Source organism: Dermacentor albipictus, chromosome 2, assembly GCF_038994185.2.
Source record: "Dermacentor albipictus isolate Rhodes 1998 colony chromosome 2, USDA_Dalb.pri_finalv2, whole genome shotgun sequence".
In the NCBI taxonomy this organism is placed as follows: Eukaryota; Metazoa; Arthropoda; class Arachnida; order Ixodida; family Ixodidae; genus Dermacentor; species Dermacentor albipictus.
In genome coordinates, this window is record NC_091822.1 from 136,645,947 (window position 1) to 136,706,123 (window position 60,177).

Below are 60,177 nucleotides of genomic sequence, written 5' to 3' on the forward strand. Positions count from 1 at the left end.
CACGCGCGCGTGGTCCGGCCGGCCTGCGGAGAGGGCTCGGTGGCGAGGCGTAAACACGCGCCACAGGAAGGAGCAGGAGGAAGGGGAGGAGGGTTGAGGAACATGCAGATCGAGCGGCCGCGAATTGCTAAGATTGCCCCATCCTCCTCTGAGAAACTGTTGCGCGGCCTGCGCTAGCCTTCGGCGCAATTGAGGAGGTAAATGAGAAGGAGAACGGCAGCCACGTCGGCCAGGCGAGCGAGCTCTCGATGGGAAGCTCCGAGCGTATAGTACGTACGTACAACGACCACTCTTCCTCTCTCTCAATCTCTCTCTCTCTCTCTCTCTCTCTCGGCGCACTCCTCTTGCAAACGCGCGCGCGTGCGACGTTGCTCAGAAAGAAGAGTCCGACGCGCGGCAGTAGAACAAGCCTTCGAAGCCGACGACGACGCAACGTCGACGCAACAACGACGACCGCGCAAAAGTCACCCTCCTCCTCCTCGCCTCCCCTCTCCGCTGAGCCGCCCACGGTTCTGGCGGGACGCCACCCGAACAGCAGAGCGTAGATGGGGGTCCTGCCTCTCACGGCAATGTTTACGCGCGGCAACCAGCTGAGCGGCAGCGGCGCGGGGATTTAAAATAACCGCCCGTCCCCTTTCGCTGCGCTTGCCACCGACGAAGACGACGCGTCAAGAGGGGGGGAGCCGACGCTTTCTCTCGAATCGGGACGACGAACGTATAGAGACAGACAGCTGGTCTAGCAAGTGCGCCTGGCACTTCATCCTGCGTCCTTGGCCCACACCAGCCGACCGACTAGAAGGGGTCTCGTGGCGTCTGCGCGGACGAGGCCTGGGGCCCGCCGGACGAGGATCGCGATCTTAGGCTGCTGCTTCGCGAAGGACCGAGAAAGACATGGCGCCAACTAGTGCGGCCGTGTCAGTGGCGACGGCCGCTGTTTCCAGTCCTTGCGGGATCATGTGCCGTCGTCTCGCAACGCTCCTGTTCACTGTGTCCCTGCTCGCGTTGTTGGCCTGTGCGCCCTCGGACGCTGCGGCTGCCGCCTATCCCCAGCACGAGGACTCTCACCAGACGCAGGCGTCCAAGTTCATGCGGTGGTCCCGCGCGACCAACACGCGTGAGCGGCTGACTGCGGCGCTGAGCGGCGACCAGCCGGTGTTCCTGGAGGCCGACGTGGTGCTCGACGGCACCATCCCCGTGCTCGAGCCGCCGCGGGGCCGCCTGTGGGACGTGACGCTCAACGAGCTCCTGTACCAGGCCACCGAGAAGCCCAAGCGGGTGACGCTCAAGCTCAACATGAGGAGTACCGAGGTGCTGCCCCAGGCATTCGGAGTGCTCATGGTGGCCTTGACCGAGGTCAGCGTGCTTCCCTTTACCCCTAAAGCGGGACCTCTTCATTGCTAGTGATGCATATTGGCGGCGAGGAGTTACGGAGTCGCCCTCTATCGGAAGCGCCTCGCTGGCGTAGTATGAGGGATCACGTGGCGCGCTCCTCATAGGTTTTGCTGTCAGCGCTCACTGAAAACACCACGCGTGAGCTCTCCCGGACATTTCTGTGAGTACTTTCGAAACGAGAGAAGTTTCTTACTGTCTAAATAATAATCTTGGGCAAACTGAAAACACACAATCGTTTACAGCCGCTATCTCTTTACCGAATACGTACAGTGAACGCCACTGCGCGCGATCGCCGCGATGGAGTCTCCCGAACCGGCTTCTTGCGTGAAAGGTAGGTAAACGCTGAGAGCAAACTATGTGAAATATGTTCTTATAGTGTTTGTATAACTAAATGGAGCGTAATAGAATGAAGCCTCAATGCAGCGATCGCGCAGATTCGCAGCGACCGACTGCGCGTCTGCATGCTTGTCCGCGCACTGTTTCGCTTTCTGCGCGCGCGCGTTTTCGCACCGTGCCATGAGCTTAAGGCCGCAGAATATGAGCATTTGACAGTATACAAGCAACCATTGTTGCGTGGGCGCTATCAGAGCTGTTCAAAAATAATTTCATTGTAGAGACTTCGACGCCTACGGGACTGTGATGTGCCGTCGCGACGATTCAATCTTTTTTTCTTCTAAATTCTTTGTCCTTTCAATACTATTTCTCTAGTTGCGTCGCACTGTATGTTTATCGGCGTTCTCAGCGTGCAATTTCCCGCTGCTCCTTTTTTTGTAATCCAGCGCATTAATTCATAACACAAACATGACCATATGCCATGCTTTCTTTAAATGTGCTTCTTACCGCTGCCTTTCCACTCCACTGAACTTGCCAGTATCTATAGTATCGACAAGTTCATAGACTAAACCGTCATGACATTAGTCGGGCAGCGGACTCGGGCGAGCGTCTCAGTGCGCGTTTCCAGAACATCGCAGGCCCGGCGCCGTAGCAGAAATCTTCCTTGCGTCTGTGCTTGCTGCATACCCGAGTTGTAGCCGATGTCTGTTTGCCGGTTTTATGTTTCGCGAGCCAAGCTTCACACAGCTTCTTGTCCTGCGGTTACGTGCGAATAAGGTTGACACCGGCCTCCGTTACGTGCGTCCGGCTCTGCGGCACCGAGCAGTAGCCTACCATGTCGCGCGCCTTCAAAGGCAGCCACTACCTATTGTAGTGCTTTCAAGCGTTGTAGAGGAGACACTCGAAGCGTGAAAATTTCGCCACTAAATGAAAACCGCAGCGTACGAGGGAATTTAAGCTCGTTTTCAGCTCGCTTCGGCGCGCCCGAAGCAGACGACGTGGCCGCTATGCCCACGTGATCCCTCCTAGCACGTCACGCCGACGGTGGCGCCAGCTTTTCCAGTGGTGGAGCTCGAGGCCAATATCTTTCTTGTTTTCAAGTACATCATTGAGCAGTTCTCGCTTACTCGGCAGATATTATGTATGCACGATGCGGTTCAAATTATTGTTTATTTTGATAATGTTTGAATGTTAAGGCTAAAATATGTTGCGCGGAGTGTTCACTTCCTCACAGGAATTTTCAGGGGAACCTTACTAACTTCTGCTCAATGCACATGGATACTCACCCATCAGTCTAATTGTGCGGCCGTGCTAACACGCAATACTTTTGGCGGACCTCTGTATGTTTTATGATCTGAGCATTGTTATATATGCTTAGCTTGCAAGCTTTTGCACGTAACAAAAAATTAATACCCAACTAACGCAAGTTGTGACTATCTCGGCTTTTGAGTGGAGGAGGAGGAGGAGGAGGAGGAGGAGGGAGGAGGAGGAGGAAAAACTTTAATCTGGTCCTGTACAAGGTGTTGCCACCTGCCTGGCTAGTTCCATGTTGGGACCGGGAGGTCAAGCCTCCTAGCCCTATCACGGGCGTACTGGACAGCCAGGACTTGAGGGATATGATCAGGAGATCTGATCATTCCTAAAAACCGATTCCGGGAAATGCCAGGGCCGAGCGACCCACACTCCCAGAGCAGATGTTCAAGCGTGCATATCTCCTGTTTGCATGCTTTGCATATAATATTCATGTCTGCAATGTTATACCATTTCTTTATTTGTGCAGGTGAATAATAAGACTCTGTCTGTAATTGTCTAAGTGTAACTGCTTGTGCTCTGTTTAGCCTATAGTGAGGGGGTGGAAACTCCCTCCTTCCCATGTAGTAATGTTTTGTAATTTCATTGTATGTAATGAGCGTATCTCTATGTAAGTTCTCCAATCCAGCAGAATCAAAACCATATGTAAAAGCGGCCCGGTCTGTAAGGTCGCGGGCGACGCTGTTGGCCGATTCATTTGGATTGACGGGAATGCCATCAAGTGAACCAAGGTGCGCCGGGAACCAATAAATGTAACGTGTAACATTTGTTTGCCTTTTGTTAATTATTCTCGCAGCCTGCGGGGCAATCTTTCCCCTATTGAAAGCTCTAATAGCCGTTTTCGAGTCGCTATATATTTCGATGAATCTATCGTCTGTTAGTGCCAATGCAATGGCAACTTGTTCAGCGTCTTCAGGTTTGTTAGTGTAGACCGTGGCGCAGTTTGTGCAATTGCCCTGGTGATCTACTACCACCGCCGCGAACTTAGTTAGATCTTTGTAGGCAGCCGAATCGACAAAGCAGGCTCCTCTGCCCCCTTTATCCATTTTCTCGATTAACGCCCTGGCTCGTGCGACTCTCCTGTTGATATTATGTTTTGGGTGCATATTCCTGGGTAGGGGTGCGACAATTATGTTGTCTGCGAATTCTTGATTAACTTTAACGTACTGTGCTGAATCCGTAATGGGGTTGATCATGATCTTGTCCAGGATTGATCTTCCCGTGCTGGTTGTAGATAGTCTCGCTATTTGTGATGTTTCTTGAGCCTCCGCGATCTCCATGGTCGTGTTGTGTATTCCTAATTTGAGCAGTTTTGCAGTGCTGGTTCGAATTGGGAGCCCCAATGCGCTTTTAACAACCTTCTTGATCACTGCGTCAAGCTTTTTGAGTTGAGACTGCGTCCAATTGTACATGGCAGCGGCGTATGATATATGACAGAGTACGAATGAGTTGATTATCCTGATGAGGTTATCTTCTTTCATGCCCTTGTGTCTTCCTGCCAGGCGCCTGATCATCCTGCACGCGTTATCCGTTTTAAGGGTGATTTTCTTCACCTCGGTATGGTTTCCACCGTTTGCATCAATGAAAAAGCCTAGTACCCTGATCACGTTGACTCTGGGTATATTGGCACCATTTTCTGTATGTAGGTGTATATTGCTTTCCGATAGAGGTTTCCAGCCCTTAGGCCTGCCCCCTTTTTCACGTCTATAAAGTAGTAACTCCGATTTGTGGGGGGAGCACCTGAGTCCAGTGGGCCTCAGGTATTCTTCCACCGTCTTGATCGCTTCAGTCAGTGCGTCCTGTATCTGCCCTTCACTGCCACCAGCACACCATACAGTGAGATCATCAGCATATATGGTATGGTCAATGCCGTTAATCTTGCCCAGCTTTCTGGACAGACCAATCATGCACAGGTTGAAAAGGACGGGAGAGATCACCGATCCTTGGGGGGTTCCTCGATCTCCGAGCTGAACCACTTCCGAGTTTGTGTCTCCGACCTTTATCTTCGCCGTGCGTGCTTCGAGAAAGGATTTGATGTATTTAAACATCCTCAACCCGAGTCCAATGTCTTCTATCGTTCTGAGGATGTACTCATGCTTGATTCTGTCGAACGCTTTTTCCAAGTCTAATCCCAATATGGCCTTAGTATTTCTAGAATATCCGTCGAGTATGTGGTGTTTAATTTGCTTCATGGCATCCTGCGTGGAAAGTGCAGACCTAAAACCCAGCATGTTGTGAGTGTATATATTATTGTCTTCTAAGTGGTCTTTTAGCCTGTTAAGGATTGCGTGTTCAGCGACCTTCCCCACGCATGATGTAAGTGATATTGGCCTTAAGTTGTCCAAGCTTGGAGGTTTACCCGGTTTGGGTATTAGTATAACCTGTGAAGTTTTCCATTCTTCTGGGACTTCGCCTGAGATCCATGCTTCATTAATGAAGTCTGTCAGCGATTCAATGGACGGCTCATCGAGATTTCTAAGTGATCTGTTTGTTACTCCATCAGGACCGGGGGCTGAATTTCGATTTAGTTCACTTAACACCCTCCGGATTTCGGATATGGTGAAGGGTTGGTCGAGTTCCGGTTGAGCGGCTCCCCTGTATTCTGATGGAAGTGGCTGGTCCTGCTCATTTCTAACTGGTAGGTATTTGTCAATTAGTTGTTTGGTAACTGTTTCGATGGGCTGATCCCTAAGGGCTACGTGTATGGCTCGGGCAAGGCTGTGTCTTTGGTTGGCTTTAGTGCCTTTTTCATCCAGCAGATGCTTGATCAATTTCCACGCCTTGCCGTTCCTGATTTGCCCATCGATTGACTCACAAAACTCGTCCCACTGTTGCTGGCAGAGGGTGTTACAGTATTGTTCGATTTGTTTGTTAAGTTCTGCGATTCTTTTTCTGAGCCTACGATTTAGCCTTTGTGCCCGCCACCTTTTGAGTTTTCTTCTTTGTAAGCGGCCGGCGTGCCGATATCATCAGCTCGCAGTGACAACATCGGTCAGGCTATATAAGTGTAGCCTTACTAAAACGACCGTGACGGCAAGCGTTTTCAAGACTGGGTGTAAAAGTGCAAGTTTCCTTGGCAAAAGCTCAGCAATGAATGACGCTCATGCCAAGGATAGCGAGGAACAGGGCCTCGGCTATAGCGCAGTAATCTTGGCAGGATTAGAAGGACACATTCTCGGCATCAAGGGACGGTGCGCCCTGTGTGGACTCGCGTATACCGACGACCCAACACTCATCGTCTTCAACCGCTTAACCAAATGGGTTTGGCAGAAATCATCAAGCTACACGTTTAAGGGAACGCTGGCATCCATTTCTACTTCCAGGATTTCCACTGTCTTTCCATTTCCACTTTCCGCTTCGGTCTGTCGATTAATTCGCTATTACGTAGCCATACCACTCAAATCCTGCTAAACTATCTTGGCATAGTGCGAACGTATGCTGAAAAGTGGTGACAGGTTCGAAGCCCCCAGACCAGGGCGACGTATTCAACTGCGAAGCCCCCGAATAGTCGTAGGTCAGTGTCCGTAAAGCCAAGTGGGCGCCAGCCTTCCCATTCGCGTTTGCCCGATGTTTCCATTTGGACACGTCTGCACACTACGCCATAAAATACCATACTATATCATCGTAATGGCAACCGATGCGTTGAATCGTACCCCCGCGACGAGAACTTCAGTTTAGGCGGAAACATTGTGCCAAGCAGTTCAACACTCATTGCAATCTTACTTGGGAGAAACGCTTTCTTCTTTCAAATTTCAGTTATTTTCAGCCGGAACCGTCGTTCCTAAAGCTCGGAATAAAACATAACATCTCTATTCCTATTTCCTAAAATCTCACATTCGTGCCTGAAGAAACACGAGTAGCTTTATTTTGTTATATTATTTATCTTGCTTCTCTTTATTTTTTTTTCTTACACTATAGCTCCGAACGAGTGCCTACTGCGTCGTCTTGACAAAATTGATGGAAACACAAAACAGAATTGTCGACAGTCTCCTACCGCGCTCGTTGAGCCGATGTGTCCGCACAAAAGGTGCCACAGTTTCTTTTCATCGCACTTATCATGGCGACCATTCGAAAATTCCAGCTGTATACCAGCTGTATACCAGCTGTGACATTCAGAATATCTCAATAACCTCTGAAACCAATTCACCTGGAAACATTTATTGGCTCCGCAATAGTGCTCGACACGATTCACAGTTCACCACTTCAGTATAGGGCGCGTCGCCCGCGAACATTTCGAGGCACAGGAAACTTCGCCGTTTGAACAGTTTGATTCCTGATGCTCAAGTAAAAAGTGTTGCCATAAGCTTAGTTGCAACATACGCCACGGTTCCGAACCGAGATAGTTAGACTGCTTCTGGAGGCCAGCGTGATCGAAGCGAGAGACGCTAAAGAACCGGCTTTCATACATTCCCGCGTGCCTCGTAAAGGCGACGACCGTTCCGAGGAGTATTCGGCTGAACCAAGCCACGCGTATATGAGTCCGCTCTACTTCTCGCACCTCAGCCGCGACCCATCCACTAAACAGGAGTCGCGAAGGGCACGGGCAATTGGCAGGTATTTAAGACTACATGCGGCCCGAGGCAGCACGGAATGGCCGCGCTGTCGCCAGGGCAACTGGGTTAAAGGTTCGTTGAAGACGTGCTCGCGCCCTGGCGACACAGCCGTAGCACAGGCCGTAGCCGATCGAGGCCACGGTGAAGAGCAGCCCCCACGCCGTGCTTGTTTCTCTTTTTACTGCCGCCCCCTTTTTCGGCGCATGTGGCCCCCAAGAGAGAGAGCGCCTGCTCGCGCGCGATGTTTCAAAACTTCGCCGCGCGCGCTGCGTCCCCCGCGCGCCTTGTCGTCATCGCCGCCGTATACGGCATAAGTGGGCGAGTCAGCGCCGCAATGGGCCTAGCTTCTTGCCTCTCCAATTGCCATCAAAGGGGCAGCCGTGTCGGGCAATTAGCCACGCAGTTCTTCTTCGCCTCTCCTTCACTCTACCGCTCTCTGCACAACCTCCTTAGTTTCGACTGCATAACCTCTCCCCTTTACTCCCTGTGCGCTGTACCCTCGCCACAGGGACTCTTCTACACTAATTACTCGCGCCTGCTTGGCTGTTGCGTTTGCCCCTTGTCCGCTGTGAGGCTGCAGGAAGGGGGCGGGCGTGCGCGAAAGACCACTGTGCATGTGTGTTGGGCGAGGCCACGATGCCGACCGTGATCATCTTCTTTCCTGCCGCGGCTATGGCTACGCGCGCTCTGAGCGCCCACTCTCTTCTTCGAGAGAAGCGTCCTGCGATGCCGCCACTCTCGTGACTCACAATAACAAGCGCCGCGCCGTCTCAAGCGAACGGCGTGTTTGCAAACGCGAAGCTCGAAGCGCACGCCGACTGTTGCGACTACGGCGGCCGGTGGCTCTGTGTCGTCAGTGTCGGCGGGCGCGGACGTTTGAAAAGCAGCCCGTCCGTGCCGGAAGGCGGGAAAGCCGATACGCTAGCTTCGCCGCTGTCTCGCAGCGACACGCCTGCCAGCGTTAGATGGCTGCTAGGGGGAGGTCTGGCGCGAGCGACTGTGTAGCGCATTAACACGTGCTCTACAATCGCGCTCCCTTCAGTTGGGGCTCTGACACGGATTTGCTGCTCGTTCGCGCCACCGTCCATGTGTTCTGATTCGAAGATACCGCGCTGGCAAGCCGAATCCCGTTTGCAGCGGCGGGAAAAAAGAGCGCGGTCGTAAAAGATTGGAACTCGTGTACAGTTTCCTACATGATGACACTCGGAGAACTAAAAGAGCTAATCAGCTGCCGTATAAGGAAGTTTTGACGATCGACGATCTAGCTTTAAGGTGGTGGATATTGATGTGACAAAGACGCAGGTGTTGACGATACTAATGCTGGGATGCTGGTTCGTTGACCTGTAAATTGGTTCTTTTTTAGAACCGTGATACTGAGAGATGTATGATATTTTATATACAGACACGCCAATAACTTCGACACGATAGAACCGTCATAATGAGGGATATGATAGTTTAGACAGGCATGCCAATGACTTCGACACGATGTGCAGTGGTGCGACAAAGGCATATTCTCGATCTAACGGGTTCTGGGGACGTTTGCTTGGTCATCCGCTTAGTAGGCTACTCCAGATGGCAAGGATGAACATGAAATGGTACATACATAGTATACACACGTACACAACATGCACAAGCAACAACCACAACACTAACGGGCAACGATAGTGCCTTGCTGACACTTGGAGGGCTAAACATTCGATAGGCATGTTCCCAACAAACTGGAAAACAAAGGTATAATTCTGTCCCCTCCCTTAGTACATTTTTCATTGCGACGCCAGGATGGAATTCGAAATTTCTGGTGGGCGTTCTGTCGCAACGCTGTGATGCTTATTACGCTCCTGAATCATTTTTCTTTTTTTGACAGCTACTCCTGATTGCTTGAACGCTGGGAGGTGTTTGTCAAGCGCGAACAACACACTAGAATTCCTTAGGAAGAAAAAGAAAAAACGAAAGAAAGGCAAAGTTAATGCGTCCTATTACACAATGTGCGTGGCGCGCGTTGGAAACCAGCCAGATCAAGAGCCGTGATCTTTCATGGTTCGAGCAGCGCTATTGCATCAAACGGGGCACGCCACTGAGTGCTGTATCTCTGCGCTTGAGGCTTGGCCCAAGTCCAGCCGCAGCAGGCAGACAAATTGTTCTTCGGCCGTCAATTCGTGCTCACTCGCAAGGATACAAGCAACTATGCGAACTGTTATAAAGTGCTCGACGGCTACACATTGTGCCGGAAATAGTGCATCAGGCAAGGGGCCTTTAGGAGTTCCACAGATGCGTGGTTATCGCCGGACGCCGCCTGCTTGCGCCCTGCATAAAGTAGGCATTGTAGAGTGAAGCCACTTACCTCTCCCCACCCCTTTTTATTTCGGTACATCAAAGGCGACCCGCTCTGCGGACTCTCAATCAATTCTGTGCAGCGGTAAGGACAGTGGCAGTGAAAGAAGTGAAGGTGCAAATGCGTACGTGATGCGGCTTCCTTTGACTCTTCGGTGCACGCCTATACACGGTCTATAAGCTGACGAACTTCGAAGCGGACAAGCGGCAAACGTCTCAAGGACGCAGTGTCGCACGAGGCACGCCGGAAGGGCTCAAGGTGTAGAACGCAAGTGTAGAACCCCAGAATTGCGTAGCATCCACAGCTGTAGTAATGACTCTCGATGAACGGAATTATTGATGCATGGCAATGAGGGATCGCTCAGGCCTATCAGGTGGTTCCGGTACGAGTATCAGTCTGCGAGCCTTGATGTAGTCAGGCAGCGCGCTATCGAGTAATCTGTGTCTGAAGTAGCGCTTGCGGCCTTTGCTATACTTCTTTCTCTGTGGTTCGTCGTAACTGGCGTTGTAATGTCTTTGTTAGTCATCATCACGAACTTGGTCCTTATCGCGTGAGGCATATGGATGCATCCTTAGAGCCCTTGTGGCAGACGGTGTACGACTGTGCTGTAGGAGTCAGTGAATGTAATCGTAGAAAATCAGAGCTTTCATATGCGTTACCGAATCCTTAAAAGTCTTCACAAGAGACGGCATCACTGTAGCAACTCAACTGCTAGATCTCTGCACGCATAAGGCGGAGGATGTGGGTTCGGTTCCCGCCGGCGGCTAGTTGTATTTTCGTCCACTTTCATTTCCGTTTTCCTTATCATGTCTACATTTAAATTTTAAAGAAAGTTCATTCCCTCCCACGTTTTCCTCGGCTTCATTGCAGCTGGCTTCATGCGTTTGTTTTGCAACCAACAAGAAATCGAGCCTCTTGGTTCCCCTTACTCACAGCAGGGCATTTTGGGCGCTGCCACGGTGCCGACTTTTCATGTTCTTTCTTTTCCTTGGAGGCGCGCCCATATGTTCGTAGCTGTACCGCTGCCGTCACAGAGCCCTAGACAAGAATTATTTCCGCCACGAATATTCTTAAAATTTCGTACAGGCAATTGCATCATCCGTAAGGGCACAGTCGCCCCCGAAGTTCCCGCTAAGTTGCGCTTTCGTTTCGCTACAAAGGTCACGGGGTCTCTCCAGATGTGCGGGGGAGCATGTACAGTTCCGCCCGGAGGATCGAGAAGTCGCGCGTAAATGAGGCGATAATTCTAAGACTCGGGAGACGTGAAGCCAGCGTAGGTGTTCACTGGCAGCAGGAAATGCAAATCTGAAGAGTGAAAAAAAAAAAGAAGGGCAGTCAAAAGCCCACACAGGAAGCGAGAGACATAGCCCCGCCTCTTAAAATCCCTGCAGCGCTGTGGGATATGGTGCATCTGCTTTTCCAAATGCGGAAACAGAAAATTACGTTGAACCTTTAGTAGCGTGTCTCCTACATGTTCGAATCTTCATCCAGTAACGTTTCCTTCAATGGAGAAAAAAGTAATCACAGATGAGATCAGGTACGTTTTTCGGCGTTGCAGCATGGGTCTGTGTCACTATATATACAAACCATCGTATTTCAGATGACCAGCTGTTGAGCAGCTATGTCGCATAATTCAATCGGCGAGGTTAGGCTGTAGGATAACTCGCTCCTTTGCCAAGCTAATACTCAGGCAACACATATCCCATTTGTACTCTATGCCTTGGCGGGCATTCCTTGCGGTATTTTCTCGTTTATTAAAAGAAAGGTGTGGGTTTTGTTTTCTGCTTGTAGGCTAAATGAAAAAAAGATAGCTGAAGAATTAAAGAAGAAGCGGTTGGCATTGTGCACAATTGAAGATGGAGGCAGAACCCAAAGTCTCTGCATTCTCCTTTATTACATATACTCGTTGGCCCGGTATTCCTCCTTCCATCCAAATGGTATGGCCTATCCTCCGTCGTGCGCTCATGCCAGTCTCACTGTACTGTGCTCTGCCAGTTTCCCTGCAGAGGCCTCTGTTCTTTCCTATCTCACAGTATACCCCAGAGTACCGCCTAACCATGGCGGCACTTGTTGGAGGCCCCATTAGGCAACGAACCCCTGATAAGCGTTTGGATGAAGCTTCTCTGAAAAAGTTTTTTTTACTTCGCCAGCCCTGCATTAACATGATCCATCTCAGCCGATCGCCTATAGTTGTTACTGTTGCTGAGGCGTTTATTGGAATGTATACGCTATACGCTCCCAAAGCGTTCCACGGGGCGCCCCGTAGGATTCCGTTGGGGAGAGAAGGGGAGGGGTGGGATGGTGTGAATGACACGTGCGGCCGGGGATTCCCGTCATACTTGGCTTTAGACTCCGTAGTGCTGCACACAATTGTAGACTGCGGAGCTGTTTGTAGACGAACAGCCCAAATGCGCTACACGCATCGTCCGTTTTGCTACGCGCCCTTCTGGCCGCGGTCCCGTTCTTGCCGGAAGAGGCGCCGCGCGCGTTCATCTTCTCAGAGCCAGTAGGGCGCGGGCTTTGTTTACATTCCGTCTGTGGGAGAGAGCCTTGTGTTCCTTTTCGCGGAAAAGCGTCGTGGCGCCCCCCACTTCTCTCCGCAGCCGCCGTCGGGTTGTGCATGCCGCGAGGAAGTCTGTCTCTAGGTTCAATGCCCCGGCTCCGTTGAATAACGGCCGAGGGGCAAGGGCCGTGGTGCTGTGGCAATGACTTGTGCATGTGGGCGTGAAGGAGCCCGCGTGGTACACGCCCCGAGTTGCGGGCGCCGCGGCGGATGTGATTTCGAACTTGTCAGCGTTCCGTTGGCCCCACGCGTGGCGGTGGCGACGAATGGAGACGCGCGGTTTGTCGCATATTGACAGCCGGGACACAGATCAGTGACGCGGGAAGAAGGGGCAGAGGCGCTGACGCTGTCGGAGGCACATCAATTGGGATAGACTGGAGAAGAGCAGGTAGCCTAAACATGTTGCACCAAAGTATCGCAGCTTGTCGGAGGCAGAGTCGCAATCCGTGTGTAGTCCACAGGCGTGGCTGCGCCGACACCGTCGTTGAGCAGGGCAGAGGCGGACAATGAGTCTTAAGTGTATGCGCGAAGCCCCTCCTCCCCTCCCCTCTCCTCCCTGTCTAGTGTTTTGAAGTTCCTTCACTGTACCAAAAATAGAAGGGACTACCACAACTCGTCTTGACGTGGAGAATGTGATTTATACCAAGATGGGAAAATGCAGCCAAAGGTACCGTTGGATTGTCGCAAAACAAGGGCAACATATTTTGGAGAGCCCTTTACCAATATTAGCGTTGGGCTTGACTTTAGAGCGCATCATTCACTATGCTGGGGACGATAACATGAGGGCTCACGAACAAGTCGGCCATAGAAGAAGGCGGCAGTTATGCATGCAAATGCCACTTTCTTTGTTGTTCATTTACCACGTGTTCCTACCCTTATCATCACCGTAGCCTTTTTCCCTGCCACTGAAACGACTGACTATAGCTCGTAAATTCTCAGGATTTAACATGGCTGTTAACTGATCATAGTACTTTTTCCTCCGTCATGTTCACCTATTCCTTCTCTGAATGAATGGAAGCGGCTACAATGATCTTCCTTCAGATTTACAGCAAATCGTCAACAAATCGCGGACGCATAGGCGACCTTGAAAGATGTTACCGCTATATGCTTACGGGAAAAATTACGGCTGCCCTAAAGTTTTCCCAAATTTCTTTTTTCAATTATTTCTCATCATTTATGCACGACATAAGATGGAACGCAGCTCCAAAGTGGATTTGCCTAAAATCTTGCGAGTGATGTGCAGGGTTCGCTTACTGATCAGACAATTTAGGATTATGTTCTTAACCATTCAATGTTTACAGACTTTCCAGGCAGGTCAAGATTTTGAGCATAGAGAACTATGCTACGGACCATGCTTGGAACACGAAATTACTGGTCAAGGGAAATTAATGTACGCCTTTCATATACTTTGTTGGACAAAAAGTGATCCAAATTGGCGTATCGGGTGGTAATCTTTCAGAGGGCTCAATTTCATGGCCTTGACGAGATAAAAAAAAATTAATTGTTCGGTTTTACGTGTCCAAACAACGACATATCATTATGAAGCAGGCTAATGGGGACTCCAGAATAGTTCTGACCATACACCTGAACGAGTGTTTTTTTCCGCATTTCGCCCCCATGTAAATTCGACCGCCGCAGCCAGGATCAAACCCACCAGCTCGAGTTCAGCAGTGCAAAGCCATCGCCTACGCTCTGATATGCTATAAGAGCTTTAATCAGGGCTCAAATAGAAATTAGGTGCTCGAAGTTCGGCCCAAATATAGTTGGAAAGTCGAGACGCTCCCGGCGCGTTGAGGAACATTCATTTCTAAGATACTTATCAATTGTGAGAGTGATCCGTGTGTCTTCCCACGAAATGCTCTTGTTATTTTCTATAAGTGCGACGACACCTCCATACAGTAAGGAATGCGATGGCAATAACTCTGCAAACAAGGCCATCGTAAAATTTAGACACAAGCGTTTGACACGGTTTCAAACACAGCTACCGAAATGTGAACGCGCTTCTGACCATCCTGAAAAGGTGCCTCTTTTTTATTCACGACGTATTGCACAAAGTGCGAAATGTGGCTCCGAACGCAGCTCAAGCTTCTTTCTAAATTCTTTACAATGTGAGTGGAATTCACTGACAGGAAAGTGAAAGAGCCGCTGCAACGGCCGCTTAGGTGCGGTGCGTCGATCTGTTCTTTGCCCGCAGTCCTTTTTCTACTTCGAACTGCCGCTCCTCGGTGCGCTGCAGAAACGCTTGTTTTTCCAGGTAGCCGTCCTTGCCTCTGTTGTGGTTCCGCAGGTCTTCCGCAATGCCCTCGCTCTGCTTGAAGCTATCCCAGTCGAGCTTCGATTTCTCCAGCGTGCTGATCTTTTGCTTCTTGTTCATTAGTCGACCTAAGACACTTGCGACTCCGCCCGGCTTCTTGCTGACAAGTACGGTTGACTTGGCATCTTCTTCCTGTTTTTCGAGCGAGCGCGTTTCTTTCGGGCCTGCTGCCACCTCCTTGTCGACCTCGACAACTTCCCCCGCAATATCCAGCAGCTGAGTAATCTTAACCTTTTTCTCGGGGACAGCAGACACTTGTGACGTAGAGGCGGAAGTAGACGCTTCGCCCGGATCGGCAACGGCCGCCCGTTTCTTGGGTACGCTGTCGCCGTCTCGCAAGAAGTCGGACCAGAGAAGGTCGGCTTTCGCTTCGTCCTTTTTGGCAGCGAGATGGCTCTCGTCCTGTTCCTTCGCGTCGTCTTCAGCGCTCGCCGCGTTATGAATACTTTCCTGTGCTGGTTCTTCTTTTCCGTCGCAGCGGATGCCTCCTTTGCCTTTCAGACGCGGCGTTGCGATGCCCTTCCGCAGCGTCCGGCCAGTCGTCGCGCCAAGTCGCTCTTCAACGTCACTCCCAGTCTCCGTGTCACAGTCGGATGCGTCGCTCTCTTCAGTCGACGGAACGTAGTCGTCATCGTCGCTTTCCGAGCTATCGGCGTTTCCGATGAGGTCCAATGTCGACATGTTGTTCGCGACGTCGAGATAAAAACAAAAGGAATGGCAGCTACCGTTACCGAAGGCGTCACGTCCTTCTCTTTTAGATGCACGTTCGGGCAACGTTTCAACTGCTTTTGACATTGGGGATTGCCTAGACCTGCGCCTAAAAGAAGAAATAGACGACGGCGATTGCACGAGCAATGCTACAGTGTACTAGAATACAAAGTGCGATGATAATTATCGCTGTCAGCAGCCCAATTAACTAAGATTGAATAATTAACGTTTTGTTGACGGCAGTAACTCGGTATGTTTGTGCTGAAAATTTAGCAATGCGAGAAACAAGTTCGCCGGGATAGCAACTGGGGGCGACAACAGCGACAACAACCAGGCCGCAGTTGCGTAAACGGAGAAAATGCATAAAAGAAGTACAACAAATTATGGATTAGGGCTCATCAAAAACATAAAAACAAGAAGAAACGATAACTGATGGAACTTGAAGCCTTCATACAATATTTTATTGGCCTATGTTGCATGCAAGGCAGTGCAGGCATTACTATATTGGCGCCGCGGACACAGGTTTTTCAGTCATCGATCGCTTTTTTCGGCCTATCTGAGAAAAAACACTAGGCCTAGGATAGCCTTTGATGTCCTTAATATTAGGTTGGAATATTCATTTGACCACAGAAAGCCTGAAACTAAAACCGCGACAAAACATCTCCCCACAACGCACTGTGGAAAAAAAAAAAGACGACCACGCGGCTGACCCTCTACTATTTACACCACCGTGCCCGTCGGGGGTGTAGCTCAGATGGTAGAGCGCTCGCTTAGCATGCGAGAGGTACGGGGATCGATACCCCGCACCTCCATTTTTTTTCTTTTTTTTAAACGCTTTTTTTTTTAATGTGAGCAACGTCAAAACATTTTTTTTTTTTTTGTGGCATCACCGTCAAAGCTGACAGCTCAATGAAGGCTTTTGCAAGTTAACTTTTGGGCGAACTGCGCGAGGACGGACAAGAAAGGAAACAAAGAAAACAAACACTGCGCTCGTGTTTGTTTCCTTTCTTGTCCCGTCCTCGCACAATTTCACCCAAAAGTTAATATGCACCAACAAGCCAAGCTACAAGCCTTTCTTCAGCTCTTGCAAGACTGCGAGCGCGTGCTCGTAGGACTTTCTGCTGCGCCAGTGGCTGTATGAAAGTTATACCTGAACAGAAAGGTCAACAAGAACGGGTTTAATAAAGTCAACCACGGCTGCTTTATAAACACGCAGGGACAAGGTGTGTTTTCACTGCGCGGTCGTGCACCAACTAAGCCAAGAACACGTTCTTCTGAAGCACGGGCATATCATGGAACCATCAAATATTTTCAACAGCCACTTTCCAACTCTAATCTTTGCGGCAGCGCCCAACCATTACCGAAACTCCATGACGTCATTGTCCATTTCGAGCACAAAGCTGTGCACCTCACGGCTTTCACTTCTTTCCCGGTTAACCCCCGACTACGGTAGCAAACCTGACCACGTGAACCGGGCGCTCGAATTGTTCAACTCCCTGCTTTTCCTCTGCTTTCCCTTTCTAGTCATGTTGTTAGAATTGCTAGTCATTCAGTTAGCATCATCATTCGCGTTCGGAAAAAGTGCGCAAAAACAAATATTTAAATAAATGTGTCAGATCGAGTGTGAAAGAACGGCGAGTTGCATCGGAATAAGAGTTGGCAGGAAATGGGGATACGGCGCATGTCATCTGCAGGAGAAATTACAGTAATTTAAGCTACCGCGGTAGTCGCAATAAATTATCCAAGTCTCGCATAATTGCAAACAACATCCAGAGAAGCGCTATAAATGACCGCAGTAAGACAGCTACGTAAGCGTTGAATGGGAATGAAGCTTAGAAGGAATAAACAGGGGAGAACAATACTCGAGAAGTACACAGAAGCTGGGTAGTAGCCTCAACGAAATCGTCGAATTAGAACTAATTGGAATAGACGCATAGATCAAGAGAAAACTAAAACAATAGGCGCATTATAACTGAAACATGTGAAAGAACAAAAATTTCTATGAATACGGAAAACATAACATACTTGTGCACACTATATCTAGCAAAATTGTGGGCGTTTATCCAGTGGCGTAACAACAGGGGGGGCCGGGGGGCCGTGGGCCCCGGGTGCACGGGGCCAGTAGGGGGGAGGGGGGGTGTCATGTACGTCTGAAGTCACCCGAAAATTGTCGATATCGTCGCGTTCCTCGACTACACCCGGGGGGGGGGGGGGGGAGGGAGTGACAGAATAGTTAAGGGCGCCGGGTGTCAGACGACCTAGCTACGCCATTGCGTTTATCAATTACAGGATGCAGGGAAAGTTAGGAAAGCAACTCGGGAGTCGCTAAAGGACATTGTAAAAGTGTGGAAATAGTTTGACAACTGTCGTATGCCGAGAAAATAACGAATTACGACAGAAACTTTCCTCAGATAGTTTAAACCCTGTACAAACGCGTTAGTAATGCAAATTGCATTAAAAATCGAAAATATTTAATAAACCCTTTAGTTGGAACGATGAGCGTCCAGCGGTGGAAGAGAGATCACGTGAGTAGAGCCTGTCCCGGTAATTTAGTATAATTTCCAGAAAGCGGGGTGAGTGCACGGTGGCGGGAAAGTTTACTCAATGATTCCGCGATGACGCACAGCCTTGCGAAGAGTTTATAATGTATTATGATTCGCGGGAAAGAAAATTTACAGATATTGTTTTACATCTATGGCCCGTTCGTGTATGACGTTATGAACACCGCACCATACTTTACGACCAGGCTTGTAAACGTTACAGACTTCTTAACAAAAATGTAACGGACAGTGAAAATAATTGAGAAATTACTCAAATGTAATCGAGTACTTTTGCGCTGCGATCCTTCCATCCCTTATTAACGTTTCACAAGTACAGTGAGTAGAACCAGCGAGCCTGTTGTTCATACTATGCAGCCCTTCGCGTTATCTTCACTTACAATATACTTTTCAAAATTTTAGTTGGTCATCTTCCCTCCCTTCTTTCTTTTTTTTTTCTTTTTGGGAAAGGCAACCACAGCGACACTGAAAACTCGCTCGATGTGCGAGCGGGAGAGAAGGGCTGTGTTGTAACCTGTACAAACGCCTTGCGCCTAAGATGCTCGGGTCTGGGTTCTCCACGAAACGCTTTGTTGTCGCAAGCTTTTGCAGAATACGCTCCCGGTAGGGCCAACGAAGGGCAGACAAAAAATCGTCCATAGGTCATTTTCTGGTATCAATGCGCCTGATAAATAACCGTGCCTATAGGCATTCGCAATCGAAAACCCGCGGAACTCTGCTATCGACACACAACAACGCCGGTTCAAATCGTCGGCCAACATCTGGCTGATGTTGGCCAGATGTTGGCTGATGTTGAGTTAAGCTGATGAAACGAGCGCTTTGCGCCTGTCTGAACACGCGCATCTGCTAGGCTACGGCGAGGCTCGACCGCGCGCGCGTACTACTCCAGTTACCGCAAAATTCAATCACTCGTAACTCCGCCGCTTGCTGCTACAGCTCGTCTCTTCAATAAAGTGATTTCCCTGGGAGCGTTGACTGAGCCCTCCCTGCCAATCACGTACACACTTTCGTACACCTCTTTGTGTAGCTGCTTTCGTTGCCCTTGTAGCAATTGCTAGGATTAGGTGGATGTCTCGTTTTCCCTTTGCTAGCACTAACCAGCGTCGCCTTTCTGCGTCAAGCAGCCTGGTTCAAAACTGAAATGTCCCTATGATGAAAGGCGTCGCTCAGAGCACGGGACCTCTGCAAGCATGGGAGCATGCGCGACCACGTTGGGCCGGCGGTCAGCAAAAGGAACAAGTGAGATGCGCGCACAATGTGCGCATTGTCTCGCAGCCCGCCGTCTCTGCAATCTCGGCCCGTTAAAGCGAGTTAACTGAAACACTCTAGTGTCTGCTGAAATCGACTTTTGACAGCACCCGCTCGGTACAGGTTCATGTAAGCAAACCAAAGTATACGATCTTGCTGCCAATAAACTGGTTTTGTCACGTTCGGAGCGCTCGTGCATCCAGCAGGCGCCATGATGCATGTACTCCTCTCCGTCTTTCCGCTATTCGCGCTGCGCTTGGGTTCACGGCAATCTTGAGGGGAAGGCGGAGGATCTTCCCGCTGAATTATCAGAGGGAACATGGCGGGATGCACATATCATCAGCCACGCTCTTATCTATAGACTACTTGTCTTCGCTTTCTTCAGTCTTCATTTCAAAGCTTAAGTCAGTTTGTAGGGACAAAAATAAAAAGAAGTATTTGAAAGAATAAATAGAAAAATGGCTGTGGCTTAGGTAAGGTTAAGCCCAGGATGCGAAGCATACTAGCCTTTATTTTAGTTGTTGAACCACTGTTTAGCCTGGTGAACTGCTGTTGCTTGGCTATATTTGGTTCGGCTAGACGAAGAAACAACTCATGCATTACTTCTTCGCCTTCAAGAGTGGAACGCGACAGCGTTCCCGTCGACCCGCCAAGGGGTGTAAGACAATGGGCTACAGGGCAGCGACTACGCGCCCCGCATTGGACGCGGTGAGCGTCGAGCAAAGCAGCGTTCGGCGCGGCAACGAAATGTGCGCCTGAGCAAGAGACGCACGCCTTAGAAACAGCGCGTTTCTAAGGCAACACCGCATTCACTAGAGGCGCTTTTGTACCGCTTTGAAGCGTTGCACTCGTGGCTCAGTGGTAGCGTCTCCGTCCCACACTCCGGAGACCCTGGTTCGATTCCCACCCAGCCCGTCTTGCAAGAGTTGAGCCAAAGCCACTTCTCCTCTGTCGTGACGTCACGGTGTCACGTGATTTCATGGTCACCGCCGCGCCTGAGGAGCTGGGTTGAGCCCTCGTAATATGCTTCGCATAAAAAAGGCTCTTCCTTCCAGTGTAACCTTCCAGCCCGATGGGAACTATACAACTTCCGGCATCCTTTATGGTGGGGTGGCGGGATCGATGAAACTCGCCATTACTACATTCGCCATTATGTCAGTCTGGTGTTCTATATAGTAATATAGAACATATAATTCTATATAACATATAGTATGCAGAAAGCAGCGGAATTGTGCGCCCCACCGTAGGCAATGTAGGCATTGCACGGCACACGTAATCAACCTGAACGCTTTCTTTTCATCTCGTTCTCTTTCGTTCCTCCATACCTTTTTTCTTTTTTTTTTGAAGTACAACGTAACCAAATGAAGAAGTCTGTTACACTACATTGCCATTCACCTCTGCTATCGCGATGTATGTTTCTCTCGTGCTCTTTTAGTGTGAATGGTGTGGAGAGTATTTCAGCGGCATCGTGCTTCCTCTTTCCCGTGTTATGCAGAACCTGCTCGACCTGTGGATTCACGCTGACGTTCTCGCCGGTTCGGCGGGAAAGCCGCCCGTGGAGGCGAACTCGTTTATGCGCCAGAGCTCGCCGTTCCATCCTTTCGCCATCATCTCCCTCGGTTGGAACACCAAATCCAAGGGCGCATATTCCTGGGGCCAGGTATGCAGTTTTTGCTTAAATGCATATTTGCCTGCTCAAGACAGGTTCTTCTTGTAGTTGCGATGTTTGCTGTCTTTATTTAGAATTAATTTCTTTGGCTACTTCGCCAAGTATGAACGGGTAGTTTTACGCGCTCTCTGTACAGAAGTATTAGATTATGGTACTTAGTCTTATGACACTGGACGTTGATCATCAGAGTGTTGCCAGTGAGCTCAACTCTGTTCTGCCTAATCAAGCAATAAGTCGTGACACAAAACATGTACAAATAACGTCGGTCATAGATATCTCTAAAGCGCACACTCATCTTAATTAAATCGCTCATAATATTCAAGGACACTCTGAACTCATTTAATTTCTTATATTTGGCCTACCCCGTTATTGGACTACGGGGGCGCTATAACGTAAAACTATTCGAACCTTTTCTATTCCAATTCTGCAATCAGCCCTCCGCGATTAGTCAAAATCTTTCTTGGACGCCCCGTTCCCCCCAATTCAACTGTCTGTCACGCGACGTCCCGAAAACCGTGATACCTCCCCATCTGATATGACGTATACACAATGTTTATGCATGATTTGACCGAACAAAAGAAAAATGGTTAGTTATGATTCGTCCCCTTTTCGCCATTAGTCCCCGGCTATTGGCCAAAAGTTTTCGGGTTGCACCCACTTCACCGCCTGTCACGCGACGTCACAAAACCGCAAGAACTCACCGCGTCAAAGTGACGTGTACGTGTTAAAGATGCATTAATATGCCGAACAAAACTGCATTTTTTTCTGAATAGCCGTAGGCTGCCCCGTTCCGAAAGGAATAAAATATGGCTGCCGCCGATCGCTCAGGCGCTGGCTACTGTTAGGATTGGGGGCTCAATCCCATCGCTCGTAACCCGTTGTCAAGATTGGAGTCGGGCATGAATTAGAAGGTAGCTGGCCCATGCCTTCGTCCAACTTATCCCCGCTGAGGACGTTGATGAAGGGAAGGACTGCTTCTCATCGAGAACGAGGAATATGGGTTTATTTACAGTATCTACATGCAGTTCATCAGTCTAACATGACTGCTTGAGAAAGTACATCAGTCTAACATGACTGCCTAAGAAAGTACCCTGAGCAGCCGCACAACAGCGGTTTATAAACACTCGGTCCTCCCTCGATCCCAAGGTGAGGGAAAAACGTTCGACCAGGCACCGTAGACAAGTTGACCAGGCACCGTAGGCGAGACGACCAGGCACCGTAGGCGAGACGACCACCACCGTAGGCGCATTTTATTCCCCGAGGTGGCCCCCGCAGCACGCCCGCCGGCTGCCCATTGTCTTGCGTCTAGATCGGCGCGTGGGAAGGGGTCTCCGTAGACGTTCCCGCGGCAACTCCCCCGCTCATAGCAGATCAGGTCCGCGTTGGCGCGTTCAGGCACAAAGCCTGCTTCGTCAAACTCGGCTCCAGCGACGGAGAGTCGAGGACGCGCGTATTGTTGCCCACACAAAGTCGACTTAGTGACGCCGTGGCTAGAGGTTTGCGGCGGCGCTCCAGGAAAAGTTGACGCCCGCTGTCGCAACTGGCAGGCAAAATTTGCACGTCATCGGGCCGTTCTTAACACTACTCGCACCTGCCGGAGAGCGTGGGTTTATTTGCGTATAATAAATCTTCTTGCGCGGCCAAGTAACGTTTTCGAGGACTTTCGGCACGTTTACGACCTCGTTGTGCCAACTCTGCAGAGAATCCGTTTCAGCGTCATTCTTAAGCTTCCGTTGCATGCCGCCGTGATTTTCGACCAGCCACCGCAATCTAAGTAAGGGAAAGCGGACCAACCACAGACGCCGGCACCACCCTCTTGATCCTGTTATCGATTTTCAGTGCAGTGGCTCGGCCCCATCGAATGCCTCTCCACTTGAGCCTGCTCCTTGCCTCTTCTCAGCCAATTAGATAAGACAAGCCGCTTACTGTATATAGGCAATGTTCTTCGTTTTTCAAGCAAACAAAAGTGACCTCTTATGAACGAGGAGAGCGTTTGATTGGTCTGTTCGGACAACCCTGCGGGTGACCGCCCGATGCTTGCGTCGGTGGTAACGCAAATTTGACGTCAGGAGAATGGAATAAAAACATACTGGAATAGTTTTACGTTATAGGGCCCCAGGTTATGTGCCCCTGGGTAACGGCAATTCTCGACCAATCTTGCAAATGTGTGTGAGCCACTGTGACACATAAAGGTACAGAAATCTTTAGGGCATGCAGATTCGTACTTCCGTGTACGTACACCTCGCCATTCATGCCCCACTCGACCTCGTACATAGTTTTCGTGTTCGTGGCATCGCTGCATGGATGTCTCATGTTCGCCTGATTTGATGTTGGCGTTTCGGCATCACCTGAGAAAGTGCGCAGCATAAACATTGCATGATACTAAAGTTGTCGCCGGCGTAGCGCATAAACAAAAACATTGTATCACATTACACGTTGCATTGGAAGGAAAGTTTTTTACTTCATGCAGATTCCAATATGTGTCACCAAAACTTTATAGGCTTAATTCCCATGGGAAATTTTGGATTTTATGTAGCATCTATATAAAGTATCCATGAGAGCCTCCTGCGCAGGCTGGGACTATAGGTGTTGCCTTTACGTTACACTCATATGCATCGCATCCAAGGCACGAAGTGGCGCCAGACCGTGATATGTGGAATGTGCCTCAGACAGTGGAGCACACACACGTTTTCATTCAATCTAGGGTTATTTTTTTACAGCACACAATGACGGGGTCAAGAGGAACACTGGCTAGGAAGGAAAGCGCTAGCTGACGAAAGGAAACAGTGTTCCTCATGTCCACGTTAGTGTGGGTTGTACATAAATGCAAGAAGAATGAACGTACACATACTAGCGAAATTGATCGGTCTGTTTAATGTTATTGAATGCATACTTAATTGTTGCCCCCCATATGAGTGCGAACGGCAGGCATATATGAAAAAATATTACTAGGCCCTTGGCCGAAGGTAATGTTAACGAAGCGAGCCGGCCACCAAGACTCTCTTAGAATTTTTCGTTAACACAGGCTCAGATCGAAGGCGGTGAACGGGCCCCTCGGACAAGTACGTGTACATAGTCACATCCTACTGTCTATCCGTACCCTCACTCCTCATATCCCTCTTTCAATGCGATTAGCATTCTTACAACACTCCACGCATTTTCCGGTATCTATCTAGCTCTGGATCTAACCATTTTCCTATCGCCCCGACTTGGACTGCTGGGCACGTCCCGCTCTCCAATGAATCACCTCGATCTTTGACGGTATCTTGGGTCACAGGATGTGTCACTGGTTGTATATGTGACGCTCTTCAGCGAAGGAAAACGCCACAGAGGAGCCAAGCTGCCGCACACGCCTCACACACGAAACGATTTGCTAGTGGGAAATCGCGGTGTGCCGCTAAATTGCTTCATTGCCAATCGCATTAACGTCGACAGTCATCCTGAGATTGTTTCTGCCGGAATTTTTTCTCATCTTTTCTTTTCCTCGGAGCACAATGGCCGGCTAGACCTGGGCCTGTTACCGACATCCCTGCTTTTCCTCTAGTAGAATCTCTTCTGTCTCTCTTGGATTTGGATTTCATAGTATCCATCAGAGTCGATTGGCTGGATAAAAAGAAAGCACGAAATTAACGCACTAGGACTCGTAAGCTACCTGTTCTGTTATTTTGATACTGCGGTCTGTGTGCATATACATATGCGAGTGGATGCTTGCGACTGGCTAAAGTCGGATCGGAAGCCGAGTTACACCACTGTGGTCTTTGTTTTCTTCTTTAAGAACGCCCAACTTCCCCGTTGCTTGCTGGGCCTCCTTTTCCATTGGCTTTTCTGGACATTACTTAAAATAATGTTCCTTGATTTCCCTTCTTGTTTTCGTTTACATTAAGAGCCAACAGTTTATGAACAATTTGACCCCGTCAAACGCAGGTGGAATCCATGGCACGGCTGGTGAGCTGCGGCCACCCCTACCTCACGCGCGTCGCCTTCAAGGTCCGGTCGTCCATGGTGGAAGCGTCCTTGGCGCAGCTCTCGTGGCTGCTCGATGTGATGCCCAACGCCACGCTCGTCGTCTGGTCTGCGGACGGAGAGGCACCGAACGCCGGCGTTCTGCACACTCTCCGCAAGGCCCGGCCATCGGCGCGCATCGTCTACGACCTGCCTCAAGAGCACCAGCTCGAGAACCTTCTGGAAGAGGCCGCTCCCCAAGAGGGCCCTGAAGGCGCCAAACAAGAGAGCCTCGACATTGGCTGGAACGTGGAGGAAAGCAATACGGGAAGCTGCCGAAAGGCGTCCCTACTCGGACGCAATGCTGTCGTGCTTGGCGATAACGGCGTCTCGATGGTGTTCCCTGATTCGTGGGCTAATTTCGAGGCCAAGTTGGATCTGACGAAACCTCGCTCCTTGGCTGTGAGGATAGGCGACGAGAAGATCGACCTCGAGGGCTCCTGTTTCCAGCTGGTCCTGAACAGGTGAGATGATCATGAGTTTGTCAGCCGTTGTGTCTCGGACTTAGCGATTCGGAACAGCGACGAAGTTCAGACACATGTCCCAAGAAGTATATGCTTCAATATACGAAGAGCTTTAGCGAGTCTGTATATACATATTGTCCAGCCTATGGAATCCCGGAACACATTACAGGGAATGGAAGCAACAGCGCTGGTAAAAGTATCTTGCGGTGCTTTCTTCAACCACAAAATGTGAGAAGTTCTCTTGTGCTGTCCTCGCCGAAGGAGGGGGGGGGTGGCTTTATACATTAAAGATTGTGTTACTGCCAACGCTTCTACGCCGTCACGAAGTAACCTGTGGCGCCTCATTGCAATAGTAGTTTTATGCGCTAAGGCTCAACTCACGTGGTGGCGCCAACACAACTCACATAATCGTTACATGATGGCGCCAGAAGCACTGCTGCTCACGGCTACCCCTCCGGTATCACGGCATTTCGCAAATAGTAATACAGTGTCGCATTCGTGTAACATATAATTTGTACTGGAAACTAGTCCACTCGACCAAATATATTTTTGCCTGGCCTTTATCGCTTATCTGGTAAGGCATGAACGTCTTAGTCCCTCGTGCAAGCATTGTTCATGAACTCATGTAATGCTTGGCGACACATGCTTGTATAGCGCTGCCGAGTCGCGACAGATCAAAAGATGCAGACACGTGTAACGCTCTCGCATTGCCTCCTCTTCAACAGGAGCGGCCAGGAGGTGACAAGCCGCGCCTGGCCGACGACATGCAAGAACCATGGCTCGTCGTCTTCTTCGTCGAAGAAGCCGACTGCTCCAGCCATGGTCAAACAGTGGACGTACGGCGAGCCGGCGGCGCTGAAGCTGCAACCGTCTCCAGGGGCAGTCGTGTACGCTGTCAAGCTCCAAGACCCATCGGAGGACCCTGCGGCTGCCGCATCGACACTGGTCCCCACGTTGCTCCTTCTGTTCTTCGGAATCCTGGCCGTGAAAGTGCCTGAGCTTTGAGCGGTGCTTTCTTGAACTGACCAACGCGGTGCAATACCAGCCAGATTGGTGGCGGGGGCCGTGCACACAGCGAAGCAAACAGCGTAGGACAACGCTACTAAAGCCGCTACACAGATGTTAAACTCGCCGTCTACAGCGCGTTGGTGGAGGGGCTTTGAACGCTAGGAGCGTCGGAAGGGTCGGAATTCGTGCTCGTTAACTTGGGGACTTAGGGGCGCAATGACAGGGGGAAGGTGCGAAGTGGGCGAAACACCTTCCTAGACTTCCTGGGACAGAAACGAGGCACTTGTCCTCCACTGCGCTACGCCCTACCTGTATTGGCAGTCCGAAGCCTAAAGGATGAGCGTCAGCTGGTTTCCGTACCTGTCCTGCGACTTCCGAAGTCACTGGGCAACATTCCTGCCACCGAACCCCACCGGCGTATTTGGAGTCTTGATATTGTTCCGATGGCAAAGGGTCAGCGAACCCATCCAGAAAAGTAAAGTACAGCCGGTAGGTGTAAAAGTGCAACAGGGCTCTCAACAGCTTTAAGATAAATAGAGTGACTAGTATGGAAATACAAAAATCTAAGGAATTCGACTTTCAAGGATTCGTTGTGGAGTCAATATGGTGTCCCTGATTTACTAATAATTGTCTTTACCATGCAGAACCCAAGGGAAAGTCAGTGAGAACTAAAATAATTCTAGCGATTTCAAGAATACCATCCTGTTACCGTTATCATCACTTCCGTTCCGGCACATTTCTCATATCTCAGTTCACTCACATATACGTCTACACGGTATGTTTATATTGCATCTGTCCTGACCACAAATATTCCGCAATTTCAAGCGAATAGTGTATTCCATCTAAAACAACAACATGATATTTCCTCAAGCAACAACTGGTTGTACAATCTTTCATAACAAGCTTCACATGAAGGATAGCCAACCTGAAATCACGCGACTCATCTAACACTTATGACGTCACAATTGGCTTGTTTCACCTCTTTTGCTCATAGATGATTTCTCGTAAGAAGCCATTACACTTACACAGCCGGTCTAGGAAGTCTGTTGTGTACTAAAGTAATGCTAAAATCTAGCGGAAAACAGAGAGGCACGAGACGTCTAGATTGATTCATAGGTATACGTCACATAAGATGTTTTATTCGATTTACGCCTCTAATAATGTGTCCATACGCTCCACACCTTCGGCCATTTTAGTCAACTTAGAGCGAGGCTTTCATAACAGGATGTTCTTTGCTTACCTGTTTAGTAGATTTCATTCTATAGCACTCAGAAAGTCGCAATAATTGTTACGTGTGATTCTTGTAAGCGGTGACAAGTAAAACAGTAAATTTTTCTTGCGATTTCTATATTGTAGGAACGGAATTCAGCAATATTAAAAAAAGAAGAAAGCATTACCCACTGCGTCCAACGAGGTCATACAATACGCCAGAGTTCGATGTGTGAGTCCATGGTGAGCAAGTCAAAAGCGTTCTCCCCAGGACCCGAAAATCGTTGTTCGGTCTTTTCTCTTTTGCGCCTGGCTTGCGGCGCGCAAACTTGTCTTGCGCTGTTTGCTTCACTGTCCAGTGGTGTTATTTTGGAGCTGTACATAGCACATGTGACACTCGCAAGCTCTGTTGTCTTTTTCTGCGCTGTAGAAGTCGCTTTGCTCCCTTGATTGCGTTAAACAGAGTAGTTTTGAAAGCACTCCAGCCTTTTATTTAGGCAGAAAGAGACACATTTGTATCCACATTTGTATCCCACATTTGTATGAACCAAAACATGACGTCGACACATGGCCGCAATTTAAAGCCGTTTCAGACAATCAATTAGCGTATGCAAATACAGTTATGTTCCCCGCATAGAGATGTCACTTATAAAGAAATAAAAAGAATATTGTTAAGTCTAGGCAGTCGGCGGTCACTGTTTGTGTAGTATACCCTTCGTTATACTGCGCTGGTGTTCGTAACGTTTTTTCTTTCGTCTTTTTTATTCATGCGACAAGCTTGACTTTATACAAAACAGCATCACGACTTAACATCATGTTACGCATACGCACTCTGCATTCATTACATTTCATTCGGCTACCATAAGTCACGCTCAAGTATTACTATTGTATCACTCTCGGCCAAAGCCTGCAGTCGCACTAAATATGAGACCATTCGTCCTTCCTTCGATCGAGCAGTTACACAAGGAGTTATTTGTTGATTGCAGGAACAACGCGTCTCGAGCGTATAGACTATTCAGTGGTTTCTCAGGGCAAAACCCATTCCTCTTTAAATCGCCGCTGGATGCTTTGACCAAGACAGACAATGCACCTTGTGACTTATTTTAACTGTGCCTTCAGTAAAGTCACTTTTAGGTTTGCTTGGGCTAGCTTAAAGGAATCAGCAGACGATTCTACGTGACTTTTAGCAATCTAGCAAAAGACGCAAGCAAAACTTAGCCGCGCAGATAATTTTGAATTTTTTTTTCGCTGCTTGATGGAAGAGAAGAACACATTGCGGCCAAGTTTATCTGTTTGTATTTTTCTCGTTGCCAGCCCTATAAACAGCTTGTTGTGGCAACAAGAAACTAAACGTAATGCAAGTGGCGCACGCAGGTTAGCACTAGTGCCTGTGCATGATTTAACTATGCACACATTGTGATAATTAGCTTACCCAGAACACACACTGCTGTTGTTACCTTTCGTTGATGTTTGCGGTAGTCGTATCGCGCGGGGTCGATAAACTATAGGCTCAACAAGAAGTCTTAAATTATGCATATTTCTGCTGCATGCTTTTGTTGTCGAGACTTTAGAGAAAGATAATTGTTACTAGCATTGTAAATTTTTTAAATCCTGGACTGCTTGCATATTTCTGCTGCATGCTTTTGTTATCGAGACTTTAGAGAAAGATAATTGTTACTAGAATGGTAATTTTTTTTTAAATCCTGGACTGCTTGACATAGGTTCCGTAAAATCTGCTTCATTCTTTTGTCGTGTATATTGAGCAGATGACATATTTTGGGGATACGTTCGCTGTTTTGATCACGACTTTAAGTTCAACGAATGAACAAAAAGATATTTTCTGGTTAGCGCTTGCCGAATGAGTCCAATACGTTTTCGTCCTTTGTCGTCGTTCTATGAGATTCTCAGCAATCAATGACCTCATCATTGTCAGGTATGCCACAGGCACACGTGTTTCATGCAGAAACACAATCTTGAATTCCAATTGTTAGCAGCTTGAGTCCATAAAGCACGATATGAGCAAGCAGTCTTAGTGAACAGTGAAAAATTTCTTCGGATGCCTTCTTCGTACGTGTGTTGTGCGGTTGCGTTTAAGATCGGGTGCCATAGTCAATCACTATGCACTGCGGTATTCGGTTGTATCATTGAAAAGCCATTTAAAAACACGATGATTTGTATTCGACCTCGGGCAAATGCTCACAACAATAACTCTGCTTTTCTTACTCTGTCTTTTGTACATAGTTGTACGTGTTCGCATTTAACGAAATAAAAGTGTGTTTTTCGTTGTAACGACAATTATTTGTCTACGTTTCCTCGCATGCTTGGTGATGCGCGAAATTCATCTGTGAGCAAAGTACGGGTGCGATTATTAAGGTGATCATCTGCAGTTTCAGGCTAGTACATCTGTGCTACCTGACTCAATGGCGCCGACAGAGCAATGATTCACTCCCTAAAATGAACACGCCGTGCGCCGTTCATTTTCCATAACGGTGGTGAGAATACAGACGGTAAGCAAGAAATGTCATGGTACATATAGATTTCGGTGCATGCATTCGCAGAGCTGCTCGTAAGAAGAAAGACAGACCCATGAGTTCAGGGTATGACAGCACGCAGACTCATGAGTGATGGTGTCCGAGTGTGCATTTGGAAGGCAACGGTAAAGTTTGATTTGTCCCACGGCTGGAACGCTTACCCTTAAAAGGTTGAAGGGGATCGTTGATGGGAACAAAACAAGTTTTCTGTTTTGGTGACATGACATTTTGTGTGGAAGTAAAACATTAGAGCTCCGACACACGACATAAAGAACTGCGTGAAATAAACTTTAGCAAGTGTTGCTGCCAAACTATCGCATTTTCAACTGAGCTTCTCACGTCCCAGGTCTACTTTGGGCTCGCTGGTCACTTACAGTAAAAAAAATTTACAGCGCAGCTTTCTTTGCCTACTATACCATGGTTTTGCCTGGATCGCATGGTCGGTCGCCGGCCGGGTTCACGCCGAGTAGATTCATCCTCACTCTTAAAAAAAAAAAGGTGATTAAGAAGGCCTGGCGGCGGGATACGAGTCATAATTTGAGGCAAGAACAACAATTTATCATTTTATTAAGCGCCTCAATTAGGCTTCGCTTCACAGAGATTCTAATATGTGCACTGGATGTGCATAAAGCCTTTTACAGCCTTAAGGATAACTGTACCTGTTAGCCATCGGTTTATGAGCCAGACAACCAAGTGCGTAATCATGCCACCTTCGCCCACATCTTATAAAACAGGAAAATGACAAAATGACAGAACTCCCCTATAGATGAAGGAATCGCATTCTGCGAACGCCACTTGGATCCTCACTTCATAGATCATACGTTCAAAAATAAATATATCAATAAACAAATAAATGTTCGATTTTCATAAGTGGGTGTATGCCATTAAATAATGAATCATCATCATCATTATTATCATCATGTCACCATCATTGCTCTTATTCACTGTATACAATCCGGAGAGTTATCACAGGGATGCAAAGCTTTGTACACGGTTGCGGGCATTTGGGGTTAGTCGGAGGGGCTGGCGCAGCAAACCAGTTCCCCGTTCGAGGAACTTTCAGTCTTACGATTTTCCTTTAAGTTTATTATTTATTTCAAGTCGCTAAAATTATTGATCATTTATTTATGTAGGGCTCATGACCAAACTTTTCATCCTCGATTTTTTTACCCAAAGTTTATCTTAGAAGGTTTAAATAGCGCCATATTTGACAAGTTGCAAGACGCGTGGTGATCCCTGTGCGAATTTCTTGCTTGAGTATGGGCGGTAAGATTTTACGGAAAACAAGACGAAAGAGAGGAAGGCAATCCCCCGTAGTGGGTATGCACCTTCGTAGAAGGATATCTTATCCTATCCTTACAGCAGGGAGGTTTGGACACAAAAACAAGGTTCGTCGATCGGCACAGCATGGAAGTGATGCCAGTGGCCACCGGCAAGGAACCACCGAATCCTACCACAGCGCCTTCGGCGTAAGAACAAAGCACCTGTGCTCGTATTCACAAAGCTATTTGTTCTGCAGAGTAGCTCTTAAAAACAGGTACCACGGCCCGGTCGTTTTAACAAACATATTATTAGCCAAGGCGGCCGTGCCAGTGACGAGCAGGTTTCAGAAAACGAAAGCTCTGTGATTTGGGTACCTGCACTGTTGCATTGTGCTTGTTCACGAGACTGTGAGCTTCGAATACGCTGTAAATGCATAAAACGAGAGAAACAGGGCGAAATCATTGTCAGTTCCGCTCTCAACCTGCATTTGTGACAATGGTAAAGACCATAGTAGTTGCCATGAATGCAATCTCCGATCGAAGGCCCGTTTAGGAGAGGTTACCGAGTGTTGCTAGATAACACATAACCGCATGCACTCTTTCAAGAACATATACATACGCTGTCTTTGCATATGCATTAAACACACTCCCCGTTCGCGCCTATAGCTCACTATAGAAAGCCTGCGCTGTAGCTAATGCTCTGCTAGGTAGAAAAACTTAATGGGAAATGTGCAAAGCGTCGAAACATCTCCGTCTTTGCCGCTAATTGTTGTTAACACTTTAAGAATTTAAGGAACCGCCAATCCTCAATAAAAGCTCTTCTTTACCAACAACCTAGCTACGCTCACCTGAGCTGGATCGGTGTGACTGAAACCAAGAATCATGAGTCACGATATACAGCGCCTCAGCAAACGTATTATCTTATTGCTGTCACTGTCTTGAAGCTCTGATGTTATTAACCGATCACTTGGTTGCAGAAACCAAGACAGACTCTATACCTCCCTTTGCCATGTGCCAGCACCCCAAGGGTCAATCGATAAAATGATATCATTACTCTCGCGTCACCCTGCTCTTTTGTATCCTAAGTCTCTCGTGACAGAATTCTCCGTAATTAACACAACGCGTGACTAAACATGGAAAATGAAAGTACTCGCCATAGTGACGTATAGTGGCTTTGGCGCTGCGCTGTTAAGCCTGATGGCGCGCGATCGAATCCCAGCCGCCGTGGCCGCATTTCTATGGGGGCGAAATCCCAGAACGCCCGTGTACCGTGCATACGGGTGCATGTTAAAGAACCTCAGATAGTCAAAATTAATCCAAAGCCACCTACTACGGCATGCCTCATAATCGTATTGTGGTTATGGCACGTAATACGCCAGAATTTAAGAAATTGAAAGTGCATAACTTCAAATAGCTGTAGATTGGGCGCAAACGTATTGCAGTTTATAATGATACCAGAGCACTGGAGACACGAATAATAACCTGCTGTGCTTGCTTTCCATGCCTGAGTATTCGAAAAAAACAGACATGTTTATTCAAGCATATAGTGTGCATAGGGATGGCGTCTTTTAGCAGCGACCGATCTGCGAGGGACCTCAACAATTCCTCCATTTATTTTTTTTATTAACATACGCTGTATGAGTCAAGGCTTCAAGTGGCGTTCGCAGACTACGATTCGTTCATCTAGGGACTTATATCATGAGACTTCCTAAGGCCACACAAGAACCACGCAATCAGCATCGCCCCCACTCTCTAAAGAGAGGGAGAGAGAGAGAACAGCGTGGTCTAGGTTAAAGGTCGGCAAGGCCGAAGAGCTCTGAAGTAACAGGAAGACGCGAATGGCACTGCGAACATCTTTGAATCACTGCATTCATAGTTTGAACGTAGCTCCGAAGGTCTAAATGATCTCATCCTGGCACGCGATCAGCGCGGCAGCCTTGGACACCATGATCGCCCTGGTATTCATCAGCGCGGTGCTGGGCCTGGTCTTGGTGTTTCTGGTCCTTCGCAAACAGACGCCCTCCAAGTTCCACGCGAGCACTACGCAGGCCACGGCGCCACCATCGCCGAAGTCAGATCCCGCCACCGGCTGCCTGACACCTGTTGAACAAGCCGTCCTGTTCACCCAGAACGGTGTCATCTATGGCCGAAGCTCGGACATCGGTGAAAACAAGTCTGTGCGGACCTTCATGGGTATCCCCTACGCAACGTACGTCGGTCGTTTTCTCAGGTATGTAATGGTGGCCTCGCCAGCTCGCCGGTTTCTTCGGCGAGGTCACATGCTTTAAGCAAATATTTTTAACCAAATTAAACAATTTGTTATGTTGATCAAACCTTCAATTTCGTCAGCATTGTATTAGTTGCCTAAAATTTGTGCTACCATCCTTACGACCGAGTGCCTTTTTCTTGGCCTCGGTGTTTCGAGAACATGTACGGGCTTCCGTGCCATTCGACACGAACTAACTATTTAGGTCCCCACAGCGCAGTTAGATTGATTTCCCTCCCCCACACCTTCTTTTCTCCTTGCGCCACAAGTTTGTCTTGTTGCAATCAGTCAGTCTACCAACCAATAATTCAACGAACCAATCAAGGTATACTATATTCTGACCTATGTTTCTTTCATTTTTAGGGCTGCCCCGCAGGGCCGCTTCGACCACGGCTCCCTGGTTGCCTTTTCCCACACTCCGCACTGCGTCCGACCGGAACATTCACCGGCCGACTGCCTCAGCCTGAATGTCTGGGCTCCGCCGGCCTGCAATCCCGCGGAGGACGTCAAGAACAAGACGGTCATAGTGGCGCTCACAGAAAACTGGTTCAGCACGGCGCTGTTACCGCTATCGCCCTCCTGGGCCGAGATGGCCGCCAGCGAGGGCGTCGTCGTCTTTGTGCCCAACTACCGACGCGGAATCATGGGCTTCCTGAATACGGGTAACCAGGGCGTTCCTGGAAACGCGGGCCTCTTCGACTTGATCACGGCACTCCGGTGGATAAAGCGGAACGCGCCGGACTTCGGTGGTGAACCGGACTCGATGGTAGCCTTGGGACAGGGCTCTGGAGCTGCCATGCTCTCTCTCGCGCTCGGGGGTCTTGGCCGAGGTTTCTTTAAGCGGGCTATCTTTCTAGACATGTCGCCGTTCTCGCTGATTCCCCGAAACGACCGACACGTCGGCGAGAGCATAGCGCTACGGCTCTGTCGTCTGATGGGCTGCCACGAGCAAACCGGTGTCAATGCGTCACTGTACCTGCAACGGTCGTACACGGATGAAACCCTCCTGGCATACGCTGAGGCTATGGACGAACTGTGGTTCGTGCCCAGCTTCGACCAGGAGCCGTTGACCTTCCCTCCCGAGAAGCTCGTCGGAAGCCTCGAGGGCGTGGATCTTCTGTGCGGCGTGGATAGCCGCGCGGGAAAACTTCTGTTCCACCGCTACCTGTTGCCCCCTCTTCAGCGAGCGGGTGGCCACGCCAAAGAAGACGAGACGCGCTTCCTCGCCAACCTTCTCGCGTTTTTCCTGAAGGAGACGGCAAAGGAGTTCGAAGACACGCTGCCACGGCTGGTCAGCGAGATAAAAACGCACTACGGCAGCGCAATCACGGACAAGCCGTACGATGCTCTGGAGAAATTCTTCACGGACTTGGTGTTCCGCTGCCCGATGATGACTCTAGCGGATGCAGCTGCGTCGGCAGGAGAAAACCGTTCTGTTTTCCACTTCGTGGGGACGACGAATGACACGCAAGGGTTCGTCCTCACCGCCTCGCAGATAGCAGACTTCGCAAAGTCAGGGTGAGCCTATGATTTTCTTGTTTCTTTAAATTTATTATTCTGTCATATTGTGTACATGCGATGAAACGGCGGCCTAGAGCAAGCAACAGGAAATATACGTGAAGTAATTGATGTTATAGCTTAGAGATTTCCTTGACTCCAGTGCGCGATAGCGCTTTTGCCGCAAACGCCCAGTCGACTAAGTGTGCTATTAATTCTAAAGCATTATAATATGTCCCATGAGGCAGAAAAGCCGGCGTTGGAGGCAAAAAGTGGTACCAAACTTCATCATCATCAGTGACGTCATCAGCGTCTTGCATGACGTCGGTAGAAATACAGATTTAAAGTTGTATCAAGTTAGAGTAAGGTGACTTAAGGTGGAGTAAAGTGAATTAGGGTAAGAGGAAATAAAAGTAGTTAAAGGTGGATTAGAGTGAATTAAGGTTGGTACGAACTAGAGCAGGGTGGATTAAGGTGGATTAAAGTGAATTAAGGTTGTTACAAATTAGAGCAAGGTGCATTTAAGTGGATTGAAATAGATTAAGGTTGGCACAACTTAGAGCAAGGTGGATTAAGGTAGACTCGTGAAGGACAGGTGACAATGCATGACGCCAAGTATCATGCTCATAACCAATAATCAGAAAAGCTATAATGCTTTCGCATTCAAATCGCGTAAAAATACGTTATTGGCAGCCAATTTTTGTTGTATGTAGTAACTAATGGACAGGAAATAAGAAAGGTAAGACGCGACAGGCCTTGACTCAGCTGGGTGGGCTTCCGACCTTGAACATCAGCTTCATGTACCCTTCTGCCGCTTTCTATGCCTGCACGAAAGAAACCTGTTTCTGCTGTATTATGCGTAAACGTAGGCTTCTGAATAAAAAGGGGGGGATACGTAAGATGGGCGGCCTTTTAACTAACGTAGGAAAAGGTCTAGATACCATAACACATATAGGTTACGGCAAACTATTGCTAAGTGCCGTCGCATTTGACCAACAGCTCCGCACGTGGTTGTCTATGTAGTGAAACTTCTGCATTTTTAGTGTTCTCAATGCACCCTCGAATGATATAATAAATAAGGTTGGAATAATTTTGCACCAATATGAAAATTATCTGTGCACAATTACTAAATCTTGCTGAAGTATACACAATTTATATTTCTACAGCTGTACTGAGTTTGGATGTGTGAAGTTTTTGAAGCCGGGGCAAACAGTTAAGAAAATTACATGTCGACTTGTCAACTTATCAAAGCTCGGTTACTTGCCATTCCGTTTGTACTAACGCAACAAGTCTAGCTGAATACTGCAGTTTCACGCTCACAAGACCACTACCCCCTTTCTGCATGTAACAAAGGAAGTTATTTTAAACTTCCTTGCAAATGATCCGAGCCCACAATTGCACCTCCACATCACCAACAACAACAAAAAAAAAAGGTTTTAAAATTTACGCATATACGTACTTACAAGAATTTTCACCCGTATACAAGAACAGCCTCGCATAATCATCGGCACACAGGAATGCACCAGAAACTTCCATCACCGTTAATCTACTGATATCCACTATAGCTCAGAGCGGCTTCACCGCATTATGGGTCCTACTGCCGTGAAGCCGCATAACAAGGCAAACTTTGAACATTATCGGCGCGCCGACACTGTTTCAGAGAATTCCCGATTTTTCGGAGCGTGTAGTGCGCGTGAGAGCTCGGTGATTTCTTAAGTACGCGTTTTGGCACAATTTTTGGGGGTTTTGCGTCCCGAAACACCGCATAATACCCGACCGTGACTCTGTTTTTACCGCTTTAGGAAAGCACCGAGCTTGCCCGGCGGGCACTCGTGGGTTCCCTACACGAAAGGTTCCCTTCACACCGTGCATCTGCCTGATGGCGTTCCTGCCGATACCCAGAGAGAACGCTGCAACGTGGGCCGCCAGGTGTACGACTACTACTGGGACGTCTATGGCAGGGGAAACAACGTCACGTGGCCCAAGATGAACTCGGGCCGAAGACGAGCGTGATCAAACCAAAACATCGTTTTGTTTGCGACCAGTGAATCATATACACGTCCATCTTGATGCATTTGTGCACTGTTTCATAAAACTGAGCAGGCTGTTTCAATGTGCACAATGACGGCCATGATATCAATCAAGTTACTGATGATGGGTAAATTAAGATGCTCCTAACGGTAACGATTTTGGACAGTTTGTAATAAAGGTTTGTGTTATTATTTGATCTTCTTAAAGACGCACCGAGATATTTTCGTCACATGTTTTGCGTTAAATGTAGGTCCGAGACGCCTAACGCTAAGAAAAAATACTGACATGACTCAAAACGCTCTAAATAATCTAATGTAATGGCTTTTCGGCAGAAGCTTTCGCTTTCGTTTCGACTATCATGACATCATGATGAAGAAGGTGGTCACGTTGGGGCAGGGCAGTGCGATGTTTTGACACTCGCTCACGCTGGCTCGGTCACCTGCAATGCTGCAAGATCGGCTCTCACAACAATTAGCAGCGTAGCAGGCGACCGAGCAAGCCGAAGTGTTGCAATGCATTGCATTGTATTGCAAAGCGTTGCATTACAAAACGTTACAATGTGCTGCTGCGGCACGACCACCTGCTGCGTCATGATGTCACGACATAGTAACCGCCTCGGAAACAAAACCGTAACTGAATTAATAAACGCTATTATTGTAGGGTGCTCTAAAATAGATCACATCCATGTCATCAGTCAGGTAATCGAGAAATCTGCAGAGTACAAACAGCATCTCTATATGGCTTTCACAGATTACGAAAAGGAATTTGAGTCAGTAGAGGTACCAGCAGCCATAGAGGCATTACGTAATCAAAGAGTACAGGATGCTTACGCAAATATCTTGGAAAATATCTACAAAGATTCCACAGCTACCTTGATTCTAAACAAGTAGAAACACACCTATAAAGAAAAGGGTCAGGCAAGGAGACGCAATCTCTCCAATGCTATTCACTGCATGCTTGGAAGAAGTATTCAAGCTATTAAACTGGGAAGGCTTAATTAAGAGTGAGGATATCTCAGGAACCCTCGGTTTGCAGATGACATTGCCCTTTCCAGCAGCACTGGGGACGGGTTACAACAAATGATTGAGGACCTTGTACAAGAAAGAGTGCAACAGTAAGGTTGAAGATTAATATGCAGAAGACAAAAATAATGATCAATAGCCTGGCAAGGGAACAAGAGTTCAAGATCTCTAGTCAGCCTCTAGAGTCTGTGAATGAGTACGTTTACCTAGGTTTATTACTCACAATGGACCCTGATAACGAGAGGCAAATTTACAGAAGAATAAAAATCGGTTTGAGTGCATACGGCAGACATTGTCAGCTCCTGACTGGAAGCTTACCACTATCATTGAAAATAAAGGTGTACAATCAATGCATTGTACCGGTGCTAACATATTTGGCAGAAACATGAGACTGGCAAAGAAGCTCGAGAACAAGTTAAGGACCGCGCAAAGAGCGATGGAATGAAGAATGATAGGCGTAACGATATAAGCCAGGAGGAGAGCGGTGTGGGTCTCAGAGCAAATGGGGACAGCCGATGTTTTAATTGACATTAAGAGAAAAAAATTGAGCTGGGCAGGCACTGTAATGCGTAGGTTAGATTACCGGTGGACCATTAGGGTTACGGAATGGGTGCCAAGAGAAGGGAAGCGCTGTCAAGGAAGACAGAAGACTAGGTGGGGTGATGAAATGAGGAAATCCGCAGGCGAAAGTTGGAACAGCGCGCCCTGCAGCTCCATCCAAGGTTGGTCCACGTAGGAGAATTATGACCGTCCATGGCATTCGTTGCTTATTGTCTACAAGACGACGTTCTCCGAATGTGCTCCTCACATGCGCACTACATCTCTACAGCGCACACTGTAAGTCGTCATTCGACACCACGCGGGCTTTTCTCAGCACTCAGCAATAAAGCCCGACGGTTGCCTCCCGGACGCGTAGGGAAGTAGACCCCCATGCAGCTCATGCAGAACGTGGTCAATATTTCTAGGCCCTTCTAAACCTCGGCGGCGTCTCCAGCCAGCCATGGACTCAGGAGCCGGCACCACAACACCGCGTTCCGCAGTCTCATTTAAGGTTTGTCTGTGTTGACCTTTTATGGCCGTCGGCGGAATGCCAACTCAGTGCGCACAATACCGCCTTCTGCGAATCCGCACCGTGCCCCCCTGGCGCGCGCCATGACTCATCACCCGACACCACGCGGGCCTTCTGACCCCTCATAAAACACAAACGATTGCCGCTCGGACGGGCAGGAAAGTAGACCACCTCTCTATGCACTAAGCATGTGGGCGACTCGCTACATTTAGGAAGTACACAAACAATGAATGCGGCCTTACAGAAATGGCAGGTAAAAAAAAGTGACTCGCCATGTCAGCCCTGCAAAACTGGATGTACAACAAAACTGTTGCAAAACCACCATTACAAATGCTGAGCATTTGTACGCTCTTGAAATGCTTAATTTATGGGTTCAAATGCTTGTTTTGAGGTTGTTCTTTATTGAAACGTCGCTGTTTTGTACGTTGTATACGTTATTCCAGTGAATGTATGCACTGTTCTCTTCACTTTGCTTAGTGCGTGTAGCCTCTGCATTACTAGAAGGGATGAGCCATTGCATTTCTGCTTGCTTAGGGAAGTATGAACCACTGATGATGATGATAATTTCTGCTCGCGGACGGACACGATAAATGCCGACCATCGAGAGGCTAGCAGCTTCACTGTAAAAAAGATGTCATAAGCTATGCATATTTCTTTCGATGCGTAGATTGGCAAGAATTTAAAAAAAAAATTGCGTAAGTCGGTTTCTTAATGTTAGCTTCGCCGCGGTACATCTTTGTTACGCGGTGAAGCATACGCAAACTTTTGCAGTGAAGCATAAGAGTGGAGGAGGGCTAGTGTCATGGGTCATAGCATTTTCCTTAATTATACACCTGCTGTCTCCTGTCTCAATACGAGCACCGATGCGCCTTATAAGTACACCGGCAGGCCTTCGAATATATTTCGGACGCGGCTGTGGTGATTTGAGCTTTCGTTTCGCCCACCATGCGTGCTCCGTACAAGACACCGTAACAGCGCCTAGTATGCGTTCCTTAATTATGCATGAGCGCACGCACATTCTCCGTTTACAGTACGACCACGGGAACACCTAATTAGTAGACTTAGATTTTGCGCACCCAAACGGCTTTGAGTACCCAAAGCGAACTCAACACACCCAAAATATCACGGCCGACTTGCGTTCTTTTGTATACCTTTACGCACGCTTTTGTAGATACGAAGGTTTGCATTCCCAAATTTCTTGCGCGCAAAATCTGAAGCTCCCTAATAACTGAAAAAGAAAGACGTACACTGACCAAGCAAAACGAAAGAAAAATAACAAAAACAATACGTTTCGACGTTTGTCATGTTTCATCCCCACCAGGCGGTCTTCCGTCTAGCTGTCGATTACTTTCTATAGCTTGATTACAATGTAGGCGCCAAATAAAACAACGGACATTGTTTTATTTCCGTTGTCCGTTGTTTTATTTGGCGCCTTAGCTGTAATCATGTATAACCAACTCACCCACCAGCACCTGCTCTAATAGCTGTACTGGCAGCCATTAAAGCTGTTTGTAATGCTGTTGCATTAAGAAGTTTGTTTTGGAGGCGACAAGTGCCGCCCTAGCTGCAAGAAAGTAATAATTTGTTCATGAAGCAGAAGTTCGCATGGTTCATGTTTTCTGAAGCGTTAAATTATGTCTGCACTCTTAGGTACTTTCTTTGTTTGCTGCCCAACTGCTTTGACCATAAAAAAGCCGTTTTTTAAAGCGACGCTTTCTATGTCTCACTTATTCGTACGTGAGCGCCGAAAACGCACTGTAAGAAAGCCAACTTACGCAACTGCGTACACACTACAGTTTAACTTCACAGTACCGCGCCAGCGTCGACTGGCCGGCCGGTCAGTGCCTGATAATAGAACGAAGCGACAAGCTCAGCAAGGGTAGCGAATGCACGCAAAGTTGACTGGAAGCGCGAGTTGCGTCTGTTAGGCATAACACCACCCCTGTCGCGATTAACTGAGCTTCCTGCTTATCGGAGACAGCAAGTGCGCGTGAACACGGGCTCGTCTTAGGATCTGTAAAATACATTTCTAAGCAAACAATCAAATCACATATGCGCAGCAACGGGTCACTCAGCATTTCTTGGGTTCATTGCGTGGTCGTTGGCTTTGTACTTTGTTTGCTTTGGGGGCAAGTTTCGCGTTCAACCATCTTTCTTTAAGAAAGGGGCTTTGATTTTTTTTAGCCAATCTTACTTTTATGAAGCAAAACGACACTTTCCATCAAATAAACGCGCCTCTTTAGAAGCTCGAGTGGCCCCACACATCCCTTTTGATATGCTTTACCGCAATATCTCATGTATGCTTCACCTCAGTACAGTTGGTATGCTCCATCGCATAACATCACCGTATTTGGGTGAAGCTAACTTCAGAAAACCAAGTTATGCAGCGTCATCTTCACCTTTGTGCGTGGATCTATCAATATTCCTATGGTCTAGAAGGTGTGTATATTGTTCCGATGCATGGATCTCTTCAATAATGCTACTACCATAACAGAGCGTTTGGCTTGCCACATGTGGTATATAAGGGATATAACTGCGATAGTGTCATGCAGCACTTTACTGTGTATGTCTTTCCGGCCTCGATTGTGCTCGTAAGCTTCCGTCGCTACATTCGATTCTTAACTCTTATACAGGGTGTCACAACTATCATGCACCAAGATTTCTTTTAAAAAATAGGCGAATGCCACATAGATAGAGAATGACGGTAATGTTTGCCGTCGCTTGGAGGTACTCAGATCATTTTTTGCATTTCGCCTTATTGCATAATTAGTCTTAATCAGCTTCTCAAATATTATAATTAGATGAAAAGTGTCAATGAGGAAATTGCAGAGCAACACGAAAAACTCGTGATGCATCTTTCTGTTGCTCAATACGTGCTACATCAAAGTGTTTTTCAGAGCGTTAAGGATGCCCGCGAAAATACGCAGAACTGCCGCGTAACTGTCCATTCGATGCACTTTGCGTGTATTCGCGGGCTTCTTTCACACTAGAAAAAGCGCATTTATGTAGCACATATTGAGCAACAGAAAGCTGTGTCGGGAGTTTTTCAGGTTGCTCTAAAATTTTCTCATTGACACTTCTCATCTAATTATATTTGAGAAGTTCAATAATGAAGACTAATTATGCAATTAGGCGGGATTCAATAAATAATATCAGTATCTCCAAGCAACGGCAAACAATATTACCTTGGTTCTGTCCAGTTACGTGGCATTCGCATATTTTTCAATCTTGGTGCATGAAAGCTGGGACAACCTGTATATGTGCAAGAGAAGCAGAAGCACAGCTACAGATTTGCAACCCTACTCGAAGAGCGACGAGGTGATGAGCAGTAGTTGAACAAGGAATATAGCTTCAGCAACATTCCTTGTTCAACTACTCATCACTTCATGCCTTCATCTTCCTGTAAACTTTGTTCTTGTAAGAGTGACGATGTTCATAGCTTGTCTAAATGACAAGTTAAGCCACTTATGCATAGTCATGCTTATGGTGATATCACACTTGGTCATGTTCATCAAGAAAGGTCACCAGAAGATTCAAGTTTTAAGGCACTTGCTCTACAAACGCCTGCACGTTTATCTACATCAGTGAGTACAAACACATATTTCAGCTGAACATCCCCCTTTCCACCTTAAATACAAGAACTTCCGGCAAAATCAGAAAAAAAGCGAAGGGCTCATGCTAGCAGTAGAGGGCGCTGCAGGCATACTATGTGTAATGCAGATCTATAGTAGCTGGTTTTGTTATAAATCTCGACTGCAACTTTTTTCTTAGCAAGTAAAAATATTTCTCATAACATACTTCCTTCAAAGACCAACATTTCTTTTTCTTCTTTTTACCCAATATGCATAATATCTTGACAAAAATGGTTGTGTTAGCTTGCATGCAACAGAAGAAAAGTTGACACAACTTCAGGGAGGCAACGAATTAACTTTAATATAGCATCAGTTCGCAAGCACAATGAACAAACTTAGTAGCAGCACATATTGGTATTGTAAGGCACACAAACTGACATTCAATGGGAAGCTATTGTACAAAACTTTCTTGAATCTGGGAGATGATGAGTAGGGCTGTAATCGTTCACATATGGTATCACAGATGCAACTGTCCAGGCAGACTAGATGTTGTGAGACTCTGGTTAATGCTCGCAAAACCTTGTGTCTTCTCTATGTCATGCTATCCAGGTTACAACAGGACTTGGACACTTGTGAACTGTAAAGAGAGGTTTGAAATATTATTGTTAATGATGACGAAGTAGAAAAAGGCAGCAAGTAGGCAGTAGTAAAAAGCAAGAGAAGTTGCAGAACACCTATAAAACACATAACATAGTTTTACAAAGCTTAGAAGTTGTACTAATGTATGTTGGTGCCATTAGCGCATAGCAGCAAATGAACCATAATGTATGCCAGACTGTACTCGAATGGCTTGTCACACTTCAATTTTTTGTAGCTATGTTTTAGTATTTGGTGCCTTCACTGAAAAATAAAAAAATCACAACATTCTGTTCCACCACAGTAGCAAAGCAGAAAGTTGGCCAAGTTGGTTCAGATACATGATGGAAAAAGTGTAACTTTAATGCATACATCTCTTAAAGCATATGCATACATCCTTTAATGTCCTTGTGTTTTATTCTGTCTGTATGCATTAAAGTTGTACTCTTTCCACTATGTTTCATGGCACATTTTGCAGCTAATATGTTTGCTTTCCAGGTTGCAAATACATTAATTGCAATGAATCCAATATATAAAGCACGTAGATTGCCCTGAAAATGCCCGTAACCCACTTATCTTTTATATTTACACTCTGCAATATGTTGGAATAAACCCATATTTGTATTCTATAATTCTCTGATACCATATTTGTGCGTGTTATATTCAAATTCTCTGCATGTTGTATTTAGCCTGACTGTAGGTACAGTCCTTCTAAAGCCATAGAAAAGAAAATTTTTTCTGTGTCTTCGTATGCTCGGGTTCTGGCATAGAGTAGAAGCAGATTATAACGAACCAGGGTGCAACCATGAAACAAAGGTATACTATACTTAAGCAACCATACTTACTACACTATACTATATGCGAGAAACAATTCTTACAAAAAACTTCACGTTGCATATTTCGAAGGAGTGTGCATATAGGGTATAGTACAGGAAGGGCCTACCCCAAATGTCATAGATAACAGCAGCCACCTGTATGGAGTGCTTGCCTGGTGCAAGTGGCTGTTTTGTTTCCAGAGCATGCTTTCATTGTTGAGTCGTGTTGCTTACATGTGTAGCTGATTCATGTCACAAGGGTTTCTCAGTACGGTGGCACAAGTATGCCATGCCAAATTATAGATAACATGCAAATGTTAACAAGTGCATCATGAAGTTTACAAATATTTGTTTCGGATGTAGTGAAGTACTTGATATATCGAACTATCTTTTGTGCATTAGGCAGTTACATTATAACTAAGTTTAACTCTATTCCGCTCAGGACTAGCATGTACAATCAACTTCCAGTAATTTGACCCTGACAGGACTACTGAAAGCGATAGAATTATCTGGCAGGTCTAATCAAACAAGATGAAGAAAAAAATGCCAAAGTGCAATTAATTTGGCTGCACTTGCTCGAGTTTAACACGCCTCCAAATCAAATGCGTGCCCACTTTCTATGTGTCCAAAATAGAAAACTGATGCAGCAATGACTTAAAGCTCCTAACCGTAGTAGAAATGTAACGCGCACCCGATTGTTTTAGAATGGCGGCCTGTTTCCTAAAGTCAGCTTCGCTGCATAAGTTTTGAGGTCAGCTTCGCCGCAAGCACTTTACAGCCATGTTACGCAGTAAAGCCTACAAACGCCGCTAAGGCGGTTCTGGTTTAGTATCCGATTGCACTGAGCATGCAATTTTCGGTTTAATTTCCTCAGAAAAATGAAGGCGCCAATTAGAATCAGGTAAATACCGTAGTCAGACATTGTGAACTACCATTATTGCTTGAACGTTTTCCTAGGGCAGGCCGAAAATAGGCGTTTTCGAAGGGAGATGTGTGTTCAATGCACTCACTGTCCTCTAAGCTCCACCAAGCAGACGTTGCCACTAAAGGGGTCTTATTGGGGTCACCAAGGGGCCAGGCGCATGTGTGTGGACTGATCATGTTCGAGTTATCCGGCGAGTGCCAATTTTAGGACCTAAATAATGAACGTTTGAGCCTACACAAATGCATGGGCTCCAGCTCGGACCTTCGGTTGGGATCGAATTAACCAAAAAGTCCAATTACCCGTATTGCAATAACAGGAGTTTACTGTACCAGGTAACAACGGAAAATTCTTTGTTGTATAATTTGTGTTGATTTCCCTGCATACAGTTCAACAATGTTGCGATTTTAAGTTGACATGGCGTCACGTGTAACAGAGTACACAAATCTATGTAAAATTGTATTTACAACTCTGATTTTCCAAATGGATGATTCGCCAAGCTATGGTAATGATGTGATAATTTCATTATTGTGAAGGTTTGGAAGTTCCAGTACTTGAACTTATCTAATAGGGTATGCAGCGCTGTTTCATGCACATGGCTGATGTGAAGACATGCGAGCTTTGTTAATTTGATGTGCTTTTCTTAACGTCCATTGAAGATATACAAATGTTTTTACAAGCCTCAACTCCATTTGCCAGCCACCCTGAAGAGTACACAGCACGCACCAAGCAGCCAATTATTAGTCTAGCTTGGCTACTCTGTCTCCATGCACCTTTTATATCCATTCTTTCATACTTCTTATTCCTCCATCTGCAGCACATTGTGCGAGTCAGGCTAGCTGTGTTGAGATCTCATTACTACTTTTTTACTTCGCTGCCAAACATCCCTATTTGTAAAGCAACGAAAGGGGCTAGTAAGTGCATGTTCATGATTACGTTGCGTTCTGTTTTACACCGGCCAAAAAGGGAACAAGGACGCTAACGGCGAAGTGCAAACTACCAACTCTTTATTTTTGTTAGAGAACACGTTACCATACCAAGTGAAAAGGGCGGGAGGGGGGACACTGATATCACGCTATCACGTTGTCACGTGGCATATCAGTGTCCGCCAACCCCCCATTTTACTTTGTATATAAGCGTGTAGCATGTTCTCTAACAAAAATACAAATATGGAAGTATATGCTTTGCCTGTCGGCGTCCTTGCTTCCTTCTTTGTTATTTTTTTGCCGGTGTAAGACTCAGCGCAATGCAATCGTGATCCCTATTGGTGTCTGGCTGCTGAGAGAGGTGGGTGTCTGGCTGCTGAGAGAGGTGACCTAGCGTGAGCTTCTACCAACTACAATTTTATCCGCTGATCCGACACCTCGGCTTTTTGGGCGCCTTGATATACACGGGACATGAACAGTGCAATGACTAGAGTGCAATCTGTTCAGGCAACTGAAAGGAACTCACTTCTTTGGGGGCCTACGGGCCACCCTGAGCACAAGCTCGCCCTGGCGGACGCGCTTGAACGCGGCGATGGCTTCAGCGTGTGACAGGCCCTCGAAGGGCTCGCCATTGAGTGAGAGCAGCTGGTCACCCTCGCGGAGCAGGCCCTCGGCTTGGCCCCCGGGGAAGAGGCGCCGCACGTAGATACCCAAGGCCCCGCGGGGCGAGTCACGGCCGCCTACAACGCTGAAGCCCAGGGCGCCCCGGCCGGGGCCTTTGACGAACGTGACGGTGAGTAGCTCGCTGCCGCTAGAGACTCCCGCCGCCCCGCCCGCGGAGCCAGTGTCCCGGTGACGCGGTCGGCGCGGCAGCGTGCACAACACGCCGCTGCTGTACTGGGGCGTCGCCTGTAAAGCAAGGAGTAACCACAGTCACACACTGAACATGACCGACAACTACTTTTGGCAAGGAAACGGCGATGACTCAGTTCGAGGTAAAAGGAAGCGAGGCTGACTCGTGAAAAGATGGTTGCGCAGCAGACAAATGAACGGTGATGGGGCATGCGCAAACGGGCAACGTAAGATCAATTTACAAACGTGATTCTGAATTAAAGCCGCATATAGCAACGAGGAAGGAGTGTAACGCAGAGTATTCGCGAAAACACGATAAAGGCTCTCCGCTGATATAGATATAAATTATAGACGAAGCAGCATACACTTAACTTCGGCAGACGGGCGCCACTAAACTAGAAAGTGTAGGCTGCTAATCTGAAGCACGCATCGCCCATATGAAAAATAACATGTTAGTTACGTTCAAGACGTATTGTTTTCGTTATGTTTCATTAAACGGCGTAGTTAACATTGCCCACATTTTTCTGACAGAAGGCCTACTCAGCAAGCATAAGCAAGCACAATTACGTCTTTCAATTAGGCCTCTGCGCCTTTCCCTGTCCACCTTGAACGTCCTTATTATGATCTCTTGGCTGTCTCTCCCCTCCCCTCCTGTGAGGCACAACAATGAGAATCAGATGACGATTAACAATGTAGAAACACCATCCGAAATCACAAGCATGTCGAAATCTCACATCGAGATGGAATGCTGGGTCAGTCACCGCTGCCAGAAGCTAACAGGTCGCCTACTGATGTCGTAATGCAGAGTATATATCCTACTTGTGACATGTGATGCAACGGTGTGCTGTATCATTCGACTGCATATTACACGCTAAAGAAGTGTTTGCACCCTGTGAAACTTATGTACCCAAACAATAATCGGCATATATATCTTGCGTGCCTTTTCTTTAACGCTGAGGGCGCGGTATATTCAGATCGCGAACGTCGTGCGCCTTATCTGCGCGCGTGACATTGCAGTCTTAACAGGAAAGTATCTAGCGCGGAATATACAAGAAAGAAAACGCAAGCGGGACAGATCATTATTTGAGGACAAGATAGACTAGAAAGGTTTTTTTTTTTTTCAGACTGAAGCGCTCACTATTTTCAACACTTGCAGATTGCTGACACCTAGAAGTTGAGCAGAAAAAATGACGCAGTGGACACATGAGGAATGGGCGTCCTGTCCTGTCCTTAACGCTGTTTTTTTTTTGTCGTTGTTCCGGTTCAAGCCATAAGGAACCAGTCAAAATGCCTACTCGTCTCCACCTAGATCTTGAGACTTCACCTTGCAGTGGGTGATAGCGGCACAAGACGCGAGGCTTGCGCTGGGAGATAAGATTAGGAATGACAGCCATCGAAAGAAGCTATATTCGCCAGCATATTGCCGACCCGTCGGCATCTTTCTTGTCGGGAAGCCGTCATCTGAACAAACGAAGCAGCTAGAGATAAGCATATACATCACTAGAGAGACCGCGAAGCATTTGCACAGACTTTACCCTCGCACATAGGCTGACTGTTACCGAACGATCTCGATACTGGCAGAGTACTGGAAGAGTACACATTTTATAACTTATGTCCATTTATTTGAAGACAGTTCCTTATTAGCAGAGGAAACCAAGGTCCGACTTTCATTCCTAAGCCTTGCCTCCAAACTGCGGCACCAATGTCACCGTGACGTCACAGGTATGGCGGTGTTATCGCGTGTCTGGCACTTATTCACACAGCAAAGGCTTCCTGAAGATTGCCAGGTTGAGAGTTTGCTTGCTTGGGGCTGCAACGCAATATTTCTGTATTAGAAAACTAATTAGTGCGGAGCCGGTGGTGCCAAAAACTATAAATAGGTACGGGAACTTCTAAGCGGCGGCTCGTCCTTGCTGGCTTTTTGGCGTCGCTACAATTAAAATCGTTCAGAACAAATTAAATCTGTCGCGAAACTTTCAGTAGACCGTACCATATGCGATGATTTTGGGAAGTTTGGAATGCTACCCCAATCGTGGCCGCTGGCATACGTGTAACCGCGAAGCTGGAGCAGCCCTGGAGCTGGCTTCACGGGATGCCAGCGCTTTTCGAAGGCGCAGCCAACCTCGGCATGCGGTTTCAAAAATGCAGAACACGAACAACCAGAGGCAATAAAATGTCTACCAAAACTACTAGAGGGCCAAGAGAAGATCCTCGCAGCACAAGACACTGCACGAGCAAATTTACATGGTGTAGGTCATGTTTTCCAGATGGAAACGCCCTTATTGTCGGTTCTTTCTACGGAACACCAAATTTGAACCCCGTTGAACCATTCATTCATCAGCCTTTCAAGGTCACTCTTGTAGTCTGAAACGGTAATTCTTGGTGGCGATTTTAACATGCCAGGTGTTGAATGTTGTGATCTGTGTCCTGTGCAGAAGAATAGGTCATTACTTCATTCTGCATTTTGTGAGCTAATAATGACGTATGGGCTCTTCCACTTCATTGATTTTCCTAAGTACTCGTTTGGATGTGCAGATGGAAATGTGTTGGACTTCGTTTTTAGTAACAAGAGAGATATATTAGGCATTATAGCACCAGCACCAGGGATTAGTTTTCATGATGTAGTTGCAGGCACTATTTGTTGCAAAAAACAGAATTTACTAAAATGCGGCTGAGAAAGCCATTCTTCATGAAAGGGATAATTATGAGGCTACCTCTAATGAGTTAAATGGTTTCCTACCTATATTTGCGTATTATAGTTTATTTAGTAGCATCGACAGTCTGTGGGTCATATACAAGGATAAAGTGCTTTCATTGACCTCCAATTTTGTTCCGTCTAAAGTGACTTCGGCTAAGCGCCTTGCATTAATAAGACTTTACATTCATCAATTCAGAAAAAATCTCGAACTTACAAAATATACTGCAAGATAAAAACCCTAGCTTGTACACAAAACTGAAAGATATCAGCACAAAACTTTAACAAGATTTGAAGGTTGCGATGAATGCATATCTATCAGCCTTAGCAGATTAACTCAAAACGAATCCCCAAGAGGTCTGGCGGTATATTAAGAACGACAAGAAGGATAACACTGGGATCCAGGCCATCGCAAATCATGGTAAACTAATTAATCAAAGATGACAAAAGAAAAGCAGTTTTCAACAAGTATTTTCAATCAGTTTTTACAAAGCCTTGTAGCGTTGCAATTTCTGACACGTCGACAAGATTACCGGAAATGAAAAACATTGCCATGAGCGAGGAAGGAGTGGAGGCTTTGCTGTGTGATCTGAGCCCGCATTCAGATCATGGACCCAATGGAATCTCGAATATTTTGAAACACTGCTCAAGACTGCATAGCACTTCAGTATAGTGGCTAGCCGGCTTTCTTAGCAATCTAAAACTGCTACAGCGCAACATGGAAAGGAAGAAATGAACCGAGCCGGCGAGAAGGAACAGAGCGCTGACTTCCAATTGGTTTTATTGGCAGACTGCACGAAATATATAGCCGTAAGAAAGCATCAACCAACACTTCTTCACAACACAGGTGACGTGACGACGCGAATGTTCAAAGGCGACCGTTCTTTTTCTCTACGCCATTACGATACGATGTTTGAGATTCTCGAAGAGTAAATCTCCGACCAAACTTCGTGTTTGTGTCCGGTGTCCCTGGAAGTGTGGCGTATTTCACCGACGCTGCGTACCTGGCTTTCTTTCTCGCTCTCCTCAGAGACCTCTGGAATGGTGTTGTAGTTGGCGGCTGCGCCGGGGTGCGAGATGCTGGCCCTCCGCTCGGCCGGAACTCGGTGGGGCTCAGCGAGTCGGGAAGCTCCGGTGGGCGACGAAGACAGCGGGTCTTCGCTGTAATCTTCCTCGCCTTCCTCCTGCAAGCACATTCAGTTTCACCGATTATTTCTTCAGCGATTACGATCGTTGCGTAAATCGAGTAATATGGTATCCTTGTGGTGCATTATAGTCGTAAATGGAGTTCGTGAGTTACGTAAAAGGAGGTTCGAGCGCGTTTATCTCGTTCGTAAGAGAATACAAGCAAAAAAGCTCCATAACATGAAAAAAAAATTAATAGCGGGTCATCGACTCCCGATAGTATTGCTATTGTCATTGATTTGCTATTGGCAACATAGGTAGCTAGTGAGACACATTATGTTATACGTGACCATTGTGTACCTCAAAATGGGTGTGCGGACCAAAGTACTTCCTGCACATAAGGATCATGAGAACTTTAATGCGAGACGGTCATTCGTGCGAGGGGCATAATTTATTGAACTACTTTTCGTCTGTGTTATTAGAGAATATTTCGGTTGGCTTGTCAACATCGTCATCACAAGCAGCGCCTGATCAAGTCTCCAGAACAAGGGCATATATACTCCGATTAACTGTTCTGTACCCACTAATCATAGACTACGATGCACGGGTTATTGGAGGACCTTGAGTTGATCTTGACTGGCGTCAGGTTCTTTAACTTGGGTCAGAACGTCAGCACATCGACTTTCTTGCATTCTTCGCCAACGGTTAGCACCCACCGCATCCCCGCGCTGTATCGTACATTTCAGATGTGCGAGAGTGTGCACAGTCTTCATCAAAAGATTTAAAACAACTTCACGAATAGAAAGACTTGTGACGTAGCCGCATTTGACACAGCTCAGTTTCGGAGACGCCGACTGACCCCGGTATCTCCAGCGCTCTCGAGGCTGATAGAGAATTTTAGTTTTCACGCTCCAAGTTTGAGGACACAAACCGCCAGGTTTACAAAAGAATGCAAAACGGTACACGAAAGAAAACACACGGGGTACAAATTAAAAAAGAGAAAGAAACGCAAGCATGGGGTGGCGCTTCGGGAGCGCAAAGGTCTCTGTGGTAGCCGAAGCCCCCGTTTGGGCGGGCATAATCTAAAATGCGAAGGCGAAGATCTAAATCTAAAAAAAAAAATACCGACGATTACGTTACTTCCTAATGCGAAATTTGAGCGCAGCAAATAAGCTGTTTCACCTTTTCGATAGATTGAGGCAAAGAAATCGAGCAACACATGTATGCGCTATCACAGAATTTTTTTTTATTTTTCACACGTATTCCTTTAACAAAGACTCCACTAACAGTTCTTGACAGTCATGAAGGAAGCTTTGTGGTCGGAGAAATAGACTGATATATGTTCGACTTGGTACACCAATGCTTGATTCTCAAAGACGAGATCTATACAAGTGCCTCGCGAGGTTGTCACAGCCGTGGGACGCGTTACGAGCGAGAGGAACGGGATGTTCTCCCGCATAAGTGTTAGGAAATTGCTGTTTGTCTAACGGCAGCGGCAATTTCGGCTCGGGCGGTGCACATATACAGATCCGCCACCACCGATCTGGCTCTCTGATTGCCACCGCACAGGGCGAACGGCAGCGGCAATTTCGGCTCGGGCGGTGCACATATACAGATCCGCCGCCACCGATCTGGCTCTCCGATTGCCACCGCACAGGGGTTGCATTGGAGGAGGAGCGAAGAAAGGAATTAAGTTCGAGCGGGCGCTTTGACAACCGGAGACTCGCAGGAAGAGGGGGGAGGGGGGCGGCGTGTACACCCAGCGGCAAACGATGGGGGCAGAAGCGCGCGCAGCAAGCGGACAACACTATAAAGGGAGGAGGGAAGAGATAGCAGCGACTGACTGATGCCGCTGACGCCGATAGTGAGTCAACCCCAGCTGCGGAGTTGGTTTCAGGGACAACGCCGCCGATGCCGACACAAACAATATGATACCCTCGCTTCCGCAGCGCTAAGAACCAGGTCTAGCCGTGGGAAGGTGGTCACGTATTCGTCGACGTGCCGGGGCCTACGTGAAATAACCGGCGCGTCGGCAACTGAAGAGCACCCTATCCGCCACACAAGAACAGGGGGGGGACCCTTTCCCTCTCTTTCTGCATGGCGGCGACGGTGTTCTATGCAGTCACGTTATCTTGACTCTCTAGCGGCGTCAGCGGCATCCAGCGGTATCAGTCGGTCGCTGCTAGCGCTGGGGGGATGAAAGGGGGGCGGAGCTGGTTACGAGGCCGACGACAACGCCGACGACGACGCGAAACCCAGGAACGGACGCCAAAGAGCTGCGCTCTAAAAGGCGAAGACTACTCTCCGAGTCCCTCTCTCGCATCGCCCTCGACTACCTGCTCGAACTCCTTTACTCTGCGCTTTCGAATTTTTTGCCGCCATTTCAAGGAGTGGAGAGGGAGGGGAGAGGGGTCTGCCTTCAGCGGTTCTTTTCGTTGTACGTTGCTCTGTTCGATTGCCTCAGGCGCTCTGGGGCGTCGTTTTTAGTGCACATTGGTCGGTTAGGCTAGCGGAAGTAGAAGTTGCAAATACCGTGATGCCGCCTTCCACCCACACCCTTCTCACAACGCATAGTTACGAAGAGCACTGACTATGTGTTACGAGGAGCGCCGTAGTGGAGAGTTCCGGATTAATGTAGACCACCACGGGATCGTTAACGCGCGCCTAGACGAGAGTATCCACAAGCGTTTTTGCATTTCCCCCCTTGTCGTAATGCGACCGCTGCAGTCGGGAATCGAACCTGAAACCTCGTGCTCACTAGACCACGGCGGGGAACGGCCCGTACGCTATCGATAAAATGGCCCGTAGTCGTGATGCAGAGGTCATGCAGCACCAAGCACAGGAGAAAGAGGGAGCATTGACCGTTCGAAGCACCTCTTGGAGCAACAAATGTTTTCAGAAGCCTCGTTATGGCGATCCTATCTACAGGCCCTATCACGTGCTCTGAGCTTCGAAATTTCTCGCAGAGGCTTTACGGACGAGAAAAAGTTAGCAACCTGCGTGACAGTGGCTACGAAGAAATCTTACCTGACGGGCAACCAACAGGTGCACAACCTGGTCCGGTGTGGCAAGAAGCTGACGTGCCTCTTCGATTTCCACGCCTTGGACCTGATGACCGTTGATGACCAAGAGCTCGTCGCCCTTACGGAGCTGCCCGCTCCTGCACATGAAATAGCGGTATGTTATGAACACGTAACTAGCATCAGTCAACGGCTACAGTGATTGGTCGCCGTAAACACACACACACACACACACACACACACACACACACACACACACACACACACACACACACACACACACACACACACACACACACACACACACACCAAGGTGTCTACCAAGTTGACATTTCCAAAGTCTCCCGAGTTTTCCAGGTTCTCCCTGAGTGATGCAGAACTATATTTTATGTCAGGACGGGCTGAAACCATATCGTCCGATGCTGTCACTTTCTAGTAAGCATATGAAAAAAATATTAAAAAACTACTTAATCCAATTTCAATACTAAGGAGTTGTGTTTATGTTATTCAAAAAGAGAATAGAAGTAAAATGCACAGCAAATAAAGTGTCTTCAAAAGAAATTGCAAATGGAGTCAGACATTCTCAAATACGAATAAAAAGGAAATGCATAGAGAAGCAAATATTTTCGAATATGAGTTATTTCTATCTACTGGTATGAGGCCCGAACTTTGTCACGATTGAGATTCTCTCTCAACAGCTCGTAAGTCAACTTCAACTGTCCTGACATACTCCCAGCCCGCGCACGACGCCTCAGCGTTGCGTTTCACTGCTTTAAAAAGTTTAAATTGGTTTGGATGAGGGACATCTGCATCTCGGCATCAGCCAACACTTTGTTTTTTGAGCTTAAGCTCCTTTAAAACAGCGGCAGCACGCTTCCTTTCCCGTTCATTCCTGAATGCGTAGGTCCTTTCCGTTCTTGCCCTCCTTCCGCCACTCGTTCGCCCCACGGACCGTCTGAAGCATCTTGGTCAGTTGCACAGTCCACGTCCGATTTTTCGAACTCCCTAGGGGCCGCGGAAACGTCCGAAAAATCGTCTAGTTGGAAAAAATAAATGCATGTCATTTACTGCCCTCAGGGGCTCAAACCGCCATAGGAACATTCGAAAATGCTCTGAAGGCCTTTCGGTACACGTATTAGGCATATCGGTGCTCGTACTGTGACAGGAAATATCAGGTGCACGCGTGCATAATTAAGGAATGCATCCTGTGTCCCGTGGCGATAGCCCCTTCCCAAGCTTGTTATGCTTCACTGCAATACTTTTGAGTATGCTTCACCAAGTAACATTTCTATACAGAGACGAAGCTGTCTTTCGGAAACCGGCATTATGCAACGCACCATGCTTTCCAAGCTTCTAAGCCAATCGCGAGGACCACAAAGGCGGAGTCCGTGCCAGTCATGACAGCAGTGAATTCCTTCAATAAAAAACACGGCACCCAACGGCAGGAAGCTTCATAGCGAACGTAGACGCAGCTAGGCCTAGCGTTGCCGCAGAGGTAGCTACGGCTGCCAGGGATATGCGTACGAGAGCGCCGGTTAAAGGCGGCGAGGTAATCAAAATGGCAGCGGTGGTGGCTTTGATTAATGCCGTTTTGGACCTGTAGTCACGGCAAAACGTCCGGAAATTCGGACAGCGAAGAGTTCTTGCGTCCGAAATTTCAGACGTTTTGATACATTGACTTTATGGGGTACGTAGTGGTGCCGCGAAGCCGTCCAAATTATCGGGAATCCGGAAAGTCGGCCATTGAATGTACACTGGCAACTACTCCAGCCGACGACAGGGCGTCAAAGATGATTCATTACGATTCCTGTATGTTACTCGAGCCAGCATTACAGCGACTTGCGACCCTTTCAATAAAATTATAGCTAATTTTCCCTGATAGAGGCACATATTCCCAGAGTTTTCCCCGAGTTTTTCCAGACTACTCAAAATCAGTGAGAATTCCCGGTTTTCCCGGTTGGTAGACACCCTACAAGTGTGTGTGACACAAACTTGTAGGAAAGGATTGCCAAATAAAATTCACCATCGGCTGCAGTAAGTAGATTTCTTTTTTTCATGCCTCCCGTATTGGCGTTAACTTTCGCAGTCAAGTTACCTTTTCCCAGTCTGCTTTTAACCAACACGGATGAGACAGGCAGCTTGTGTTTCTACGCGTCTGTCACTTTTTCTCCCGTCTGGCAGAATGTGCACGCGCGCGCACACCCCGTGAACGTATACGGGACGTTTATAAGGCTTCCCTCACCTGGCCGCTGGTCCATCCTGCTCCAAGTCGGCGACTACGTAGCCGAGCACTGCGCCGTCGGGACCGCACTTGCCCTTGATGTACACGCCCAGCTCTCCCCTCGAGTCCTTGGCCAAGCGCACGGCCAGTACCCGCGCCCCGTCGGGCGCGCTGCGCACGGAAGCATCACTCGCCCGATGCTGCCGCGTCGGAGCCCCTTCCAGATGCGCCTCCAGCCAGAGACGCCGCCGCAGGTCGTTGGTGCTCGACGTGCGCGGTCCCAGGTCTCCAGCGCCGCACACGTCGCCGACACTGCGGCACCCCAGGTCCCCGAGACTTGCGCGACCCAGCCGACATTCCTTGCCGCTGTCCTTCGCGGAGTCGTTGTTGGCAACACACACGCTAGTCCAGGACGCGGCACTCTTGAGCGTCGAAGTGTGCAAGTGGGGACTGTCCACTTCACTGTGCGACGGCGGTTCTTGCGAGCACGCCCTGGAAAGTAAGGGAGACTCGAACGAGGAACAGCTGCGACCATCTGGGGGCGTGGAGGAGGACTTTTTCCAGCGGTTGCGCAACAGCTTGCGGTCCAGCGTCCAGGCGCGAAACTGCTCCAGCTTGGAACTGCCGGAGTTTGTAGGCGTGGACCTCTCCGAGCGCGGGCTGGACTCGGCCGCGTCTCGGCTGCTGCTGCTGCTGTCGCTGTTGTTAATGCTACTGTTTGGTGTGGTTGCGTTCTGAGAGCTGTCGCCCCTCCGGAGGACGGAGAACAGTGCTTGCGTCTTGCAGCGCAGGCTCTTGCAGTCGTACGGCGTTCCGTTGTGGTCCTGCTTCGAAGACTCAAGCCTGCCAAAAAGAAAATGTTTACATTGCCAGTTGCAAGCTTCGTAATATGGAAAGGAGTCCTAACAAAAACTCTTGACATTTTTTTTTCATGTCAGCATGACGTTAAATAATAATGCAGCCAATGATAATGCAAACATAGAAGAGGGCATTCACCATAACGCAAAAACAACGATTCCGCGTAGTGTCACCATTTAGTTATCGTTGCCGATCCTGCAAAATGCGCACGTGCACTTGGCCGTCAACAGTAAATTTGCACAACACTAAAACGCTCAGTAACACCACCAGGAGATAAGTGTGTCTGCTAGCGATTGCAAGAGGTGGTAACAATGGCTGCAACGGATCTCATTTTGTCAAGCTTCCCTTCATGTTAGCACTGAGCGATTGTAACAGTAATTGATCGTACTAAAATTCGCAGAACTGCTCATGTTACAGCAGAGGCCATTTGATGTCACAATAGAGGGTTCCCTCAATCTGCACACCTAAATCTGAACACGCAGACGCTTTCGCATTCCTCTCCCACCAGAATGCAGCCACATTAAGACTGACCCGCGACCATACGCTCAGCAGAGGAGGAGGGAAGAGAAAAGTAGAAGGCAGGGAGGTTAACCAGAATAACGTCCGGCTGGCTACCCTACACCGGGGGAATGGGAAAGGGGAAACAAAGATCACAGGGAGAGAGAGGAGGGAAGGAAGAACGCAGTATAGCTAGCGCTCGATCGCGGTGGATGTTCGGCCAAGTGTCGCGCACAGATCTGCCCCCCACAACACATTGCCGGCCACGCCGCCTCACCTGGACTTGTCCTGCCTGGACGCATCGGTTCCCTTGAATGCGGCACCAGGAGACTGTAGGGAGATCCTGTGTAAGAGCGCGGCTGCGAGCCGCTGCACGTTGGAGCCTTCCTGGGAAGACGCACGGCGCTGCGTCGGCGCCGTGGACGGCGTCGTGGCTGCGGTGGCCGCCGCCCCCGTCACTGCGCGGGGGGTCGCAGACGTGACGTCAGTTTTGAAGGGATGACTCGTGGGCTCTGTGCCGACGATGCGTGGAGACTGCACGGTCCCGTTGGCTTGAGTCATCCGCCTGTACGAAGGAAAATAAAATGTTTGTTGTGTATTAATTTTCCCGCTAACCACGCGCGGCGCTGAAGTCTCTGCTCTGCCAGATAATGACTTTCGAATAACTTCCAAAAGGTGCGGGAAAACGAATATTTTCGTATAAGAAAGTACAAGGCTCCAAATCAAGATTCTGTTTCCTACAGTTGCTAGAATGACATCTTTTCTCTCGAATGCAACACATCTCATCAAAACGGTACGTCGTTTGTCTCATCAGAGCATTTCTGCGTATTACATTTATTCGAGTAGGAAAATCAGAGTTGGCCCGAGCTAAAGCTTCCTTTTAACTACCAGAGAAACGATGGCTGCCCGGATGACGCCGAAGGAATCACAACGTTGTGACTCCCGTGCAGTACGGTCAACAACCTCGGACGATTAGGCGATCCATGGTGAAGATAACTTTCAAGCGTGCACTTTTCTGCAGTGAGGCCGCCAACTTCTCGCCATAATGTAATGACAATAATTACGATAGATTTTGGCACGGCGTAGGAGTATGGACGGACTGACAGTAGTGTCGTGAGCCGAAATAGCCCATGGCAACTACTGCAGCATAAACGTACCTTGTGCAAATATAACTTACGAGATAGACATGATAGCGCAAAGAAATCCAACTGCACATAAGCTCTTTGTTGCGTCGTCGATAAGTATCTGTCATCCCTTTCGCATTTGTTTGGTTTGACCTGACAGATCAACACAAACTGCCTATGGGCAGTTTGTGTTGGATCTCAAACTGCCCATCACAAACTGCCCAACACTAACTGCCCAACACAAATGGGCAGTTTGTGTTGGGCAGTTTGTGATGGGCAGTTCGTGATGGGCAGTTTGTGCTACCACGAACTGAACATCTTGCATAGAGAGAGTATAAAAATAAAGTGGCTAACCGAAACAGCGTCCGATTGGCTACCATGCTAAAAAGCAAACAAAGAAAAACAACAGAGAAGGCATTTAACAAGTTTAGCAAAATGGAAGTTCCCCTAACACATGTCCGCACAATAAGAATTTCATATTGTCAAAGGTGGCCGCACAGGCAAGTTGATCGCAATAAAACCGATGTTTTATTTATATATATATATATATATATATATATATATATATATATATATATATATATATATATATATATATATATATACGCCATTTTACGGTCACCCTGCACCCCTTACTGACAATGACGTAGTATTCACAGCGTCAAGTTTCGATTCTTTCATGACTTGCAAAGCTTCACACACCTTTATTGTACATTGGTATATGAAAATCCGCCACTAACAGCTCGAACCTGAAAGGGCGGTATTCTGTAGGCTTAATCAGACCAACCATGAGAGCGATTATCTAAATCGAGAGATTTAGCCTGTCGGTAAACACACTGTAGTTTTCGGAATACCAGATTACTGGAGACGTTTGGATGGGCAGCCGCAATGGTGGCGCCATATTGTAGAGCAGATGCTCGCCGTACAGGGCGCGTAGGGCTATTTCCACAGTGACCAACCATGTCCTATTTAGTTGCTGATGCGAAGAGTCCGCAGTGACGTAATCGTTAACATGCAGTACAATCGTTTTGTTCCATGGTCATGAAAGAAACAGTTCTAATGCATTGTGACTGTGCAAAGCGTCACAAGGTGTGACCAGCATTGCTACTGTAAGGTCCCTTATGGTACTGCCGTCCACGGCTTCTGTAACCCATCATTCGGTAAACGGCATAAAATATGTTTACGGACAAGCTGAAAAATGCCTAATACCAAGATGTATCGGCGCATTTAAGATTATCTGTAAATTAAAGATCACCTGCATATTATGTGTCTGGATCCAGTGTGATGGGCTGCGTACCTCTGCCCATGCTGCTGGTAGTGCGCCACCGTTGCCATGCCAGTGGTGGTAGCGGCGATGGCCGCAGCGAGCGCGTCCTCGTTGGGGCTGTCCTCTCCGCCGTTTTTGGTGCCATCGCTCTCGTAGCCGGACTCGTCCGAGCGATGCTGCGTGGAGCTCGCCAGGCTGGCCGTGTCGCCAGCGCCGTGAGCACCCACGTCTTCCTCGAGCGGCGGTGTGGGCGGACCGCCACCGCTTCGCGTGCTGCTACCGCTGCTGGCACAGCCGCCCTCCT

General features: G+C 47.9%; 4 protein-coding genes and 1 non-coding gene across 7 annotated transcripts in view; 3 read left to right on the forward strand and 2 right to left on the reverse strand.

Annotated features, from left to right (window-relative positions):
- Positions 1-367: 367 nt before the first annotated feature.
- LOC135918366 (protein FAM151A-like) lies at positions 368-29,953 on the forward strand. The gene is made up of 4 exons (XM_065452055.1): positions 368-1,353; positions 20,808-20,972; positions 24,906-25,447; positions 26,173-29,953. The coding sequence occupies exons 1-4, from the start codon at positions 892-894 to the stop codon at positions 26,450-26,452; spliced, it is 1,449 nt and encodes a 482-aa protein (XP_065308127.1). The 5' UTR covers positions 368-891; the 3' UTR covers positions 26,453-29,953.
- LOC135918373 (craniofacial development protein 1-like) lies at positions 14,500-15,762 on the reverse strand. The gene has a single exon (XM_065452066.1). It carries the CDS (start codon positions 15,591-15,593, stop codon positions 14,643-14,645), a length of 951 nt encoding a protein of 316 aa, XP_065308138.1. The 5' UTR covers positions 15,594-15,762; the 3' UTR covers positions 14,500-14,642.
- On the forward strand, positions 16,246-16,318 carry TRNAA-AGC (transfer RNA alanine (anticodon AGC)). The gene has a single exon. It is a non-coding gene; the product is annotated as a tRNA-Ala (tRNA).
- Positions 29,954-31,517: 1,564 nt separating the features above from the next.
- Positions 31,518-37,451, forward strand: LOC135917694 (cholinesterase 1-like). Its single transcript, XM_065451271.1, has 4 exons — positions 31,518-31,664; positions 33,385-33,687; positions 34,087-35,241; positions 37,023-37,451. Exons 1-4 carry the CDS (start codon positions 31,603-31,605, stop codon positions 37,231-37,233), a joined length of 1,731 nt encoding a protein of 576 aa, XP_065307343.1. The 5' UTR covers positions 31,518-31,602; the 3' UTR covers positions 37,234-37,451.
- A 5,798-nt stretch (positions 37,452-43,249) lies between these two features.
- Positions 43,250-60,177, reverse strand: part of a (arc) — a 221,854-nt gene continuing 204,926 nt past the window's right edge. For all 3 annotated transcript variants that reach the window (XM_065452070.1, XM_065452068.1, XM_065452069.1), the window contains 7 exons: positions 59,904-60,177; positions 57,760-58,047; positions 56,148-56,969; positions 53,913-54,045; positions 50,765-50,944; positions 46,740-47,122; positions 43,250-43,551 (listed from right to left, as the gene is read on the reverse strand). The exon at positions 59,904-60,177 is cut by the window's right edge and continues 32 nt beyond it. In XM_065452070.1, the coding sequence (XP_065308142.1) occupies positions 43,506-43,551; positions 46,740-47,122; positions 50,765-50,944; positions 53,913-54,045; positions 56,148-56,969; positions 57,760-58,047; positions 59,904-60,177 (2,126 nt within the window). In that variant the 3' untranslated portion in view covers positions 43,250-43,505. The remainder of the gene's footprint in view (positions 43,552-46,739; positions 47,123-50,764; positions 50,945-53,912; positions 54,046-56,147; positions 56,970-57,759; positions 58,048-59,903) is intronic.

What these genes read in the sequence shown, in the direction of transcription:
- LOC135918366 (XM_065452055.1), top strand. Translation starts at nt 892, where the DNA reads ATGGCGCCAACTAGTGCGGCCGTGTCAGTGGCGACGGCCGCTGTTTCC. An exon ending in TCATGGTGGCCTTGACCGAG is followed by an intron (nt 1,354 to 20,807) that starts GTCAGCGTGCTT and finishes CGTGTTATGCAG; the next exon opens with AACCTGCTCGACCTGTGGAT. An exon ending in TTCCAGCTGGTCCTGAACAG is followed by an intron (nt 25,448 to 26,172) that starts GTGAGATGATCA and finishes CCTCTTCAACAG; the next exon opens with GAGCGGCCAGGAGGTGACAA.
- LOC135918373 (XM_065452066.1), bottom strand. Translation starts at nt 15,593, where the DNA reads ATGTCAAAAGCAGTTGAAACGTTGCCCGAACGTGCATCTAAAAGAGAA.
- LOC135917694 (XM_065451271.1), top strand. Translation starts at nt 31,603, where the DNA reads ATGGAAGTGATGCCAGTGGCCACCGGCAAGGAACCACCGAATCCTACC. An exon ending in TACGTCGGTCGTTTTCTCAG is followed by an intron (nt 33,688 to 34,086) that starts GTATGTAATGGT and finishes TTTCATTTTTAG; the next exon opens with GGCTGCCCCGCAGGGCCGCT. An exon ending in GCAGACTTCGCAAAGTCAGG is followed by an intron (nt 35,242 to 37,022) that starts GTGAGCCTATGA and finishes TTACCGCTTTAG; the next exon opens with GAAAGCACCGAGCTTGCCCG.